Below are 72,089 nucleotides of genomic sequence, written 5' to 3'. Positions count from 1 at the left end.
GTTAGGCAGAGTGTAATGGCTAAATCCAAAACACTTAATTTAATTTTTTTTTAATTGCAAAGTCCAGAAACACTTCTGGTCCCTGACAGGACCCCAAATAATGATGCTTACTGACCTATGGTTATTTCGGGAAAAGGATACAACACAGCAGTAACTTCAAGTAAGGATAAATGTCACAGCCAAAGGCTGTCTCACACAAGGTGTCCAGAGAGACCTGGCATGGGTTCGAGTTGTCCTCTCTCTGTTAGGCCATGCCAGGACCTGCTTCACCCTCAGAGCAGGAATCCGCAATGGGTAATGAGCTCAGCTAACTGTAAGAGCAAGGCCTTCTCCATCTTATCCCCACAATATCTGGTGAATTCTATTATACAAGACAGGGTTAGTCAGCTGCCTTAGCACCTCGATGGTTTTCGTGTGTGACCAGGCTATAGTTTTCAAGGGACTTGCAGTCTTTGCAGGACTGCATCGTAACACTTTTAAAATTCAAAATCTATAGCTTGATGATTGTGGAAGTCAAGCAACAGAATGATAAAATTTGAACTCTGAAAATCTGTAAAGACAACAGGTAGTTCATCATTTTTGTCTCCTGTCCAAAGACACAGATGGCTCAGGGAGTAAAGGTAATGTCAATACAAACTTGCATTTTCTTTTTTCTTTTTTTGTTTTTGAGATGCAGTTTTGCTCTTGTCACCCAGGCTGGGGTGCAATGGTGTGATCTCAGCTTACTGCAACCTGCACTTCCCGGGTTCGAGTGATTCTCGTGCTTCAACCTCCCAAGTAGCTGGGATTACAGGTGCCTGCCACCACACCTGGCTAGTTTTTTGTATTTTTAGTAAAGACGGGGTTTCACCACGTTGGCCAAGTTGGTCTCGAACTTCTGATCTAAGGTGATCCACCCTCCTCGGCCTCCCAAAGTGCTGGGATTACAGGTGTGAGCCACCGTGCTTGGTCTAACTTGCATTTTCTTATCAGTGGTGTATTGTAATTTTTTAGCCCACAGACTCAGGTATGCAAAATGTAATTTTATTTTAAACAACTGCTACAGGTTGAGTATCCCTCATCCAAAATACTTGGGAGCAGAAATGTTTTGGATTTCACAGTTTTTCAGATTTTGGAATATTTTCATCATACTTGCCAGTTGAGCATCCCTAATCTTAAATTCCGAAATTCAGATGCTCCAACGAGCATTTCCTTGGAGCTTCATGCTGGTGCTCAAAAAGTGTTGAATTTTGGAGAATTTTGGATTAGGAATCCTCAACCTTTTTCAAGCTTCTGTTTATGTCTGAAGCAAAAATTTAATTCAGTCATGTTAAGTATGAACTCAGTGAAAAATTCTGTGATTTCTCAGTCATTTAAGTTTCATAACTATACATTAAGATTTCCCCCTTCTTGTCTCTTACTGGGGGTTGATGTTATGATGACCCTAGAGTAACTGTGGTGTTGGTGACCAAAGGCATCTACTCACTGGTGGCCTGCCTTGGTTCTATGCTGATTTCCTGCTCCACATGTGACTCCTCCCCTCTGGTCCTCAGGTGTGGCCCTCTGTCTCCTGGTAATCTAGCATGGCGTAGATGATCCTCATCCAGTTGCTGGCAAGACTGTCCATGGCATATTTGCTAAGTCAATTTCCTTTTGTTCTGGTCATAAGACCCTTTGTGGGTGTAGTATACTATTAGAGACATACTGTGGCTACAAGATTAGCGATAACCATAAGGCCCTCTCAAACTCACACAGGGCCTACACTAAGTGTCACTTAGCAGTATGTTGCAAGGTGGCTTGGGGATTTCCAACTCTGGCCACAGTATTACCAGGACAAGTTGCATCAGTGATATATAGTGTAGGTCCTGTGAGATGTTTGAGTGGGCCTTAGTTATCATTAATCTTACAGCTGCAATATGTCTCTTACAGTATACTACAGTGGGCTGCCAACTCTCCCACTGTAAACTGACATTCTTTTTTTTCTGAGACGGAATCTCCCTCTGTTGCCTAGGCTGGAGTGCAGTGGTGCAATCTTGGCTCACTGCAACCTCTGCCTCCTGGGTTCAAGCGATTCTTCCGCCTCAGCCTCCTGAGTTGCTGGGACTATAGATGCGCGTCACCATGCCCGGCTAATTTTTGTATTCTTAGTAGAGACGGGGTTTCACCATACTTGCCAGGCTGATTTTGAACTCCTGACCTTGTGATCTGCCCTCCTTGGCCTCCCAAAGCGCTGGGATTACAGGTGTGAACCACCGCGCCTGGCCTGTAAGCTGACATTCTTGCCCTACTAGTAGAGTCACTGCCTTCCCTGTCATTCTAAGGCTAAGGGGAACTCAGGAAAGGATCTCTTACCGTGTATACCTGTACAATTCATTCTTCCATTTCTTGTTCATAGTGATTGCACCATATTTTTTAGGGAAGTTCTCAAGAGACTTGCCATTTTTCTGGGTCCCAACTAACCTTATGATGATAAGAAAGACAGAGGACATGTTTTGGGGTATGAAAACATGATGCTTACCATTTAGCTCATTTAGCTATGCTCATTTTTCTGCCCAAGTCCACTTCTCGTTTCTCTTTTCATGTACTCTTTAGGGACCAATCTGAGTGGGAACAGAGGTCAGGCCAAGGCTTAAGAATGGTGGCAGCAAGAGAACTGCCACTATTGCTAGTCATGCTAATTTAGCCTTTCCACCATTTTCTTTCCAAAGTACCCTTTGATGGATACTTTCTGTGTAAAGGGAAAGGATACTTAATTTAAACTATTGATTATTCCACCACTTGAGCTCTAGGGCTAACCTAATAAATCAGAGTTAAGTAGAGAAGCCTGACCCTTCTGAAATGTCTACTGAATTCTATTCCCAAACCACTTGTATCACATGTAGTATGGTATCACTGGATCAGAAGGCAGTCAGTGAGTGCCTGCCTTATTTCCTCTCCCTTCTGACACTTATCCCCACCCCAAACACTTATAATCCTTTTCAAATGAGACTCAGTGTTTTTGTGGGGTCATTCCTGTGGGTCTGAGATGTAAATGCAGATACCTAGGCACAGTGACGGTCTGAGGGGTCACCTGAAGGCATGAAGCCTCCTTGTCATTCAATATCCTCATTCTTAAATAGAAAGAATAAATGTCTTTTCAATATTTCATGAAATACACCAATACGTCCTTTCCCCCAGCTTTTATGAGGTATAATTGACCAATAAAAATTGTATATATTTAAGACATGCAAACTGATGTTTTTATATATGTATACATTGTGAAATAATCACCATAATGGAGCTAATTAACATATCCATCACTTCACAGAGTTGCCATTTTCTTTATCTTATTTGTGGTGAGGATACCTAAGATTTGGCCTCTTAACAAATTTCAAGTATACAACACAATATTGTTAACTATAGTAGTACAGTATGTTAAATCTCCATACTGCTTTTCATAGAGGTTATACTAATTTACATTCCCACCAACAGTGTATAAGCATTCCCTTTTCTCTGCATCCTCACCAACATCAGTTATTTTTTGTCCTTTGAATTCTAGCCATTCTAACCGGTGTAAGATGATATCTTATTGCAGCTTTAATTTGCATTTTTCTGATGATTAGTGATGTTGAGCATCTTTTCCTTTACTTGTTGGCCATTTGTATGTCTTCTTTTGCAAAATATCTACTTACATCCTTCTTTCACTTTTTTTTTTGAGATGGAGTCTTGCTCTGTCAACCAGACTGGAGTGCAGTAGTGCAATCGTAGCTCACTGCACCCTCAACCTCCTGGGCTCAATTGATCCTCCCACCTCAGCCTCCCCAGTAGCTGGAACCACAGGCTCACACCACCATGCCCAGCTAACTTCTTAATTTTAATAGAGATGGGATCTTGCTATGTTGCCCAGGCTGGTCTTGAACTCTTGACTCAAGAGATCCTTCTGCTTCGACCTCCAGATGTGTTGGGACTGCAGGCATGAGCCACTGCACCTGGCCATTTGCCCACTTTTAAATAGGATTATTTGTTTTTGTTGTTGTTGAGTTGTTTGCATTCCTTGTACGTTCTGAATATTAATGCCCTCTTGAATGCATACTTTGCAAATACTTTCTCCCATTCTGCAAGTTGTCTGTTTGTGTGTTGGTTATTTCTTTTGCTTTGAAGAACCTTTTTAGTTTAATTAAATTTCATTTATCTTTTTTTTTAATTGTTGCTTGTGCTTTTGAGGTCTTAGTCATGAATTCTTTGCCTAGACCAATGTCCAGAAGAGTTTTTTCCTAGGTTTTCTTCTAGTATTTTTATAGTTTCAGTCTTTTTTTTTTTTTTTTTTTTGAGACAAGATCTTGCTCTGTCACCCAGGGTGAGTGCAGTGGCACCATTGCAGCTCACTTCAGCTTTGAAGACCTGGGCTCAAGTGATCCTCCTGCCTCAGCTCCCTGAATAGCTGGGATTACGGGCATACACCATCATGCTTGGCCAATTTTTATACTTTTCATAGAGATGACATTTTCCTATGTTGCCCAGTCTGGTCTCGAACTCCTGAGCTCAAGTGATCTTCCTGCCTCGGCCTCCCAAAGTACTGGGATTACAGGAAAGAGCCACTGTGCCTGGCCTAGTTTTAGTCTTTTAATTTAAGCCTTTAATCTATTTTGAGTTGATTTTTCTATATGGTGAGAGATATAGGTCCTGTTTCATTCTTCTGCATGTGGCTAATTTTTCCAGCACTTTTTATTGAAAATGGTGTCCGTTCCCCAGTGTAAGTTCTAGTTGGCTTTGTCAAAAATCAGTTGGCTATAAATTTGTGGCTTTATTTCTGGGTTCTCTATTCTGTTCCATTGGTCTGTGTGTCTGTTTTTATACCAATACCATGCTATTTGGTTACCCTAGTGTTGTAATATATTTTGAAGTCAGATAATGTGATGTGCATTGCTTTGTTCTTTTTGCTCAGGATTCTCTGGCTGTTTGGGTTCTATTTTGGTTCCATATGAATTTCAGAATTGCTGTTTCTAATTCTGTAAAGAATGATGTTGGTATTTCAATAGGGATTGCATTGAATCTGTAGATTGCTTTGGGCAGTATGGTCATTTTGAGGATATTAATTATTCTGATCTGTGATCATGGGATGTTTTTCCATTTGCTTGTGTCATCTACAATTTCTTTCATTAGTGTTTTGTTGTTTTCCTTGTAGAGATCTTTCACTTCCTCAGTTAAATTTGTCACTATAGGTATTTTATTTTATTTTTGTAGCTATTGTAAATGGAATTGCTTTCTTGATTTCTCTCCTAGTTAAATTACTATCACCATATAGAAATGCTATTAATTTTTGTACATTGTTTTTGTATCCTGCAACTTTACCAAATTCATTTATCAAATCTAAGTGTTTTTTAGTGGAGTGTTTAGGTTTTTCTAGGTATAAGATTACATCATCAACTAAGAGAACCAATTTGACAATTTGACTTCCTGTTTTCCGATATGGATGCCTTTTACTTCTTTCTCTTGCCTGATTTCTATGGCCAGGAGTCTTACAGTTCTATGTCAAATAGGAGTGGTGAAAATGGGCATCCTTGTCTTTTTCCAGTTCTTAGAGGAAAGTCTTTCAGTTTTTCCCCATTCACTTTGATGTTGGCTGTGGGTTTGTAACATATGGCCTTTGTTATTTTCAGGTATGTTTCTTCTATGTCTAGTTTATTGAGAGTTTTTATCATGAAATGATATTTAATTTTATAAAATTGTTTTTCTCCATCTATTGAAATGATCATATGGCTTTTGTCCTTCATTCTGTTCATATAATATTATCACATTTATTGATTTGGATATTTTGAACCATCCTTGCATTCCTAGTATAAATCCCACTTGATCATGGTGCATTATTTTTTTTGTTTGTTTTTTACTTTTATTTTAGATTCAGGGGTACATGTGCAGGTTTGTTATATTGATAAATTGCATGTCCTGAGGGGTTTGGTGTATGATTATTTTGTTACCAAATAGTTTTTCAATATTATCCCTCCTCCTTCCCTCTGCTCTCAAGTAGGCCCTGGTGTCTGTTGTTCACTTCTTTGAGTCCATGGGTTCTCATCATTCAGCTCCCACTTACAAGTGAGAACAAGCAGTATTTGGTTTTCTGTTCCTGCATTAGTTCGCTTAGGATAATGGCCTCCAGTTCTATCCATGTTGCTGCAAAAGACATGATCTCATTTCTTTATGTGGCTGCATAGTATTCCAGGTATATATGTACCAGATTTTAAAAATACAATCTACTGTTGGTGGGCACCCAGGTTGATTCCGTATCTTTGCTATTGTGGATAGTGCTGTGAGGAACATATGCGTGTATGTGTCTTTATGGTAGAATGATTTATATTCCTTTAGGTATATATCCAATAATGGAATTGCGGGGTTGAATGATAATCCTGCTTTAAGTTCTTTGAGAAATTGCCACACCTTTTTCCACAATGGCTGAAGTAATTTACATTCCCATCAGCAGTGTATGAGCCTTCCCTTTTCTCTGCAACCTCACAAGCATCTGCTATTTTTTGACTTTTTATTAATAGCCCTTGTGACTGGTGTGAGATGGTATCTCACTGTAGTTTTGATTTGCATTTCTCTAATGATTAGTGATGTTGAGTATTTTTTCATATGCTTGTTGACCGTGTGTTATTTTCTTTTGAAAACTGTCTATTCATGTGCTTTGACTTCTTTTTAATGGGGTTGTTTTTTGCTTGTTAATTTGTTTAACCCTTTTCCTGTTTGCCCGGAGAATACTCACCAGCAGTGCTTGTGGCTGCAGTGTTTACCCCAAGATAACTTTGCCACGAAATATCTTGCTTTTATTATTATTTTTGCATTGCTTTAGTATATCAACTTTGGAAACAAAGACATTGTTCTTTTAAAGCATTCTGTTTTTACTAGTGGTATTTCCATTTATGAAACATAGTAGTTCTCAATTGCTGCAAATATAAAATCCTAGAAAACATAGCATTCCTGTGTGTGATGTTAATACTGTTCTCAAACAGTTGTTGACCAAAGATTCATTTGATGAAACAGATTTTTCCAAAATAGGTGATTCTGATAATTCAGACAATTCTGTTAGTTCTGTTTATAAATAACTCCAAGAACAGTTGTTATATTTTATTTCCACATTAAAAGTCAGTCAGATTTGCTTCAGTCTCAAAAAGCATGTTTATGTAAAATTAAATGAGTGTCAGCAGCGAGTTGCATGTTTTGTTTCTAAGTGGGAAAAGGGTTAAATTCCTTATAGATTCTGGATATTAGACCTTTGTTGGATGCATAGTTTGCAAAAATATTCTCCCATTCAAAGGTTGTCTCTTTACTCTGTTGATGGTTTCTTTTGCTGTGCGGAAGTTCTTTCATTTAATTAGGCCCCATTTACCAATTTTTGGTTTCGTTGCAATTGCTTTTGGCATCTTTGTAATGTAATCTTTGCCAAGGCCTAAGTCCAGAATGGTATTTCCTAGGTTATCTTCCAGAGGGTTTATAATTTTGGATTCTACATTTAACTCTTTAATCCATCTTGAATTGATTTTTGTATATAGTGTAAGCAAGCAGTTCAGTTTCAATCTTGCACATATAGCTACCCAGTTATCCCAGCACCATTTATTGAGTAGGGAGTTCTTTCCTCGTTGCTTCTCTTTGTCAACTTCGTTGGAGATTAGATGGTTGTGGGTGTGTGGCATTATTTCTGGGCTCTCTATTATGGTCCATTGAACTATGCTCTGTTTTTGTATCTGCACCATGCTGTTTTGGTTACTGTAGCTCTGTAGTATAGTTTGCAGTTGGGTAACATGATACTTCCAGCTTTGTTCTTTTGCTTAGGATTGCCTTGCCTATTCAAACTCTTTTTTGGCTTCACACGAATTTTAAAAAAGTTTTTTCAATTTCTGTGAAGAATGTCATTGGTAGTTTGATAGGAATGGTACTGAATCTGTAAATTGTTTTGGGTGGTATGAGTATTTTAACATTGATCCTTCCTATCCATGAGCATTGAATGTTTTTTCATTTGTCTATATCATCTCTGATTTCTCTAAGCAGTGTTTTAATTGTTATAAATATCTTTCTTCTCCCTGGTTAGCTGTATTCCGAGGAATTTTTTTTTTTTTTTTTTTTTTTGGTTTTTTTGAATGAGTTTGCATTTTCGATTAGGCTCTCAGCTTGGATACTGTTGATGTACAGGAATGCTACTGGTTTTTGTACATTGATTTTGTGTCCTGAAATTTGTTGAATTTGTTTATCATATCAAGGAGCTTTTGGGCAGAGACTATGGGGTTTTCTAGGTGTAGAATCATATCATCTGCAAACAGGGAAAATTTGATTTCTTCTCTTCATATTTGTATGCCTTTTGTTGTTGCCTGATTGCTCTGGCTCAGACTTCCAGAACTATGTTGAATAGAAGTGATGAGAGAAGACATCCTTGTCTTGTTCTGGTTTTGCTTCCAACTTTTGCCTATTTAGTATGATGTTCATTATGGGTTTTCATAAATGACTCTTATTATTTTGAAGTATGTTCCTTCAAAGCCTAGTTTGTTTAGGGTTTTTGGCATGAAAGGATGTTGAATTTTATTAAAAGCCTTTTCTGAATCCATTGAGATGATCATGTGGTTTTTGTTTCTAGTTTTGTTTATGTGATGCATCACATTTATTGATTTGTATACATTGAACCAACCTTGCATCACAGTGATAAAACTTATCTGATCATGGTGGATTAACTTTTTGATGTGCTGCTGGATTTGGTTTGATAGTATTTTGTTGAGGGTTTTTGCATCTATGTTCATCAAGGATAGTGGCCTGAAGTTTTGTCATTGTTGTGTCTTCACCAGGTTTTGGCATCAGAATAATGTTGGCCTCATAGAATGAGGAGTCCCTGTTCCTCATTTTTTTTTTTTTTGCATTAGCTTCAGTAGGAATCATGCCAGCTCTTCTTTATACATCTGATGGAATTCAGCTTTGAATCTGCCTGGTCCTGGGATTTTTCTGGTTCATAGGCTTTTTATTACCGATTCAATTTTGCAATTTGCTATTCATCTGTTCAGGGATTTAATTTCTTCCTGGTTCAGTCTTGGGGGGGTATATGCATCCAGGAACATATCTGTTTTTTCTAGGTTTTTTGCTTGTATGCATAGAAGTGTTCATAGTAGTCTGAGCATTTTTAAATATTTTTGTGGGGTTGGTGGTAACATGTCCTTTGTCATTTCTGATTGTGTTTAATTGGATCTTGTCTTTTTTCTTTATTATTCTATCTAGTAGTCTATCTATTTTATTTATTCTTTCAAAAAACAATCTCCTGGATTTATTAATCTTTTTGTGTGCTTTTTTTCATCTCAATTTTCTTCAGTTCAGCTCTGATCTGGTTTTTTTTTTTTTTTTTGTTTGCTCTTGTTCCTCTAGTTTCTCTAGGTGTGATGTTAGGTTTTAATTTGAGATCTTTCTACTTTTTGATGTGGGCGTTTAGTACCATAAACTTCCCTTTTAACATGGCTTTAACTGTGCCCCAGAGATTCTGGTATGTGGTATCTTTGCTCTCATGAGTTTCAAAAAATTTCTTGATTTCTGCCTTACTATTATTGTTTACCTAAACGTCTTTCAGGAGCAGTTTGTTTAATTTCCACATAATTGTATGGCTTTGGAGCAATCTTCTTAGTACTGATTTCTATTTTGTAGGGTTTCTGCTGAAAGGTCAGCTATTTCCTGATGGGGTTCCCTTTGTAGGTGACCTGCCCCTTCTCTTAGCTGCCTTTAACATTTTTTGTTTCATTTCAACCTTAGAGAATCTGATGACTTTGTGGGTTGGGGGTGGTTTTCTTGCACATTATCTCACAGGGGTTCTCTGCATTTCCTGAATTTGAGTGTGGGCCTCTCTAGTGAGGCTGGGGACATTTTCACAGACAATATCCTCAAATATGTTTTCCAAGTTGCTTGCTTTCTCTCCCTCTCTTTCATCAATGAGGTATAGATTTGGTCTCTTTACATAATCCCCTATTTCTCAGAGGTTTAGTCCATTTTTTAAAATTCTCTTTTCTTTATTTTTGTGTGACTGATTGAACTTAGAGAATTTATCTTCAGGCTCTGAGATTGTTTTTTTAGCTTGGTCTATTTTGCTGTTAATACTTGCAATTATATTATGAAATTCTTTTTTTTTTTTTTTTTTTTTTTGAGACAGAGTCTTGCTCTGTCGCTCAGGCTGGAGTGCAGTGGCACAATCTCGGCTCACTGCAAGCTCTGCCTCCTGGGTTCATGCCGTTCTCCTGCCTCAGCCTCCACAGTAGCTGGGACTACAGGCCCCCGCCACCATGCGTGGCTAATTTCTGTTTGTATTTTTAGTAGAGACGGGGCTTCACCATGTTAGCCAGGATGGTCTCGATCTCCTGACCTCGTGATCTGCCTGCCTCGGCCTCCCAAAGTGCTGGGATTACAGGCTTGAGCCACCGCGCCCGGCATGAAATTCTTGAAGTGAGTTTTTCAGCTCTATCAGATTGATTTGGTTCTTTATTAAAATGGCCATTTTGTCTTTCAGCCCCTGTATCACTTTGTTGTATTTTTTAGATTCCTTGGATTGGGTTTTGACTTTCTTCTGAATCTTGATAATCTTCATTCCTGTTTATATTCTGAATTCTACATCTGTCATTTCAGCCATTTCAGCCTAGTTAAGAACTATTGCTGGGAAACTAGCACAATCATTTGGAGGTAAGAAGACACTCTGGCTTTTTGAGTTGCCAGAGCTCTTGTGCTGCTTCTTTCTCACATATGTGGGCTGATGTTCCTTCAATCTTTGAAGTTGCTGTCCCGTTGATGGGTTTTTTGGCTTTTATCTCCTTTGATGTCCTTGGGGGTTTGATTGTGTTATAAGGTGGATTCAGTTGGTTGGCTTCATTTCTGGAAGGTTTTAAGGGGCCAAGGCTCAGCTCAGCATTCCTGGGCTGCATGCTATAATTCTAGGGGGCTGGTACTGGGTCCCCAGATTTGTTCTCTGGCCTCTTCAGGGGCCTGCTGTGTTGGAAGGGCCGAGGTGTTCTTGGTCTGCTGGCCACAACACTCTGACGTGTGGTGCTGGCTAAAGTATTTTGTCAGGGCAGTGGCAGCAGGAATAGTGCTCGCTAACGCAAGCCAGCAGTTGTGGTAGCATGGCAGGGTGCACACACAATGTCTCTTGTTTACATTTAAAGCAAATGTTGATAGGTAAGGACTTACTATTGTCATTTTGTTAATTGTTTCAGTCTGTTTTGTAGTTCATTTGTTTCTCTCTTCCTCTCTTGCTGTTGCCTTTTGTGTTTTAATATTTTTGTAGTGATATACTTTGATTATTTTCTCTTTATCTCTTTTGTATCTATTATAAGTTTCTTCCTTGTGGTTACCATGAAACTTGCACAAGACTTCTTACAGTTTTAACAGTCTATTTTCAGCTGATAACCACTTCAATTGCATCTGAAAACTTTATGTTTTTATTTTATCTTCCATACTTTCATGTCATTGATGTCAGAATTTATTTTTATTAACAAATTTTTGTGGTTATTATTATTCTTAATACTGTTATGTTTTAATCTCTATGCTAGGGTTAAAAGTGGTTTATACACAATTATTATTACAGAATGATATCTGTATATTACCTTTACCAGTGAGTCTTATTTATTTATTTATTTATTTAATTTTTTAATTTATTTAACTTTAAGTTCTGGGATATATGTGCAGAATGTGCAGGTTTGTTACATAGGTATACATGTGCCATGGTGGTTTGCTGCACCTATCAGCCCATCATCTAGGTTTTAAGCTCCACATGCATTAGATATTTGTCTTAATGCTCTCCCTCTCCTTGTGCCTCACCCCTAAAAAGGGCCTGGTGTGTGATGTTCCCCTCCCTGTGTCCATGTTTTCTCATTGTTCAACTCCCACTTAAGAATGAGAACATGCAGTGTTTTGTTTTCTGTTCCTGTGTTGGGATGCTGAGAATGATGGTTTCCAGCTTCATCCATGGAGTCTTATCTTTTTATAGTCTTATGTTTCATACTGCTGTTCAGTATCCTTTCATTTCAGCTTGAAGGACTTCTGTTAACACTTCCTTTAAGGCAGGTCTAGAGGTGATGAATTTCCTGTTTATGTTTGGGAAAGTTTTTTTTCCCTTTCTATTTTCTTCTTCCTTTCCTTTCTTTTCTTTTCCTCTCTCTTTCTCCTTCTCCTTCTCTTTCTCTCCCTCTTTCTTTCTTTCTTTCTTCCTTTCTTTCTTCCTTTCTTCCTTCCTTCCTTCCTTCCTTCCCTTCCCTTCCCTCCCTCCCTCCCTCCCTCCCTCCCTCCTTTCTTTCTTCTTTCTTTCTTTCTTTCTTTCTTTCTTTCTTTCTTTCTTTCTTTCTTTCTTTCTTTCTTTCTCTCTCTCTCTGTCTTTCTTTCTCTTTCTTTCTTTCTTTCTTTCTTTCTTTCTTTCTTTCTTTCTTTCTTTCTTTCTTTCTTTCTTTCTTTCTTTCTCTCCTTCCTTCCTTCCTTCCTTCCTTCCTTCCTTCCTTCCTTCCTTCCTTCCTTCCTCTCTCCCACCCTCCCTCCCTCCCTCCCTCTCTCTCTTTCTTTCCTTCTTTCTTTCCTCTTTTTATGTACTCTTTCTCTGTCACCCAGGCTGGAGTGCCGTGGCACGGTCTCGGCTCACTGCAACCTCTGCCTCCTGGGTTCAAGCAATTCTCCTGTCTCAGCCTCCTGAGTAGCTGGGACTACAGGTGTGTGCCACCACGCCTGGCTAATTTTTGTATTTTTAGTAGAGTCAGGGTTTCACCATATTGGTCAGGCTGGTCTTGAACTCCCAACCTCAGGTGATCCACCTGCCTTGGCCTCCCAAAGTGCTGGAGTTACAGGCCTGAGCCATAGTGCCTAGCCTGTTCCTTTCATTTTTAAAGGATAGTTTTGCTAGACATAGTATTCTTGGTTGCCTTTTTTTTTTCACTTTGAATATGTCATCCCACTCTTTGCTGTTCTGCAAGGTTTTTGCTGAGAAATTGCTGATAGTCTTATTGGGGTTCCTTTGTATGTGATAATTTGCTTTTCTCTTGCTGCTTTCAAAGTTCTCTCTTTATCTTTGACTTCTGGCAATTTAATTATATACATCTTTGTTGATTTCTTTGGGTTTAACATATTTTAAATACATTTGGCTTCATGAATCTTGATATCCATTTCTTTCCCCAGATTTTCAAGTTTTCAGCCATTATTTCTTTTCTTCCTTTAGACAAAACTTTTCTCTGTCACTGAGGCTGGAGTGCAGTGACATGATACAATTTATTGCAGCCTCAACCTCCTGAGCTTATGTGATCCTCCTGCCTCAGCCTCCCAAGTAACTGGGAGTACAGGAATGCACGAACCCACCTGAATAATTTTTTAATTTCTTGTAGAGATGAGGTCTCACTATGTTATCCATGCTAGTCTTGAACTCTTGAGTTAAAGTAATCCTTCCACCTTTGCCCCCCAAAATGCTGGGATTACAGATGTAAGCCACTGCCCCTGGCCTATTTTCTTTTCCTTTATTTTATTTTATTTTATTTTATTTTATTTGAGATAGTGTGTTTTATCTGAGATAGGGTGTCATGTCTTCACTCAGGCTGAGTAGTGTAAACCAGCTGAGAAATGCAGTGGCATGATCATGGCTCACTGCAGCCTTGACTTCCTATGTTCAGGTGATTCTCCCACCTCAGCCTCCCAAGTAGCTGAGACTACAGGTTTACATACACCTGGCTAATTTTCTGTATTTTTGTAGAGATGGGGTTTTGCAATGTTGCCCAGGCTGATCTTGAACTCCTGAGACCAAGCAATCTGCCCACTTTGGTCTCCCAAAGTGCTGAGGTTATAGGTATGAGCCACTGTGCCTGGCTCCATTATTTCTTTAAATAAACTTTTCCCCTGTTCTCTTTTTCTTTTCCCTCTGGGCATACCATAATGTATGGCGTCCCAGTGGTACTATAGGCTTTTTTTTTTTTTTTTTTTTTTTGAGACAGGGCCTTGCTCTGTCACCCAGGTTGGACTGTAGTGGTGTGATCTCAGCTTATTGCAGCCTCCACTTCCCAGGTTCAAGTGATCCTCCCACCTCAGCCTCCCAAGTATCTGATGCTATGGGCATGTGCCACCAGGCCCAGCTAATTAATTTTTTTCTAGAGACAGGGTTTTGCCATGTTCCCCAGGCTAGTCTCAAACTCCTGAGTTCAAGTAATCCTCCTGCCTTGGCCTCCCAGAGTGCTGGGATTACAGGCATGAGCCACTATACCTGGCCAATAGTATTATAGGCTTTTAAAAGAAGTTTTATTTTTTTCCAATAGACTTTCTTTACTTATTTATATTTTTTCTTTCCTTCATCTGATTGGGTAATTTTAAATGACTTGTATTTGACTTGGCTGATTCTTTCGTCTACTTGATGGAGGTTGCTGTTGAAGCTCTTTATTAAATTTTTAGCACAGTCATTATATTCTTTAGCTTCAAAATTTATTTTCATTTTTTTGTTTTTTAATAGTTTCTATCTCTTGGTTGAACTCATTTTGTTTATGCATTGTTTTCCTGATCTTATTTAGTTGCCTGTGTTGTCTTACAGCTCATTAAGCTTCTTTAAGATGATTATTTTTAATTATTTGTCAGGCAGTTCCTAGTTTTCTATGTCTTTAGGGCCAGTTACTGGGCCTTCATTTTGTTCCTTAAATGGTGTCATAGTTTTCTGATTTTTTGTTTTTGTGATCTTTGTAGCCTTGTGTTGGTGTTTGTGCATATAAAGAAGTCATTTTTTCAGTTTTTTACAGACTGACTTTGGGAAAGAAAGCCCTTCACCAGTCAGCCCAGTCAGAGATTCTGGGTAGGCCGGCTGGTGGGAACCATGGCTGGACCAGCTGCTGGTTGGCTGGTTGGCAGGGTCCTGTGGAAATCCTGGGTCCATGGGCAGATGGGCCTGGTGCTATGGTCTTGCCATACTAGGTAGTTTTCTTTCTATATTTTTCTTCTTGCAATGAATAATTTACATGGTAGAGTCTGTATATTTTTGAGAGTGTGTTGCTTTGAACTTAATTTTATAAGACATTTACTGTATGCATTACCAAATAGTAATTGGTAAGCAGATTATGAGTTCATCCTCCTTTCTTAACCATCTTCTTCTACCTCAGGGTTCTTGCATTTTACTGGGCTGGCTTTCCTCTTCCATGAAGGTATTTCTTCCTCAATTCATCATCATTTCCAAACCTATGATGAATCAGGCTTATTCTCTGCTATTGTACTGGGAGTTTAGCACCAGATGGTTTTATTCCATGTTACTCAGTAAGCTTTGGATATATGAGTTGAAAAAGCTACAGTGTCATCAAGAAATTACCCAGGCCAATTGTCATATATCTTTTCCCTCCTTACTTCCTCCTTCCCTTATCTAACTATCCAACCATTCTTTTAGTAATTATTTCAACAGATGTTTATTGAGTTCTTGATGTGCAAGTGTATTAGTTCGTTCTCATGCTGCTATGAAGAAATACCCAAGACTGGGTAATTTATAAAGGAAAGAGGTTTAATTGACTCACAGTTCTGCATGGCTAGGGAGGCCTCGGAAACTTGCAATCATGGCAGAAGGCACCTCTTCACAGGGTGGCAGGAGAGAGAATGAGAGCCAAGTGAAGGGGGGAAGCCCCTTATAAAACCACCAGATCTCATGATAACTTACTATCATAAAAATAGCATGGGAGAAACTGCTTCCATGATTCAGCTACCTCCACTGGGTCCCTCCCACAACAAGTGGGGATTATGGGAACTAAAATTCAAGATGGGATTTGGGTGGGGACACAGCCAAACCATGTCATTCTGCCCCTGCCCCTCCCAAATCTCATGTCCTCACATTTCAAAACACAATCATGCCTTTCCAACAGTCCCCGAAAGTCTCAACTCATCCCAGCATTAACCAAAAAGCCCAACTCCAAAGTCTCACCTGAGACAAAGGAAGTCCCTTCTGCCTATGAGCCTGTAAAATCAAAGGCAAGTTAGTTACTTTCTAGATACAATGGGAGTACAGGCATTGGGTAAATTCACCTTCCAAAGGGAGAAATTGGCCAAAACAAAGGGGCTATAGGCCCCATGCAAGTCTGAAGCCCAATGGGGCAGTCATTAAACCTTAAAGTTCCAAAATGATCTCTTTTGACTCCACGTCTCACATCCAGGGCATGCTGATGCAAGAGGTAGGCTCCCATGGCCTTGGGCAGTTCCACCCCTGTGGCTTTGCAGGGTATAGTCCCCCTCCTGGCTGTTTTCGTTGGCCAGCGTTGAGTGTCTGTGGCTTTTCCAGGCACATGGTGCAAGCTGTCATTGGATCTACCATTCTGGGGTCTGGAGGATGGTGACTGTCTTCTCATAGCTCCATTAGGCAGTGCCCCAGTGGGCATTCTGTGTGGGGGCTCCATTCTGCCCTGCCCTAGCAGAGGTTCTCCATGAGGGCTTTGCCCCTGCAGCAACCTTCTGCCTGGCCATCCAGGCATTTCCAATACATCATCTGAAATCTAGGCAGGGGTTCCCCAACCTTAATTCTTGACTTCTGTGTACCTACAAGCCCCACACCCTGTGGAAGCTACCAAGGCTTGGGGCTTGCACCCTCCGAAGCAACCACTTGAGCTGTATGTTGTCCCCTTTTAGCCATGGTTGGAGTGGCTGCGACATAGGGCACCAAGTACTGAGGCTGCACACAGCAGGGGGCCCTGGAGCCTGCCCTGGAAATCATTTTTCCTTCTTAGGCTTCTAGGCCTGTGATGGAAGGGGCTGCCATGAAGTTCTCTGACATGCCCTGGAGACATTTTCCCCATTGTCTTGCTGATTAACATTTGGCTCCTTGTTACTTATGCAAATTTCTGCAGCCAGCTTGAATTTCTCCCTAGAAAATGGGGTTTTCTTTTCTATTGCATCACCAGGCTGCAAATTTTCCAAACTTTTGGAAAATTCACTTTGCTTCCTCTTCAAAGCTTTGCCACTTAGAAATTTCTTCCGCCAGATACCCTGAATCACCTCTCTCAAGTTCCAAGTTTTGCAGATCTCTGGGGCAGGGGCAAAATGCTACCAGTCTCTTTGCATAGCAAGAGTGACATTTACTCCAGTTCCCAACAAGTTCCCCATCTCCATCTGAGACCACCTCAGCCTGGACTTTATTGTCCATATCACTCTCAGCATTTTGGTCAAAGCCATTCAACAAGTCTATAGGAAGTTCCAAAATTTCCCACATTTGCTTGCCTTCTTCTGAGCCCTCCAAACTGTTCCAACTTCTGCCTGTTACCCAGTTCTAAAGCTGCTTCCACATTTTTGGGTATCTTTACAGCAGTGCCCCACTCTCTGCAGTACCAATTTACTGTGTTAGTCCATTATCACCCTGCTATGAAGAAATACTTGAGACTGAGTAAATTATAAAGGAAAGAGGTTTAATTGACTCACAGTTCTACATGCTAGGGAGGCCTCAGGAAGCTTAATTGACTCACAGTTCCACATGGCTGGGGAGGTCTCAGGAAACTTAAAATCATGGTGAAAGGAATTTCTTCACTGGGCAGGAGGAGAGAGAAGGAGAGCCAGGTGAAGGGAGGAAGTCCCTTATAAAACCATCAGATCTTGTGAGTACTTACTATCATGAGATTAGCATGGGGGAAACGCCCTCCATGATTCAACTCAATTACCTTGGCCAAGTCCCTCCCACAACATGGGGATTATGGGAAGTAAAATACGAGATGGAATTTGGGAGGGGACATGGCCAAACCATATCAGCAAGATACCATGTAATATTGTTTGGATATTTGTTCCTTCCAAATCTCATGTTGATATGTAATTCCCAATGTTGGAGGTGGGGCCTAGTTGGTGGTCATCAGGGTGGATCCCTCATGAATGGCTTGGGGCCCTTCCCATAGTAATGAGTGAGTCCTTCCTCTTAGTTCATGCAAGAGCTGGTTGTTTAAAAGAGCCTGGCACCACCTCCCCTCTCTCTTGCTCCCTCTCTTGTCACGTGACATACCTGTTCCCCTTTGCCTTCTGCCATGAGTACCAGAAGAAGAACAGATACTGGCGCCATGCTTGTACAGCCTACAGAACCATGAACTAAATAAACCTCTATTTTTTAAATTAAATTACCCAATCTCAGGTATTCCTTTATAGCAATGCAAAATTGACAAATACACCATGCAAGAAACACATAGGTCAGAAAGGCTTGATGTACATTTGTTGAACTGATAAGTAATTTAAAAATGTAAAACAAATATCTATATTTAGCATGTATCAGTTACTGTTCTAAGTAGTTTCCAAGTATTAACACATTTAGTACTCACAGAAATACTATGTGCTTTTTTTATTTTATAAAAATACAGAAGGTTTAAAAACCTGTTCAAGGTCACATGGTACTAAGTGACAGAGCCATAGCCAAAGCTCCAGTGTCTAGCTCTTACCAGCACTCTATGTTGAATCCATGCCCAGCTCTGTTCACCCAAGTCTTCCTGCTAAGATTTAATTCTGTCTCATGGCGACAATTCAAATTGGACCCATCTTGGTGCCCTCACATTAGCAGGGAGTCTCTAAAAAATAAGTTGACCCAGCCAGGTGTGGTGGCTTACGCCTATAATCCGAGCACTTTGGGAGGCCAAGGCAGGTGGATCACGAGGTCAGGAGTTCAAGACCGGCCTGGCCAGCATGGTGAAACCCTGTCTACTAAAAATACAAAAATTAGCCGGGCATGGTGGCATGTGCCTGTAATCCCAGCTACTCAGCAGGCTGAGGTAAGAGAATCGCTTGACCCTGGGAGGTGGAGGTTGCAGTGAGCCAAGATTTCACCACTGCACTCCCGCCTGGGAAACACAGTGAGACTCCGTCTCAAAAAAACCAGAAATGTTGACCCACCTATTGGAACTCTGAGGCCTGTGTGTAATCCCAGCTTTGGCTGACAACACAAACTCTGTATTTGGTGTTATCTTTGGACTCAAAATAACAAGTTTCAATCTTGTTGGGCCAGGCAGTTTCTCAGTGTTTCATTCCTTTTCTCACATAATTCCTGTCAAATACTCATCGAATGTTCCATGCTTTTTTTTTTTTTTTTTTTTTTTTTTTGGAGACAAGATCTCACTCTGTCATCTGGCCTGGAGTGCAGTGGCCCAAACATTGCTCATTGTAACCTTGAACTCCTGAGCTCAAATGATCTTCTTGGCTCAGCATCTTGAGTAGCTAGGATTACAGGTGTGTGCCACCAGGCCCAGCTAATGTTTAAAATTTTTCTGTAGAGATGAGCTCTCACTCTGTCATCTAGGCTGGAGCACAGTGGTGGAATCATAGCTCATTGTAACTTTGAACTCCTGGGCTCAAGTAATCTTCTCACCTCAGCCTCCTGAGTAGCTGAGACTGTAGGTGAACGCTACCATGTCCAGCTAATTTTTAATTTTTTTTTGTAGGGATGGGGTCTTGCTATGTTGCCCAGGCTGGTATTGAACCCTTGGCCTCAAGCAGTGCTCCCAACTCAGTCTTCCAAAGTGCTGGCATTACAGGCATGAACTATTGGACCTGCTCCATCCTCTTATTCCTACATATATCCAGTAACATCTGTAACTGAAATAGCAATCTTCAGCCTCAGTTAAACCCAATTAAATTGTAAGCAGAAACGGAGAAGAACAATGAACCAGTCAATATTAAAATATTTTAATCTCTGGGTTTATCAAATTCTGTTGAATTTGGATACTATAATATCAAAATAAAATAGTGAAGTTAATTCTTATAAGACTCCAAAAATGTCCAAGCTTTCAGAATTTACTGTCTGAATTAACCATCATTTCAGTTCTTCTACTATACCCCAGTGTTGACCTTGTTAGAAGGCGCATTAAGGCTCTAAGCTTCTAACCTGAGAAAAGTGTCGAAGCTGTTGGTTAGGGACTAAAACGAAAACTTTCACGTTAGGCCAAAGGCTTTGTGATTTGTCAGCGAGACAAGCAGCTTCTGTCAAGGGCATTGCTCCTCCAATGGGGAGAACACTGCTGAGCCTCTAGATGTGTCTGTTAGTAATTTTAGACATGTCAAAGCCAAGGGCCAAAACCAGAGCCTCCTGTCTGGTGATAATTTCCTGTGAATGAAAAGAAGCAAGTCACAATAATATATACAATATAATTTTATTTATCTAAAGTTCAGAACCAGATAAAACTAAATTATTTAAAGAAAACTGTAGGGGAGAAAAAGTAATATCCTTTTCTCATCTATCACAAGGTTCCTGGCTGATCCCCCTATAACAAAAGACAGATTAACAGGGTAACAGCATACAAATTTATTTAATGTAACTTTTATGTGACATGGGAGTCTTCAGAAATGAAGACCCAAAAACCCAGGGAAAACTTTATGGACAGTCAGGCGGAAGAATGGTTGGAGGACAAAGGGCTGTGATCTAATGGTAGTTAACGGCTTCAGATTCTTCTTGGCAAGCCTCCTCTGGAGTGAACGTCTTATGACCTACTTTCAGGGGACATAGTCAGAGAATTTTTCTAATTACCTTCTTCAAAGAAGAAAGGTGGGAGGTGGTCAGAGAGTGATCTTCCTGATTCTGGGGTTTTCTCAGTTTCCTTCTGCTTAAAATACTCAGTATGCTAAGGTACCATATTTTGGGGTGTCATGTTCTGAGCCCCGACGAAACAAGGGGAATGATGAACATATCCGGGGTAGTGATAAGTTTTGGGTAGTGGAAGAGAGGTGGTAAAATGAATAATTCTTTTTTTTTTGAGACAGAGTCTCGCTCTGTCGCCCAGGCTGGAGTGCAGTGGCTTGGTCTCTGCTCACTGCAAGCTCCGCCTCCCGAGTTCACGCCATCCTCCTGCCTCAGCCTCCTGAGTAGCTGGGACTACAGGCGCCCCCCGCAACACCCAGCTAATTTTTTGTATTTTTGGTAGAGACGGAGTTTCACCGTGTTATTCAGGATGGTCTCGATCTCCTGACCTCGTGATCTGCCCACCTTGGCCTCCCAAAGTGCTGGGATTACAGGCGTGAGCCACCGCACCTGGCCTAAAATGAATACTTCTTAAAGCTGGGTAGTAGGTACATGTACATTCATTTGTAATCATTCTTTAACTGGAATGTACATGTTTAGTACATACTTATATAAGTGTGATATGTTTTATAAGGATAAAAGAACAGAACAAATTTTACAGTTTGCCAAGGCTTTAATAGTAAAACAGCAAATAACACAATGAAACTAGAATAATATTGAAAAACCTCAGCATGAACTATTACTTCGTGTGGTTTTGTCTCTAGTGTATTTGCGCCCTTTTTGTCATCTGTCTTATAGGAGGAGCCTTCAGGCCTCCTAAGGTGGCAGTGTACCAAGGAAATTGATGCTCAGAAATTCCCTGTAAATTCAATTTCTCATTAATAAGCACTCAGGTATTTGCTAGGAGTGTCAACAGTTATTTATACTTCTTGGGAAGGTCAATATACAGCCAGGGTCTCCTCATATTTCTGGAGGCCACAACATAAAAACCCTTGAGAGAATGACAAGAAGAGTTTCCTTAAGGACTAGATGGGGTCTTTTTACTGAAGGGTGATATAGTAAGCAGTGGGGTTATGTGAACATTGAAGTTCAAGGGCATTGCCCCTTCAATGGGGAGACCATTGCTGAGTCTCTAGAATTGCAGAGACGTCTTCATGCAGTTATGATCTAATGTCTTTTACTTATGCTAAAGGGAATTTGAGTGGGTCTGTTGGTATCTTTCTCTCAATCACTATCCTCCTGTGACATCTGTGTGCTGACTATAACCAACTTCAAGTCCAGGGTTCAGTTATTTCTACTCTCCTTCACCATAGGAAGCTTGCCCTTGGGGTTTTAACTGATGCCTCATCTTAGGTCAAAGAAAGCAAATTAGGCCTTGAATTGTTGTGTTTGGAAGGTATAGTGCATTTAGGGTATTCTGGAGTATCAGTTGAGAGGAGACACCATTTGTGAAATATCAATGGCCAGATGAGGATATTTCTTTTTATTTTGTACATTATTAAGAAATGAATGTTTGGAGGTGTCTATTTTTTTTCTGTGGCAATCACAATAATGACAGATATATACATGGATAGGTAGATAGATACATTTACAATGACATAGTTATATAGACAGAAATAGATATAGTTATATAAACACAAATTGGATTGTACTTTACATGTTGAGTTGTGATATCCTTTTTTTAAAACCTAACAGTGTATATCATGAATGTTTCCATGTAGTGAAATATTTCTCTGGATGTAGTAGAATATATGTAACAAAACCCACATTGTTGGACATCTAGATAGCTACAATTTTTTTTTTTTTTTTTTTTTGAGATGGAGTTTCGCTCTTGTTGCCCAGGGTAGAGTGCAATGGCGTGATCTTGGCTCACCACAACCTCCGCCTCTTGGGTTCAAGCAATTCTCCTGCCTCAGCCTCCCGAATAGCTAGGACTACAGGCATGCACTAGCATGCCTGGCTAATCTTGCATTTTTAGTAGAGACAGAGTTTCTCCATGTTGGTCAGGCTGGTCTCGAACTCCTGACCTCAGGTGATCTGCCTACTTTGGTCTCCCAAAGTGCTGGGATTACAGATGTGAGCTACCGTGCCTGGAGATTGCTACAAAATTTTAACCACTATAAATAGTATTGAAATAAACATCTTTGTAAAAATACATTTGTGCATATTCATGATTATTTACTTAGGACAAATTCCAAGTGACATTTCCTTTTTAGTATCAAATGATTTTATTATAAATCTGAAGCCATTTATTGACCACTCACTCTTCTAAACAACACAAACATGAGAATAAACTAAACACACCCAAGACCCACTAGCCCTTGCAGGACAGGAAGAGGCCCTGGACAGACAGCCTGCAAATGTTTTTGCTTACACCTGATGTCCAAGCTTCCTCACACAGTCTAGGGTTCCATGTTTTGTCATCTCTTACAAGGGAAAGGGAAGTAGGTAGAAGAATTCATGCGCAAGAAGGTCATAACAACCTTCAACCATCAAGCTATCTGATGCTAATGGTTTGTACATTCTAGTTTGCAACTCTGAGAAATAATGTCAAATAAGCACTGTCAAATCCCTACTCCCAGCTACCTCTTAAATTCCCATTATTCTTTGAAATTATCTTTGGGACTGGTTATGTTCTTTCATTGTAGGTTTTGTGTATTCCAGAGCACAAACCCAAAATCCATGTGCAGTCTCCATGTTCAAGTATAAAAGTTTGTCTCAGGACAACCTCAGGTTGCTGCAGTGTCTCTTTATCTCTCTGTAGTGTCTACTGAGCGTTGTGCCTTTGGACAGGCTGGTCAAATGGCAGCACAACGAAGGGGACAACACAGTCAACTTCCCCAAAGTCAAACTCTCTCCCAGTTCAAACTGGACACTGCCCACAGTCAAGGCTGAAATACTGAAATCAGGGAGACCTTGGCCTATCTTCATTCTGAAGTTGCAGTCTTATGTAACCATGTAACCGAAGCTACTTCTTCACCATTAATTTAAATGGAGCTTTCGAAAAGGGTGGGACATATTCTCGGGAGGCGCCCTGATATGGAGGGCTGGAGGGTCCTGGTCTTTGGGCTCTGGAGGGGGCACTGGCACCATTGCTGTCTTCTGGGCCCCCAGGATCTCGTGAGTTGCTCGTTCCACTGGTGGCCTGGGGATGTGGTTTAGTTCTGGATCCATCACCTGAGAAAGAACCCTGTCAAATCCAGCTTTCAACGTCCCTGCCTGAAAAACGCTCTGCCTCAGGCCACTTCGCAATCAGTTTTTGCGCATCGTAGGATTCCATTCCTGCTTGTCCAGGTGTACGGACACCGAATGCTCGGCCTTCTGCCTTGATTTTGGTAAGCTGGCTTGGGGTCTATGGGGGCCACGCAGCACCGGCGGAAGCTGCCAAACGGGCCCCCGCCTCCTGAGCTGCTCCAGGATGAGCGGCGGGTCCCCGGGAGGCAGCGCCGGGATCATGGTGCCTGCATGGTCCACGTCTCGCCCATCGAGGGAGACCAAATACGACTTCTCCGGGACAGAGGGCTTGGTGCGTGTAGAGGTGGCGGCGCGGGCAGCAGAGGAGGAGGCCAACATCTCACTGGGCTTGTGTTTTCATCTGGGTTTCTCTATCCCGGGGCTCCTGCGGATCACTGCAGGGCCGTGGGCGCCGCGTGCAGCGCGGAGCATGTGCAGGCCCCTCGGGGTTGAGGCGTGACCCGAACGCTTGACTCCGGGGCTCCGGGCTCCCTGCGGCCTTCGGTGAAGGCTAGTCTGTTCCATCTGGCCTGGCCTTTGTGCAGCTGAGGCAAATCACTGCTGTCCTGGAGGCTTCTTTCCCCCTTGTAACAGATACATTTTTTTCATAAAAAGCTTTTAAAACTGACAATTAGAACGAAGAGAGTTTGTGAAAGAAGCTTGAGAAAAGTGCAAGTCAATATTCAATAAATTCAATAATTTGTACACAGTTTTTGCACCTTTTCAGTTAACGATAGTAAATTAGACAATCGTAAAATATAGCTTAAACAAATTAGAAGCAGTGTGACAATGGATTTGTGTTTTGTAGGAAAAAACGTTTTTTACGTGAGAGTTATTCAGTGGCCTTAGAACCGGCAAACCACCTGCCACTAAACAATGAAAGATGAGACAAAGATGGTTTCGGGATTCACTTGAGATGAGGTCAAAACAAGATTATTTGTCTAGGGTACATAGCCTGCACTCTACAAGGAAAAGACACACTGATAAGATCAGCTAATTGGAAACAATATAAATCCCCTATACAGTGAATGAAGACCGTGTGAGAAATGAAGTTTCCAGAGCCGCAGAGCCTCCTTGCAACCTTTTGCACTGGAGATCTGGCCACCAAGCGGCACACACAGTTAAGTTCTTGGGAATGTTATCTGAGTCCGAGTTCTGCCTCAATATGTTGATTCCCTCTCTGAAGTTCTCTTAGGTGTTTATGTCTCCTATGGCCACACGGTTGGAAATCTTTCTCTTTCTTCCCATCAAGTCTTATCTATGACTTTTCTCTCCCACAGATCCATGACACTGTGTTCTTATTAAATGCATAACTTTTAGTGTATTTACCAAAGTAAATTAAAAATAATGATAGATTCATGACACTAATGATTTTACTAAATGCAAAGCCCAAGATGAATGTTTTGGAATGAGAAAAATGAATAAATATGTTCATAATAAAACTTTATTGAGGTAATAATTTAATAATTTGCTTTGTCACTAGGAGGGATTAAAGTTAACTGTCCTCCTGGTAATAACTTTGTACCATTCTCTCATGCACTTCTAATTTATAGCTTGCAGTATCAGACAATGAGGGTAGCCAGGAATACTTACTACTGTAAACTTACCCAGTGTCATGTTGTATGCAGCTTGATTCAAATTTTCCACAGTCTTTTTTCTTTTCTTTTTTTTTTTTTAAGACAGGGTCTTGCTCTGTTGCCCAGGCTGGAGTGCAGTGGTGCAATCTCAGCTCACTGCAGCCTCGACCCCCCATGCTCAAGCGATCCTCCTGCCTCAGCCTTCCAAGTAACTAGAATTACAGGTACACACCGCCATGCCCGGCTAATTTTTTTTTTTTTTTTTTGGAGACAGGGTTTTGCCATGTTGGCCAAGCTAATCTCAAACTCCTGAGCTCCAGCAATCCTCCTGCTGCAGGCATGAGCCACAGTGCTAAGCCAACAATGTTTGCTTTTTAATTCAACTTCTGGTGTATTGCAAATACTTTTCCAAAGTTCTTTTCAGAGCTACCTTCACTTCCTTATTTTTCAGGCTATAGATGAGGGGATTCAGCATGGGAGTGAGTATAGTATACTGCACAGAGAAGATCAACTCTATGGGGGAACCTGAGTTTGGCATGAGATGGCGGAGCAAAGCTGAACCATAGTAAAGTATCACTGCAGTGAGGTGGGCAGAGCAGGTGAAGGCCTCGCTTCTGCCTGAGGTAGAGCTGATGCTTAGGATGGTAGAGATTATACGGGTGTAGGATAAGAAGACCAAAAGGAAGATGCCACCTAAGCTGTGGCATCTCATAGCTGTAGTGGTGAATGATTTTGGCTTCACAAAAGACCATGTTTACAGCTGGGAGGACATTGATGAGTGCGTCCAGAAAGCCCAGTCCCCATGAGCCCCACACGAGGTGCTTATACAGTTGTTTACCCATGATCTGTCCATAAAGCAGTGGGCGGCAGATGGCAGCATAGTGGTCATAGGCCATTCCTGAGAGAAGGCAGGCTTCAGTCCTTGCAGTGACAAACACAAAGAAGACCTGAGCCAGGCAGCCCTCTACTGAAATGGTTTTCCTTTGTGACAGGAGGTTCTCCAGCATCTTGGGCACAATGACTGAAGAGAAGCAGAGATCAACAAAAGAGAGGTGACTCAGGAAGAAATACATGGGCGTGTGGAGACGAGAATCAGCCCTGATCACCAGCAGCAGCATCAGGTTCCCCATTATGGTCAGGAGGTAAATCCCCAGGAACAGCACAAAGAGCAGAGCCTGGACGTGGGGGTTGGCAGACAGCCCAAGCAGGAGGAACTTGGTGATGGTGCTGTGGTTCCCCAAGGCCATTTACAAAGGCCTAGAAATAATATGGAAAATCATAGCAGCCAAGTAAAGACTACTCCAGACAGTTTTCTCATGGTACTGATTCTCTTTTCATATCAGTCACGTGGAATATAAAAATGATTGAGGTGTAGTCTTTGCTCTTTAAATGACCCACTGAAGAACAGGAATGTGAAAACAAGAAATTGTAACAGTGTAATTAATATGAAGAGAGCTCAAAGTTTGATTTACATACGGGTCAGTAATAATGCATTGAGGAAATTTGAACAAATTTTTAAAGAAAGCATATGATTGACCAGGTGTGGTGGCTCATGCCTGTAATCCCAGCACTTTGGGAGACTGAGGCAGGTGGATCACCTGAGGTCGGGAGTTCAAGACCAGCCTGACCAACATGGAAAAACCCCATCTCTACTAAAAATACAAAATTAGCCTGGTGTGGTGGTGCATGCCTGTAATCCCAGCTACTTGGGAGGCTGAGGCAGGAGAATCACTTGAACCTGGGAGGTGGAGGTTGTGGTGAGCCAAGATTGTGCCATTGCACTCCAACCTCGGCAACAAGAGCAAAAAGAAAGAAAGCATATAATTGACCGAGGAAAATAAATATCAAAGAGACAATTAATTGGCATGAAGAATGTGTTCAAACACTCAGGACTGAGAAAAAATCAAGTCATGTTCAGTAAAACATGGGTAGTTCTGAAAAGCTAATGCTTAGAGTATAATTGAGCCACACAGATCAGTGGCTAAGTGGACTCCTGTGTCACACTATGTTCACATTCCAGCTGTACTATTAATTAGCTATATGACTTGTACAAGATATACAAAGCTCTGTACCTCAATTTCTTAGTATATAAAATACATATAATAGTGCTATGTAATGTTTTGAGGATTAAATATGAGATTATATATAAAGCACTTCAAACTACCTACTCCTGTTCATTGACATTTGTAACTATTAAAATTATTTATTAAGGTTGTGAGTCTAGACGAAACTCAGATAAATTCTCCTATAGGGTAAAACACTATCAAAAATCAAAGTTGTTTCTGCTAATGCTGCTGTTGTTATTCTTACTTTGTGACTTTATTAAGAAAATCACATTGCAATCATTACTGGTAGAAGCCCACTCCTGCTCACTAACTCAATTAGAAGAAAAACAGGAGGTGAGGAATTATTTTGGAGTGAAGGCTGTTTTTTTGTGTTTTTTTTTTTTTGGGTGGGGGGAGGTAAGCCACTTTGCAGTTACTGTGGATGCCGTCATTCAGAAAGGAGGGTGTGTAATTCCTCCTAATAGGTATTGCTACCAGCCTCCAGACATGACAAGTGGGAGAGAAGTTGTTTGGGACTCATGCAGACACCTAGGGGAATCTTTGATATAATTACTAGGGAAGATGTGTATTCCAGGAATGCCTGGAATCTCTGGAAAAGTAAGTGAGAGGAAGACTTGAAAGGATTTCATGAGACGGGAATACATGAGTGGGTATATAGGCTGTAGCAACAGCCGGGATTCCGTGTAGTGCTGCAGATTCTGGACCACTTTCTCAGAAAATAGGAAAAAAATTGGGAATTCATCTTGTAGGACTGCAAAGTTGGACTCTGAGCATCTAGTTTCTGCTGGAAATGCCTGCTGCTGGTAATCCCTATTTTACAGGGGGAAGTCCTGTCCCACTGTTCTCTGATCATACTCCAAAGACTGTTTAAAACCAGAGTAGAACATTCATTCCTCTATGTTTCTCTTGTACAGATATTTAAAGTAGCTTTCTGACTTTCATCCTGAGGCATTGTTCTCAGTCTTCGTATTCCAGATTTCTCCCTTATCGCCAGAATGTGTTCTCCCTCATGACCCTCAAGTATGTATTTCATGAGTCTTCAGGTCTGGATTACAATGCTCTATTTCCTTGAACACTGAATGTTTACTCATAACTCCCAGTTTTGGCCTTACATCCTAAGTCTGACCTTGGGTCACCCATAAGACTCATTATGATATCCCCATCAGTTTCCTGGTCCTGACTACTCCTGATGAGTTCAAAGCCTAGCCAAGGGGGATAGCTGAATCTTTACTAATTAAATCTTTACCTAGAAACTCAGCTTCAAAATGCTTCCCATACCCCAAATACAGATTACCTGTACATCCTGTCCAGTTTTAGATGCATCTGCTAAAAAATAGCAATGAACTGGAGAAGGTTACCTTTTAAATCTGGTATCATGGTTGAGTTTATAAAATCCTATTGATGATAAAATGCTTTAGTGGATTCTACACTAATAAGTTAAATAGCCATAGGGCAGGTCCTTTTTTCAAAGGTTCTAAAATATCCTTTAGTTTTCCTGTTTCTGAAACCAGTGTCTCATTTATATGCAGTATAGAGTGCAATGGCACCAGCTTGGCTCATTGCAACCTCCACCTCCTGGGTTCAAGCAATTCTCCTGCCTCAGCTTCCTGAGTAGCGGGGATTACAGGCATCCGCCACCATGCCTGACTAAGTTTTGTATTTTTAGTAGAGACAGGGTTTCAGTATGTTGGCCAGGCTGGTCTCGAACTCCTGACCTCAGGTGATCCACCTGCCTTGGCCTCCCAAAGTGCTGGGATCCACTGCACCCGGCCTCAATATCATTTATTAATGAATGCTTCTTATCCTTCTTGATTAGGAATTTTTGGCTATCACAGACTGAAACTTTTCTGGATCACGAATTGCATTTCTATTCCACTAATTATTTCTGCTTTTTAATATGATACAATATAATTTCAGTGGCTGTAACTTTGAGAAGTAAAAATTTGAAGGTAACTCCATTAATACGTTGATTTGTTTTTGGACTTTTTTTTTTTTTTGAGACAGAGTTTCGCTCTTGTTGCCCAGCTGGAGTACAATGGCGCGATCTCGGTTCACCACAACCTCTGCCTCCCGGGTTCAAGCGATTCTCCTGCCTCAGGCTTCCTGAGTAGCTGAGATTACAGGCATGTGCCACCACACCTGGCTAATTTTATAGTTTTAGTAGAGATGGGGTTTCTCCATGTTGGTCAGGCTGGTCTCGAACTCCCGACCTCAGGTGATCCGTCTGCCTCAGCCTCCCAACGTGTTGGGATTACATGCATGAGCCCGGCCTGTTTTTGGACATTTTGTCTTATGCTTCTGGATGAATTTTGCTACCTATTTGTATAAAATGTCTTGCTGAGGTTTTATATTTAAGTGTTTTTAGAAATGGAAAACACTGGGCGGAGTGCAGTGGCTCATGCCTGTAATCCCAGCACTTTGGGAGGCCAAGACTGGTGGATCGCCTGAGGTCAGGAGTTCGAGACCAGCCTGGCCAACACGGTGAAACCCTGTCTCTACTAAAAATACAAAAATTAGTTGGGTGTGGTGGCAGGTGCCTGTAAGCCCAGCTACTTGGGAGGCTGAGGCAGGAGAATCACTTGAACCCGGGAGGTGGATGTTGCAGTGAGCTGAGATTGCACCATTGCACTCCAGCCTGGGCGACAAGAGCGAAACTCTGTCTCAAAAACAAATAAAATAAAATAAAATAAAATAAAGAAATGGAAAGCACTGACAACATTTTTAGTATTGTTGAACTAGCATGAAAATAGAAGGCACCCTTGTCTGGTTTTGTTTTCAGTACGATCCAATAATTACAGTGTCTCCTTATCAGGTAATTTAATTTTTAAACTGTTAATTAAAAAAATAAAATTTTTATGTTAACAAATGCTGAGTCAACATCTATGAGGTGAAGATTTTTATAAAGTTACCTTATTGCCATAATGTGTTCTGATTATTATTTTGTTGGTGGTGTGACAAATTCTCACTCTGGTTAAATCTTACATGATATAATATTTAATATATGACATTCATTTGTTCAGATTCTGTTTAAAAGGAAAGAAATAAAAATTCTACTTTACCAGTTATGTAATATGTTTTATTTTATATATGCAAAGATTACCATCTTTGACAAATATCCTAAATAGTCTTTTCTTGTAGGAAATACTTTTTTTTTTTTTTTTTTACTTTTTTATTTTATTTATTTATTTATTTTTAAATTTATTTATTATTATTATACTTTATCTAGAACTAGATGTACCATATGACCCAGCCATCCCATTACTGAGGAAATACTTTTGGACTAGGTGGTCTTTTCACAGGCTGGGAATAACTATCTTTAAATGGTAGACTGTGAGACCATCCAGATCACAGGATATTGGAAATGAAAGGCATCTTCAGCATTTTCTAGTAACAGCTACTTACTTTATGGGAGAGGAAACTGAGGCCCACAAAGAAGAAAAACTTAGACAAAGTCAGATTGAGTTTATGACATAATAGTGCAGGTTCTCCCATGCTACAGTGTGGTTCTTTGAACCAAATGCACTATCATACTTGGAAATTCTATCACTACCCATTCCACAGCCCAGGAAGAACCAGGAGGGCAAGTCTTTGATGTCACATTTATTTCATCAGCTGCTTGTTTGCTGGTTTCCTTGCTTTGGCAGTTGGAATGTGCTTGGGTCTCACTTGATTTCCAAGTTCCCAGTTTCAGCCATAGGCCCTGGCATCTCCACTCATGGGCACCAACCTCTCTTTTGGGTTCAGTGATGATATCTGCTAATATCTTCCCCTTTTCAGGCAACTGAAGCTGTGCTGTAGATGTCATAGTCATATGGATGGGAATAAAATAAATTTATTCTCCTCCCTGCTGGACAATTTACTAGACAGGTGACCCTGAGAGTAAAAGCTGTCCTCGTGGTGATCCTTCTACTCTCACGACCCCATCCCAAGACATCCAACAGGAACTAAGGAGGAGATCCACTAGTTGTCGACCATATTCTCTCTGTGTAGTTTCCACTTCAGGATTATTGCTGTCCTACACTTGCTATCCATGTTGTGCTAGAGGAAGGAAGCTTCCTGCTTTACAATCTGAACCCAAACTGGGTTTTGACAGAGGTTTTGTGAGTGTATGTATTACATTCAGCAAAATATAATCTTAATGCTAAAATATTGAAACACTTTATGTATTTTGATGATTTGTGGGGGAAACAGGATAAAATATTTGAAAGGGGGCTATTCAAGAAAGTACATAGAATCACTGTACTTAGACACAGGCAGATGAAACCAATCTTCTCCATCACCTATAACTCAGATTCTTTCTTTAAAGGAATTCCTAATGAGCCCTAGAGAAGGCCACATAGAGGGTGTGGCTAGTATAGTCTCTGCCACAGGGTGAGGTGGCTGAGGTGTCAGATGAGCCTATGGAGCAGGAGAGTGAAAAGGGTTGAGGAAATGGCCTGTCACTTAAACAGTGCCTTTGGGGAAGCATATTCAAATACTTTAGGAAAGAAAACCCGGACAAGGGAGTCTATAAAGGACAGACTGTGTTTGACTCTTGACACTGAATTAAGCCCCCAAAGTAGTGTAAGTTTCTAGAGCACTTTCCAGAGGGAATTATAGGCCTCACATTTGTTAATGTGTTTTAAAACTTTACACCTTTCCATCTCTTCATCCCACAATTTTCTGTCCTTGATTCCTGAACACTATCCACACCTGATGCACTCTGTTTGGCCCTTTGTCTTGATCACAGAGCCCAAAAGAACCTGGCCTAGCCCTGCCTTCACTTGTCCACCCTCTCACCCTATTGCCCCTTGTACGACTGCACCTGCTTCCTGGGGTGCTGCCCTGCCATGTTGGGATGAGGACCTATGAGGCCTGGGTTCCTGACTACCACAGATGGGCAGGGTGGAGCTCAGGGGAAAGACTGCCCGGGTAGAACACCTGGCTGAAGCAGAGATGTCCTTCTTCCTTGGTTATAGAGTTAGGGTCCAGGGTAGTAAGGTGATTGACTGAAGAGCTGTGTCTTCAGGTTGTGGACACAGCCTCCTGATGGCTTCTCTCCAGAGTTGAACTGCAATCTTCTCAACTTTGGGGTCATGGAGGAATCTGGAGGCCTTACGCTTCTGTGCCAAATAAGAGAAAGTTGTAGACATATGAGGGAAAGAGATCTTACCCTTTCAGTCCCCTTCCTGGCCTCCATTACCCTTAGGGATTCCATTATTACACTCCACCAAGAATGGGCATCTCAGGTTCTGGGAGTTGCAATTTCCTGATGGATGCATGGCTCATAGGAAAAAGCTCTTGTTGGGTGGGCTTTAGGAGATGAAGCATCATAACCTATTACAGCCTATGTTTTCATCAGGAATATTCCTACTGCTTGACTCAGAGGAATAATAAAATTAAAATTAAATAATATCATATATCTGAAAGATTTTGACCAATCAAAAGTGCTCCTCATATGCAAAGGTTTACAATAGTTACATTGAGAATTTTGTTAATATGAAATCACTTTTCATTTATTCCTTCCATGGTTTCAGCACTGAGAAAGTTAAAGCATAACAATCCATCTCTTTAAAACAAATGGCTTTATTTTATGAGAGTCAATTTTCTGAGATAGGGACAAATTCTGTTAAAACAGGGATCTAGGGAGTTCATCTTTTCCATTTCCTGGTTTGGGAAAAACCATAACATGTCAAAATTAGTTTTTTTTTTTTGAGACAGAGTTTCACTCTTGTTGCCTAGGCTGGAGTGCAATGGCACAATCTTGGCTCACTGCAATCTCTACTTCCTGGGTTCAAGCGGTTCTCCTGCCTCAGCCTCCCGAGTAGCTGGGATTACAGGCATGCACCACCATGCCTGGCTAATTTTGTATTTTTAGTAGAGACGGAGTTTCTCCATGTTGGTCAGGCTGGTTTGATTTCCTGACCTCAGGTGATCCACCTGCCTCGGCCTCCCAAAGTACTGGAATTACAGGCATGAGCCACCGCACCCGGCCTAATTTTTTTTTTAAACATTTATCTTTAAAGCCCTCTGAAGTACATGGTGCTGCTGTCTTTCTTTTTTTTTTTTTTTTTTCAGCTTTTAAAGGTTATTTTATTTTATTTATTTAATTATTATTATTATTATTATTATTATTATACTTTAAGTTCTAGGGTACATGTGCATAACGTGCAGGTTTGTTAAATATGTATACTTGTGCCACGTTGGTGTGCTGCACCCATCAACTCGGTGCTGCTGTCTTTCTTGACTATCTAGTCCTATTTCTCAGTTGCACTATTGGAAAGTCTTTCCTTCCAATGTCTAATTTAAATTTATGTTGCAGTAGCCTGATCTTTTTTCTCCTCATCTTGTTATGGAAGAGAAAGCGACATCTCTCAATATTAGGGCATTTTAACTTTTGTTAATTTTCTTTTGAAAATTAACTGTTGCTAATTTTCTTATAACTTTCTTCTTATAACTTTCTTCTAAGTCCTGGATCCTTTTTTTTTTTTTTTTTAATTTTAAATGAGACAGGGTCTTGCTCTGTCTCTAGCCCAGGCTGGAGGGAAGTGGCATGATCATGGCTTACTGCAGTCTTCACCTCCCCAGGCTCAGGTTATCTTCTCACCTCAGCCTCCAGAGTAGCTGGGACTACAGGTGTGCACCACCATACCTGGCTAATTTTGTGTATTTTGTGGAGACAGGTCTCACTGTGTCGAACTCCTGGGCTCAAGCAATCCAACCACCTTGGCCTCCAGAAGTACTGGGATTACAGGCATGAACCACCCCACGCCCAGCCTATGTCCTTGATTCTTTATTCCTTCTTTGTGGTCTTCCTTTCCTAGCTGTCATTCTTTCTATGTTCCCTTATTCCCTCAGTTGAATTAAGATACTTTCTTACAATAAGATACTTTCTTATGGTGAGGTTCAGGGTTGATCCTGAGGGTTCAGGGCTGATCCTGAGATTTCAGGGATTTCTGATGGGGCTAAGGATGGAGGAGGAATCCCAGGCTCTGTAGTTCACCATTTGTAAGTCGGGTGGGGAGGCACTTCTTGCCCCTTTGGAAGCACAGGCTTCTGAAGGCTCAAGGCTCAGAGCTAGCTATATTCGTGGCCAGCACACCCATATCCAGGTGGGCGCCATCTCCCTTGAACATTGTCAGAATAGGGTCACTTACCCAGTCCTGGGTGCTGATGTCATGGGTGTCACGGAGCAGTTGCTCATCCCTGAAGTGGACACAGAGAAGAGTCATTCTGTTACAGGGGCCTGGACATGTCTCCCCAGCTGCTCAGCTCGCATCCCTGGTTTGAAGTATAGCCAAAGTGGGAGGGGCCAGACTTGAAGGGACACTGACGACCTAACAAGCCCGTCAGAGAGGCAGTTGCAGAATGTGGCACCAGAAATCTGGCCCCCTGTGAAGCAGAGCGGATCATGGCCGCTGAAGCTCTGTAATCCAGGTCTGGGAGCTGAGTTAGCCAAATGTTTCCATCCCAGGGTGCTGCTGCTGGAACAAGTCCCTGGTAGTTCACTTCTTATCTCCGTTTTTTTGTGTGGGAAAGGGATACAATGAGACTTGAATTCTCCTCATCTCACCCTGGATTTCACCCTGCCTTGCTCCATCTTTCAGGAAGCAGAAAAGCAGCAGCAACAGTTAGATCCTAAATCCACATTTTTACAGCCCAGGTAATCAGGTGGGTGTTCCCAGGGCCCTGCAGGGATCTATTTGGAAATCAGGCTTCCAAGGATGAAGGAGAGCATTCTCCAAGCAGAGGTAAGCTTGGCCCTTTTGACCTTTTGAACCTTAGGGATCAGCATCCAAGGAAATTATCTCATGAGCCTCTGGATCTCACAGTGGAGGCCATAGTTTCTTGTTCTGGAGTGGAGGTGATGGACCAGGTTTGGAGAAAGATCAGAGGGGTCTTCTCTGGGACTGTCTGTATTTAAAGATCCCCAAGAAGATTTGTACTCTTAACGAACTCCATTTTGCCACGGGGCTGAAAAAGCATAGAGTGGTTCCAATACCAGAGAGACCCCAAGAGTAGTCAGAATCTCCAGATTTCCTCCTCTCCTTGCCTCTTGTATCCACAGCTGAAGGCTCCTCACCCCTTCCATGGGATACAAAAATCCTTGAATTCAATCTTATTTAATTCTGACTTTGGAGGCTCTCTCTTTGGGCTCAGTCATATATATCCTTGATAATCAATGGGATTCAAGAGCCAGAAGCTTTGGCACCATACGGGAGTCTCTTAGAGGTAGAGAATCGCGGATCTCAGAATTCAAGCCTAGCTTAGACCTACTGAATAAGAATCTGTTTTTTAACAAGGGACCCAGGTGATCTGTATATATGCAAAAGTTTGAAAAGCCCCAATTTGTAAGTTCTTTCTTGGATGAGTGAAGAAAAGAGTTCCACATATGGCTTTTGTGCTATAATTCTAGGCTCCTGGGTATTTTGAGTATTTTCTTGAAATGCTAGAATTAGCATCTGGGCGTTTGAAAACTGTAACTTGACCACCCTGAATAATCATTCCACTCTAGCCTGCCTGCCATTCTATCCCTGTGCCAGCCTTGGGAAGCTGTTCCGCTTTTCTGTATTTGCTGTCTTTACAGACAAGAACCATATCTAGCTGAAGCATGAGAGTGTTCTCAGGCCCTCAACAGCCATTCCAAGGGAGAAAAAGATTCTTCCATCCCTGTCCACGTGCTGTAGACTGAATGTCTATGTCCCCTCCAAATTGATATATTGAAACCTAATCCCCAAAGCAATGATAGTAAGGTGTGGGGCCTTTGGGAGGTAATTCACTTATGAGGGCAGAGCCCTCATGAATGAGATTAGTGTCTGTATGAAAGAGAACCTAGAGAATTCCTTTACTGCTTCCTCCATGTGAGGACACAGTGAAAAAGTTGGCTGTCTATGAACTGGGAGGCAGGGCCTCACCAGACACCAAATCTGCTGGCACCTTGATCTTGGACATCCCAGCCTCCAGTACTGTGGGAAATAAATTTCTGTTGATTATAAACTAACGAATATGGTATTCTGTTCTAGCAGCCTGAACAGACTCAGACACGAGGCGATTGAGATGGACAGAGGAAAAACTCGCAGTACTTATGAATGCTTTAAGGAAAGCCAATTCCCAATTTGGTTGAAGTGGGGAAAGAAAAGAACCTGGACTCTAGCCATAAGCTAAATGGAAGATCCTAGGGTGAGACTTTGGGATGAACTCCATATCTCATTCTTATCTCCATTTTTTTTTTTTTGTATGGGAAATGGATACAATGAGACTTGAATTCCAGATCCCCTCCCTTGTTTCCTTATCCAAACCTTGGAATGGTGCTCTTTTACCTCGAATCTGAGCATCTTCCTGCAGCTGAAAAATAATGAGAATACAGAGTCAGAGATGATGGGGCTGGTGTCCTGTGGACCTGCAGTGTACTAGCTATAGACTTGGTCAAATGCAGGGATGTCTGTTTGGGAAAACATGGGCTTCCTGGACATGGAACTCCCAAGATTTCTTTCTTTATTTTTTTTGAGATAGAGTCTCGCTCTGCTGTTCGGGATGGAGTGCAGTGGTGTGATCTCGGCTCACTGCAACTTCCACCTCCCAAGTTCAAGCGATTCTCCTGCCTCAGCCTCCCTAGGAGCTGGGATCACAGGTGTGCACCACCAAGTCTGACTAATTTTTGCATTTTTGGTAGAGATGAGGTTTCACCATGTTGGTCAGGCTGGTTGAACTCCTGACCTCAGGAGATCTGGCCACCTCAGCCTCCCAAAGTGCTGGGATTACCATCCAGCCACTTTGGCCACTGTGCCCGGCCAAAATCCCAAGACTTCCAAAAGCACAATTTGTATTGTTTTTGTATCTCTCACACCAAACCACTTAATATAATGCCCTGCATATAGCATATGCTCAATAAATGTCTTTTGAATAATGAATGAATAAATAGGGGCAAGCTGTGCCTCTTTAGGGGTGGGAGACACATAATTCATCACTTACAGTCATAACTATTCATACCAAGGTCTCACATCTTTTATTCTTTGTGGCCCTCTGGCCTTCTGCTATGTCTTTTCTGGGCCCTTTTACACTCCTCATTGAGTCTCCAGTGGTTCTCTGCAGAGAAGCTTTAACTACATGTAAAGGATCTTTAAAAAATTCCTTCTTGGCCGGGCGGGGTGGCTCATGTTTGTAATCCCAGCACTTTGGGAGGCCAAGGTGGGTGGATCACCTGAGGTCAGGAGTTCAAGACCAGCCTGACCAACATGGTGAAACCCCGTTTCTACTAATAATGCAGAGATTAGCTGGGTGTGGTGCCAGCTGTAATCTCAGTTACCCAGAAGGCTGAGGCAGGAGAATCGCTGGGACTTAGGAGGCGTAGGTTGTGGTGAGCCGAGATCATGCTACTACACTGTAGCCTGGGTGGCAGAACAAGACTGTCTCAAAAAAAAAAAAAAAAAAAAAAAAAAAGAAAAACCTTCTTAGGCTGGGCACAGTGCCTCACACCTGTAATCCCAGCATTTTGGGAGGCCAAGGCTGGCAGATGGCTTGAGTCCAGGAATTCGAGACTAACCTGGGCAACATGGCAACACCCTATCTCTACAAAAAATATAAAAAAAAAATTAGTTGGGTGTGGTACTCCCAGCTACTTGGGAGGCTGAGGGAGGAGATTCGCTTGAACCTGGGAGCCAGAGGTTGCGGTGAGCTGAGATCACGTCACTGCACTCCAGCCTGGGCACAGAGTGAGACCATGTCTCAAAGAGAGAGAGAGAAAGAGAAAGAGAGAGAGACAGACAGACAGAGAGAGAGAGAGAGAGAGAGAGAGAGAGAGAGACTGAAATCTATAGAAGAAGAGCCAAGGAGAGCAGAGGAAGAGGTTTTATTTCTATTTACCCAAGAAGGTTAGCTCTTGTCTCTAATTTGTACTTCCACACAGACATAGTCACCTAATAAGGCAGTTTACTACATCACTAGGGGATTCTCCCCAACTCAGTCACTTATCAGCATTTCATACAACCACATAGAGTATTCTTGCTGAGAGAAGTTCTAGCATATACACTTTTCTGTCTGTGTTATCACACTTCCTCAAGGGAACTGTTAGGCATCTTCTTGCCTTAGCTGCCTGGACTGACAAGACAGTGGTACTCTTTAAGGGAGAAATCACTAGAAAAATAAATGAAGCTGAAATCTTGGTCAGAGGCAACATCTCAGTAGGGTAAGAAAAAAAATGGGATCAAGGCACATGATAGGGCTGGGGAATTCAGAGAATCAAAATCTAATCTCACCTCCTTTTGTATATCCTTAAAAACTGTCAGCACCTGACAGAAGACAAAAATATAGAAAAAATAATATTGTAGTTGATTACTTTATTACAGAGAGATTTCACATATAAAATTAAGTTACCTAGTCTCCTAGCCACTAGGCTGTAGAATGTGAATGCCAAGACTGTGGCTTTGTAGCTCTAGCAATAAATCCTCACTGACTTCCACTCTACAGAAACCTCTGGGCCGCCATTTCTTTATGTGGTAAATGAGCAAAATACAGTAAAGTATTTAAAGAAGACTGGGCTGTGCCTTGAATGTATAAGGAAACCTACTATCATATTTATTTTCAGTCTAATTCATTCTTATTCTGAAGCTTAGCATAGGTATTCAAATCAACGGTATTTATTTGCTCGTTGGAGGGAGTGTAAAATCATATAATCACTTTGGAAAAAGCTGTGGCACTTTCTTTCCTTTTCTTTTTGGCTGTGAGTTTATTCAATGCAAAATAATCCTCTCCAATTTTACTGAGGTAGATGTACATCCACAACCAAATCTGCCTCTAAACTGGAATTCAGTTGCTGACCCAGCCCCAGCCTCCACTTTCTTGTCGGCACCAGGGGGCACAGCATTCTGTCTGTAGGTATCTCTGTTGGCTCCCCCTCTTATGAGTCTTGCAGATCACTAACCCTCCAGACCTTTTAGGCCGAGGCCTGCCAGTCTCTGGATGGCTGCGGCGTAGAGTGACAGGCACAGTCTCCGGGTGATGAAGGTAATCACGGAGATACTGGATACCCTCATTGATAAGGTACCAGTAGAAATGTCTCTAGGCAAACTGTTGCTTCATGTAGCCTCGGGACTTGAGAGACTGCATGGCCTTCATGATGTGAAGGATGGGCACGTTCTTGTCTGCCAGCTCCGGGTGCTTAGGCATGTGGACATCCTTCTTGGCCACCATGACTCTCTCCTTAAAAACGAGTTCATAAATGGCAATCCAGTTCTTTGGCATCAACATCTCAGTGGCTATAGGGTTCAGGGCCGGGGCTGGCAGTTTCTTGTAAAACCAAATATCTGCCTACTGTATTACCCAGCCATGAATGGATCCAGTGACTGTTGGAACTGTGGGTTGTCTCCCTTGGGAGAAAGTGTGAGAACTTTTAGATAGTTGTTATCTTGTTTGGTGGAAATATAGTGTATGTAGATATTCAGGAGCTTCAATTTGTATATAAGGGTACATATGGAAGATGAATGGGCAAAGGGGTACAGCGTGCCAATGATTAATTCGTTGCCTCTCAATGGTTAACTCTCTGCCCTTTGTTCACTCTGTTATATTATAAGTACTTGATTATTTTCTTGTTCTCAACAGGATGGTCTTTTGACTCTTATACAAGCAACTTACTCTTTAGCTAATATAATAATTGTAAGAACATGAAATAGTGATGCTACTGTACAGCATTGTAATTAAGATTATTTCCTTATATAAAGAGTCATTGAATATCACAGAAAATAAAACATGTTGGACACATTATTCATTTTATATGATATTGTACAGTGGGGGCTGGCACAAGAGGCTCTGGATAATTTTACTCATTTTTAATCAGAAATGATGAAATGCTCAGTTTCCTGTACTGTAAGTTCAAAAGTGATCAATTATCTTTTAATTCTCATCTCTATCTAAGGTTTTACAAGCAACTAATATGGTAAGATTGGGATGTTGAAGTAGCTGGAATTTATGTGAAGGCCTCTTAGAAACTCCAAGTAAATGTCTGTATTCTATGAAAGTTCACTACAATTTGCTGTGGGTATCTTATGGGCATTACTGGCTTCTGCACATATATACCCTTCAACTATAAAGTGAAACCTGGCATTTTTACGTTTGTGAATTGAAATCAACATTTTCATGTTTGTGAAAGGCCATACCTGTGATTTCAAGTCTGCAAAAATCACTGAGAATTGGGGATTAAACACCCTTAAAACAAACAGGACCTGTGACAGCTTCAAATAAGTGGGTGTCGGGAAGGGGCGCTGATGTGCACAGACCCGAGAAGCTCTGAGAATATGAGACTGCACAAACGACAGAACAAGGTGGGAGGCAGCGTGTTGATCCTTCACCGTCAATCAACAAGCCACTCAAGGAAAGAGAAATAAATGTGCTCCTTCCTGAAGCCTTCCCCCACTTCCCACCTCTTGCCATGCTGTCAAAAATGATTCCTCTGTCCTCACCTGGTCCCACAGGGTTTCAGTGATGGTTACCTGTCTTTCCTGTAGAAATAAGGAACAAATGTTGGAAACAATATCCCAACTCTCCCAGAAACTGAAGTGACACGTTATGAAACATTATGAAGACAAGATATTTCTTGGAATTGAGCTAGACACCCAAAATCATCCCATTTCTCAGGCAGCCAAAAGTCTCCTGCAGCCCTGCTGAATCATTTCATCCCATATATCCTGCTTCGCTCTGGATCTAGCTGGTGTGTGACAGGTCCAAACAGACCCATTTGTTTACCACCTTGTCAATGCCTGTACAGCTTGCCTGCCCCTGGAGTCAACTGGTGAAGCAGTGGCATTGGAGATATTACTGGTGTGGTAGACAATGACCCACTCTACCAGCCAGTCAAGAGCACCCCGTCCCTTCTCAGGCAGCTTTTTTTTTTTCCCCTCCTGTCTACAACCTCTTCTCCTCCCCTCTCCCTAGGAATTAGAAGGCCCAGAGGATCCAGAGAATTTGCATACCTTACCCGCCTGTGATCTCATTGTCCCTTCTGTGGATGTGCTACAAAGAAAGAATGATATAAACCTGATGAGGAGCAGAGAACGTGGGCTAAAGGCTTCTCCTAACTCTACCCTATCACTCTGAGCAGGAATTCTTGAAGTTTCTATACTAAAAATCCAGGAAGGATAGCCAGGGTCCTGCCTCTCATATCCCTTATGGGAGGTGTGGGGACAGGTGGGAACCTTGCCTCATCTTCCAAATATCTTGGAAGCCCTTTGAGAACTCTAAAGCGTAGAACATTGGAAGTGAAGGTGATGGTCACTGTCATTAAACCTTGTCATTTTCCTGCCTGCCTAATTTACGTCTACTCTCCACCCTTCACCCCACCTAACCTGTCAAACTTCCCAGGTCCTCTTTGGAAAGTATACTCAATTAGCAAACTGCTTCCTTTTTTATCCCCCGAAAAAGTGTTCTTTTCCTTTGTGACTTCTGATGGGGTGGTAATGGGGATGGAAGGCTGAGGAAGTGGAAAGATTTTGCTTATTCTTGGCAGCACAATTGAAGCTTTTATTCCTAAATACCACCTCATTCCTAAATCAGTGCCAAAGTCACCTAGGAGAGGATGTATACAGATATACAGGTAACTGGAAGAAAGAAGAAGGGTGAAAGTGAGTGAAACCCGGGTAACCAGTCTGCTCTACCATGCTTGCTGATCCTGAGCAAACAGCCTCATCTCCTGGCCATGCGGTTCCTGCTAGTACACTTCCTGCCATTAAAAAAAGCAATAAGTTTTTCCAAACAGGAGTAGGGAGGTCAGTAATCACAGGGAGTCTGGGGACCCAGAATAGAGTGAAAACTGGGCTCTAGATGACACTGAAGCTCAAGACCAGCTTGGGCAACATAGTGAGACTTCGTCTCTACAAACACAACACAACACAACACAACAAAACAAAACCAACAACAAACAAACAAAAGAGCAGCAGCAACAACAACAAAAAACCCCGCCAGGCATGGTGGCAGGCACTTGTGGTCCTAGCTTACTCAGGAGGCTGAGACAGGAGGATTGCTTGAGCCCAGGAGTTCGAGGCTGCAGTGAGCCATGATTGCACTACTGCACTCTAGCCTCAGCAACAGAAAAAAAAATAAATAAAATAAAGTAAAAGTAAAAAGACACTGAGCCTACAGATTTCCAGTTAAGAGGAGACTGTTGATGAACATTGATAGCATTGACATCATATCAGATGGCTCAGGCACACAGTTCTGCCAGTTGGAGCGTTATTTCTCCATAGAACCCGGCGGAGCTACTACTCATTGCAAATCCAAGCCATGTCCCTAATTCTGAAAACATCCTTTTAATTTATTTAATGATACATATTAATCGTACATATTTATGAGGCACATGTGATAGTTTGATAATGCCTACAATATGTAATGATCAAATCAAGAGTATTTAGGATATCCATCACCTCAAACATTGATCAGTTCTTTGTGCTGGAAACATTTCCACTCTTCTCAGCTAACTATTTTTGAAATACATAATAAATTATTGTTAATTATAGTCACCCTACTATGCTATTGAACCTCAACCCTAAGCCTGTTTCCTCACCTATAAAACAAGAGGAGTAATCTTTCTCTCAAGGATTTGGGGGATGATTATATGAAAGCACTTGTAACTGTTAAGTGTTTTCAAACGTTATTGTTGTGTGTTATTTTTACAGTGTCCTGTCCACTTTCACCATCAAAAAGCATATGTTCATCAGCAGAAAGGCCAGGGCTCTGGTGTGGTTTATGTGTTTTCTCATATGGAAGTCTAGGAGACTCCAGTATCTACTCATTATTTTTTCCTCAAGGTCCTGCAGCTGTCTGGAAGAGAATTCATACTCTTAGATAGAGCAGATTCCCAACTTCCTCCAGACTCAGGCTTCTCAATTCCTTGCTGGCTCTCAGGCTTGAGGTCCAGTTAACCATTCCAACCACTTTCATAAGATAGGCAGCTTAGAAATTTATAAGTCATTTTTCACTTTCTCTTCCCAAATTTCTACAAACTCTTTTTGTTTCGCTATTGTTGCCCAGGATGGAGTGCAGTGGCACAAGCCCGGCTTACCGCAACCTCCGCCTGCAGGGTTCAAGCGATTCTCCTGCCTCAGTCTCCCAAATAGATGGGATTACATGCATGCACCAGCACGCCCAGCTAATTGTTTGTATTTTTAGTAGAGATGGGATTTCTCCATGTTGGTCAGGCTTGTCTCGAACTCCCAACCTCAGGTGATCTGCCCGCCTTGGCCTCCCAAAGAGCTGGGATTACAGGCATGAATCACCACGCCCATTCCCAAATTTCTACAAACTCTTATCTCAAAACATCTGCTGCAAGTTCAAAGGCTCAAGCCAAGTTCTGATTCCTTTATGAAGCTTTCCTGATCCACGAGTTCACAGTAAACCCTCCTTCTTTTCTGACTTCATGAATACCATTACCTGGGTCTCATATTTAGCCTCAAGCAGCATATTCTAACCCTCTTTTGAACCCTAGACCAAGGGAAGCTTGATTTTGGGTGGTTGGCCTTGATTCACACTATAGACGATTCAAAGGACTTAGGCAAAGTCAATCCTGGAATAAATAAATGTCCCTAGTTTGTGTACCCCACCAACTCCTAGAGGAATTGCAGTTGATGCCTGATTTCTAAATTAGAATGACAAAGATTTGCTATTGTCTCTTTCGTCAAGGAGATGGAGAAGAGGGAGGACACATTAAAGTCCCCATCTTATCCAGCCAGGAAGCAAGTGAAGCCAAATGAAGAGCAATAGGAGGAGACAGGAGACCCTGGTTCTTCTCCCATGGAGTATAGTAATCTAAGGACGTTTGAGGGTCGTCATTAGCCCCATTACCTTCTCTGCTGCTTGGAGGTCATTTCTGCCTTTGGTTCTTGATCCTGGCAGGGATGCTGTGCCTTTTGTTCTCAGACAGAAACCAAGGACTCTGGAGCTGAAGATGGAGATAGCTCCAGGCCCTGGAGAGGCATAAATGAATATGGGGAGAAGGCAGGCACATGGTGAGAAGAAAAGTGTTTATTCACTGGAGAACTACCAGGACAGATATCTCAGCAGTTAATGAAGCATTTGTGTTTTGGATGGGTGAGTGTGCATGTGCATGTGTGTGCTTGCATATGTGTGCATGTATGTGTGTACATATGTGTAAAGAAAGATGAGGGTAAGAGGAGGGTAAGAGGAAGGAAGTATTTGGCCAGGGTAAAATCTTCCTATAGTCTTTGTCAGTAACAACAGAAATTGCAGTGAGGAAGTAGATGAAAAAAAAGAGAGAATCTAAGTGAAAAATAACAGTTAGCTGAGATTGGGGATGGGGCATTGGCCAAAGGGTCTTTGAGTTCAGGCAAGGACAGGAAATAGAGTAGAGTGAATGCAAGATTGGTAAATACCCCACCCCCTCCCACCTCAGTCAGAATTTTCATGGTTAACTAAGGATAGAGTTTCAGGATGGAGGGCCATCAGCTCCAGCCTTCAAGTGCTTTGTAGAGAAGAAGGGCTCATAGGCAGTGACCCAGACAGGAGACAAATCCTCCTTTGAGACGTTTCCCTTCCACTTTTCCCACTCCCACCCTTCTTGACCTACAAGCCCCAGTCAAGAACCAGATCAATTAAGCCTAGAAACTTACCCTGCTTGGTTCCCCAAATTACACTTTGCCCCACTCCTTCCCCCCTAGACTTTTTCCTCTTTGAGCCCCATCTCACAACAGCCTCCTGTTCCCATATCAACCTTGCCCTTTTCAACACTTTGTGACTTCAGCTGTGACCTCACAGACAGACAACTTGCTCTCCCTCCCAGCTGCACACTAGCTCCATTCAATCCAAATGATAATGGTAAAATGATGGGATAATGTTGTGGGATTTTAATTTTAGTTTCTGCAAATTTTTGCTTCTTCATTGCCTTCTAGCCATTGCATTGGAAATCCATTGATTCTGAGAGATGAAAGCAATGAGGCCAGAAGAACCCAGTTTTTAGTTTGAATTTCAAAATCAGGTCTGAGAAATCTGGCTTTCAATTTCAAGAGGTAGGTCCTTTAGAGAGAAATGGTTTTGTTGTGAATTCTCAAAGTCTTTGACTTAGAAGATCACCAAAGATTTGTGGATGATCATGGATTTAAAACCTTAGAGGGGATGAAAACAGGTTTTCTGAAGAAAGTATAGGGTGTTAATATGGAGGCAGGAAGTGAATATTAGGGAAGAGGCGTTAGGTGTAGATGTGCAACTCTGGGACCTGCTTCTTTTTGGTGATGGTGCATATAAAATACCCCAATATATCTAGAAATTTAAGAACAGAAAGAACCAAGGGCCAGCTTCTCCCTTGAAACTAGACCCCTGGAGGAGCAGCCTCAGAGAGAGCACTGTGCCTACATGGGGAGGTCGTGGTGAAGTGGGAATTGTGGCATAGCGTGTTTAGGCAGACAGGACCTGAGATAGTACCTTTCAGGTCCCACAGCCTGCCCAGGTGATGGTGGGAAAACTCCTCATGCAGAAATGCAGAGTGGAGAAGGAGAGGGCTGAAATCTAAAGAGGACTCACAAATCATGCAACCTGTGACAAAATATCAGGGTATGTACATCAGATGGAGGTGTCAACGTTGGCTCGGCCCCCCACCTGTCTTCAGCAGGATTTAAGGGAAAGGCACACTGTCCCATCCCTTGTTTTGATTTTAGAGCTCCAGGTGCTGCTAGTGAGACCACCATGGACCCTCTCTGCACACCACCTTCTTACTATCATGAAGTGCTTCAAATTAGACTCTGATTAGAGGTTACTCTCTCCCACCCTTTAAGAGACCAGAAGGGCCATTTCCATCATAATCTACCTTTTTGTTTACCTCAGTTTCCATAAGGAGTCTAAGCTCCTCCCTTTATCATCTCACATCACAGGAACTTTTACCCTTTTATGGCCAGATGTATCTCATAATCCAACTCAATTCCTACCTCTCTCAAACCACCCCAAGTCTTTTGCTATCCAAAAGTAATTTTTTTAAAAAAAATTCCATTTTTATTTTGGATTCAGAGGATATACATTTAGGTTTGTTACAAGGATATATTGCATGGTGCTGAGGTTTGGCCTTCAGCACCAAAGGCCAAACTTTGGGATCCTGTCACCCAGATAGTGAACATAGTACCCAACAGGAAGCTTTTCATCCTTTGCCCCTTCCCTCCCTTCTTTTGGAATCTATTGTTCCCATCTTTATGTCTGTGTGAGTGTAGCTTCCACTTACAGGTGAGAACATGTGGGATTTGGTTTTCTGTTTCTGTGTTAGCTTGCTGGGATAATGACCTCCATCTACATCCACGTTGTTAGAAAGAATATAATTTCATTATTTTTTATGGTTGCATAGTATTTCCTGGTGTATTCCATGAAGAGAAATGTACCACACTTTATCCCATCCATGATTGATGGGCACCTGGGTTGATTCCATGTCTTTGCTATTGTGAATAGTGCTGCGATGATCATACAAGTACATGTGTCTTTTTGTTAGAATGATTTATTTTCCTTTGAGTACATCCAAAGTAATGAGATTGATGGGTCAAATGGAAGTTCTATTTTTAGTTCTTTGAGAAATCTTCAAACTGGTTTCTATAGGGGCTGAACTAATTTGCATCCCCACCAGCAGTGGATAAGCCAGCATCTGTTATCTTTTAACTTAATAATGGCCATTCTGACTGGTGTGAGATGAGATGTCTCATTGTGGTTTTGATTTGTATTTCTCTGATAATTAGTGATGTTGCACATTTTTCTCATATGTTTGTTGGCTCAAAGAGCTTTTGCACAGCAGAAATTCTCAACAGAGGAAATAGATAACCTATAGAATGGGAGAAAATATTTGCAAACTGTGCATCTGACAAAGGACTAATGTCCAGAATCTATAAGGAACTTAAACAAATAAACAAGAAAAAACCAAACAACTCAATTAAAAATTGGACAAAGGACATGAACAGATACTTCTTAAAAGTAATTTTTTTGTGTGAAATAATTCGTTTTATACATTCCTGAGTTTCAACCATACATTCTTTTTACAATACAACAAACAAAACAATGAAAGATATTCAAAACAAGGTTCCAAGGTTGGCCCAACTTGATTGATTGGATATTTGTGTTTTTAGTAACTTTACAGCTTTTTAAAATGAAGCTTTTAATGAAGATATACCACTGAGTTTTGCTTTAAAACCAAAAGTATCCAAACTTAGTATCACATTATATATATATATCTATATATAAAATAAGAAAAGCTATTCTATCAGGTAACAAAAATGAAGCTTCCCCCTCACCTAGCAGTTCATCTGGAATGCATCTTGAAAAGATCAGTGGCCTGTTGGACTTAAAGAAGCCATCCCCCAAAAAATTGTATGAAAAAATTTATTGAAATGTATCAATGACAAACAGACATAAAACTCAAAGTTTGGCTCATCTGAGGGGCAGGAGAAAAACTGGTACAGATGTTCTTTTATACAGATGAAACATGGGTTCACAAATTACACATCACTTACAAAGCAACCAGAGAGGGACACGAAAGCAAACCTGTACATTCACTAGGAATTTGCAGTCATTTCAGATTTCCACTAGGTAAGAAAATAAAATTTTGCATCAATTTTTCCGTGCTCAGGTGTATGGAAAAAAAAAAAAAAAAAAAAAAAAAAAAAAAGGCCCGGCTGACGTGTAGCAACGTCTCCAGCACTTAGGTCTATAAAAATGTTCTAAGTGCAGAAGTATATGTGGAAGAATTCTCTCGCCATTTTTGTAAAACAAAGCGTTCTAATATTTTACAGAACAAGATAGGACAGTTTTTTTTTTTCTTTTAAAGAAGTTGAAGTTTGAGGGTTTCTTCTCTTTTAATTATTACCAAATCCATTTTCCTTGCAACTCACAAGCCTGCCGTTTTCAGCTGTCTGGCTCTTAAGCTCTCAGGAGTAACATCTGAGTCCCCTTTGTAGAGCGAAGCCCACCACCATCTGTGAAGGGGGAGAATGGATGAGAGATGGGGAATGTTGCCAAACCAGTGCCAAAATACGCCTTTAGGTTGCTATTTACAAACCAGGGTGTTGGATGCCTCTAGCAGGCCCGAGAAAAGCAGGTATCATGTGAATCAAAGCAAAAGATATGGCTGGTGCTCAGCCCCTCCTGGGCGTTGAGTAACCAAACTGAGACCAGCCGCGGCCTTCCACCCAACCCAAGAGACTTGGGAAATACCAGGAAACATAAGAGAACTCCAAACCATCTTATTTGAGAGCCAGGAACAAATGCTTAGTGTGTACTTAGCTATTGCATTTACAGGGACAAAAACCGGACACAAAGAAAAAGTAGGGGGAAAAATAAAGAGTGGCAGTAAAAATGGTATTTTATTCCACCCCCTTCCGCCCTTCCTCTCCCCACAACCCCCAGTACGCTTTTCCTCTCTAGTTTCCACAACAACGTTACAATCAGAAAAAAATAAGTCTCAGGGGGCAGGATTGGAGCGGGGGAGGGGATATGGGTAAAAACAGTCAAATCACAATAGGAATTTTTCAAAATAGGTTATTCCACTTAGTCATCATCTTCTCCCTCATCTTCAGTTTCTCGTTTTCGCTTCTGACCCCCTTCTTCTTCACCAAGCTCTTCTTCATCTTCCTCGTCATCTACCTCTCCATCGTTATAACCTTCATCTTCTCCTCCACTCACGTCCTCCTCTTCACCTTCCTCCTCCTCACCTTCCTCCTCTTCCTCGTCCTCCTAGTCTTCCATTACCTGAGCATCTTCATCATACTCCTCCTCATCCTCATCCTCCTCCTCGTCATCCAGGCACTCCACGTAGCCCTCAGCATCCGAGTTAGAGGCCTCCTTGTCGTCCAGGTCATAGCCGTCGAGACTACTTCCTTTATTTTTCTATTTACATCAGATAGATGTATTGTCTGTATCTTTACAGCGTTTCCTAAATCTGATCACTTCTCATCATCTCTAGGCCACGCCATACTATATATCTCAAGGACTATTGTCAAAGTCTACTAACTAGCTCATTCTTATCTTCCTGCGGTAGCCAGAATGCTCATTTTAAAATGCAGAAAACCCTAAAGACTCTGACAAAAGGTTACTAGAACTGATAAACAGTTTTAGTAAGGTTTCAGGATACAAAATCAATATACAAAACTAGTGGCATTTCTAAAGATCAATAATATTCAAGCTGAGAGTTAAATTAAGAACACAACCCCATTTGCAATAGCCACAAAGGAAATGAAATACCTAGGAATACAGCTAACCAAGGAGAGGTGAAAGATTTCTACAAGGAGAACTACAGACCACTGCTCAAAGAAACCAGAGTTGCACAAATAAGTGGAAAAACATCCCATGTTCATGAATTGTAAGATCAATATTATTAAAATGGCCATATTCCCCAAAGCGACTTACAGATTCAACACTATTTCTATCAAATTACTGATGTCATCCTTCACAGAATTAGAAAAAAACTACTCTGAATTCATATGGAACCAAAAAATAGCCTGAATAGCAAAAGTAACCCAAGCAAAAAGAACAAAGCCGGAGACATCACACTACCTGACTTCAAACTATACTATAAAGCTATAGTAACCAAAACAGCATGGTATCAGCACAAAAACAGACACATAGACAAATGCAACAGAATAGAAAATTCTGAAATAAAGCCTTACACTTAAAACCATCTGATCTTTGACAAGACCAACAAAAACAAGCAATTGGGAAAGGACTCTCTAGTCAATAAATGGTGCTGGGATAGCTGGCTAACCATACGCAGAAGAATGAAACCAGATCCTTACCTTTCACCATATACAAAAACTAACTGAAGATGGATTAAAGTTTTAAATGCAAGACTTCAACCTATAAAAATTCTAGAAAATATACCCCAAAGAAAGGAAATCAGTATATAGAAGAGATATCTACATTCCTATGTTGGTTCCAGCACTGTTTACTAAGATTTGCAAGCAATCTAATTATACGTCAAAAGACGGATGGATAAAGAAAATGTGGTACATACACACAATGGAGTACCATTCAGCCATAAAAGTAATGAGATTCAGTCATTTGCAACAACATGAATTGAACTGGAGATTATTATGTTAAGTGAAATCAGCCAGGCACAGAAAGACAAACATTGCATTTTCTCACTTATTTGTGGTATCTAAAAATCAAAACAACAGAACTCATGGAGGAGAGGCTGGGAAATATAGTGGGGGCTGTTGGGGGAGATGAGGATGGTTAATTGGTACAAAAAATAAAAAGAATGAATAAGACCTACTATTTGATAGCACAACAGGGTGACTATAATAAAAATAACTTAATTGTACATTTTTAAATAATTGAAAGAGTGCAATTGCATTATTTGTAATTTAAAAGATAAATGCTTGTGGGGATGGATACCCCATTATCCATGATGTGCTTATTTCACATTGCATACCTGTATCAAAACATCTCATGCATGCCATAAGTATATATATCTAACATGCACCCACAACATTTTAAAAAATTAAAAAAGAATAAATAAACATAAAAAATGAAAACAAATTCTAGAAGAAAACTTTGTAGATGCCCTTGTTGACATCAACCTTGGCAAAGAATTTTTGGCTAAGTCCCCAAAAGCAATTGCAACAAAAACAAAAATAATGGACCAGTGGGACCTAATTAAATTAAAGAGATTCTGCACAGCCAAAGAAACCATTAGTAAACAGACTTCCTACAGAAAGGGAGAAAATATTTGCAAACTATGCATCTGAGAAAGGTCTAATATCAGGACTCTATAAGGAACTTAAATGAACAAGCAAAAAGCTACCCCATGAAAAATGGGCAAAGGACATGAACAGACACTTCTTGAAAGAACACACGCAAGTAAACACAGGAAAAAATGCTCATCAGAGAAATGCAGACCAAAACCACAATGAGATACCATCTCACACCAGTCAGAATGGCTATTAACAAAAAGTTAAAAAATAACAGATGCTGGTGAGGCTGCAGAGAAAAGAGAGCACTTCTACATTGTTGGTGGGAATGTAAATTAGTTCAGCCACTGTGGAAAGCAGTTTGGAGATTTCTCAAAGAACTTAAAACAGAAATACCATTTGATCCAGCAGTTCCATTACTGGGTGTCTACCCAAAGGAAAATAAATCATTCTACCAAAAAGAAACATGCATGCATGTGTTCATCGCTGCACTATTCAGAATAGTAAAGACATGGAATCAACCTAGGTGCTCATCAATGGCAGACTGGATAAAGAAAATGTGGTACGTATACACCATAGAATTGCATGTAGCCATAAAAATGAATAAAGTCATGTCCTTTGCAGCAACATGGATGGAGATGGAGACCATAATCCTAAGGAAATTAATGCAGGAACAGAAAACCAAATACTGCATGTTCTTACCTGTGGGAGCGAAACATTGGGCACTCATGAACATAAACATGGGAAGGACAGATGCTGGGGACTACTAGTGTGGGAAAAGACAGAGGGGAGTGTGTACTGGAAAACTACCTATTGGGTACTAAGCTCACTATCTGAATGCAATATACCCATGTAACAAACCTGCACATGTACCCTCTGTATCTAAAATAGAAGTTGAAAAAAAAGTGACTACTTTGATATTAATATAACCACAACACCTTTATTGTTGTTGTAGTTAATGTTTGCGTATCTTTTCTGGTCCTTGTACTTTCACTCCATCTGTATCTTTATACATAAAATATGTCTCTTATAAAATCAATAAATAAACAAATACATAAAACACATACAGATCACATCACAGCCTTCCTCAAAACCCTGCGTTCCCTCTGCATCATGCTTAGGACAAAACACACATGGACTTCCAAGTCCAGGCCTACCCCTGGACATCATTACTGCCCACTCCACCAGTCCATTCTGCTTTAGTCACACTGGCTTCCTTTCCCTCAGGTGTGCCAGATGTGCACTTCTGTCTCAAGGTTTTGGCTCCCTCACTCAAATGACATGTCCTCAGAGAGATCCTTTTATATCCCCTCTCTAAAGCAGCAGCTACCACCACGTGCACTTTACTCTGATTTGTATTTTTTAAATCCCCACTTGACATTATAAATATCTAATAATTTTGTCTGTCTGTTTCATCTAATGGAATGTAAGCTTCATGAGGGCTTTTGTCTTAATCATTATTGATTGTATTTACAGTACCAAGAACTATATTTGAAAAATAGAAGGAACTCAAATGTATGTAGAATAAATGAGCCAACGAACACTACATAGTGACATTTCCTGTGGGTGGGAAGCCATTGCATTATTATCCAGGCCAGTGATGAGGATACTAGGGCATCCTGCAGAGGAGAGGCACCCCTCTGCTGCCATGATATCATCTAAAATAGCTAAGTTGTTACATGGCCCCCCAACACAAAGAGTTAAATTTAGACTATATTTTTAAGAACTTTATTGAGGTATAATTGACATACAATAAACGACACATACTTGATAAGTTTGGGCACGTATATACACCCATGAAATTATCAACAAAAACAAGATAATGAAGATATCCATGAATTCAAAATTTCCTTAGACCCTTTGGTAATCTGTCATCTTAGTCCTCTCTGCCATTCTGACCCTCCCATCCTGAAGCAACCATGGATATACTTTCTCTTATTGTATTAATAGAATGTTATACATTCTCTAGAATTTTATTTAAATAAAATTATACAGTGTGTACTTTTTACGGTATGGGTTCTTTCATTTTGAATGATTATTTTGAGATTTCTGTTATTATGTACAGCATTCATGTCATTCATTTTCACCGCTGAGTAATATTCCATCATGTGGTGTATTCATTTCATAGGGCTGCCATAACAAATTACCACAAAATTGGTGGCTTTAACAGCAAAAATGTATTCCCTCACAGTTCTGGAGGCCAGAAGTCTGAAATCAGGGTGTCAACAGGGTTTCTTCTAAAGGCTTTCAGGGAGAATGGTTCCAAGCCTCTCTTTTAGCTTTTAGTGGCTGCAGACAATCTGTGTAGTTCCTTTGTTTGTAAATGCCTCATTTCAGTCTCTGCCTCTGTCTTTCCATCACCTTCTCTTCTGATGTGTCTTTCCCCTTCTCTTCTAAAGACTCTTGTCATTAGACTTAGGTCCCATCCTAATCTAGGATGATCTTATCTTGATATCCTTAACTTAGTTATATTTGCAAAGACCATTTTCGCAAATAAAGTCACATTTACAGGTTCTGAGTGAACATCTGTTGGGGAGGGGTAGCATTCACATCACTACATGTAGATCTACTACCATTTGTTTTTCCATTTACCTGTTGATGGGCAGTTTGGTTATTTTCAGTTTGGGGCTATTACAAATAAAGTGGCTATGAACATCCATTCACAAATTTTGTATGGACATATGCTTTGTTTCTTTTGGGTAAATAGGAGTGGAATGGCTGGGACATATGGTAGGGGTTGTATACTTAAAAATTAATAAACTATCAAACTGTTTTCCAAAGTTGCAGTACCATTTTACATTCCTACTATCAGTGTATGAGATTTCCAGTTGCTCTATATTTTTACCAGAATTTGGTATGGCCATTATTTCTAATTTTAAATATCCTAATAGGTGTGTAATGTTGTCTCATAGTTTTAATTTGCATTTCTCTAATAACTAATTGTGTTAAGCATCTTTTCGTTTGTAAACCATATATATATATATATATATATTTTTTTTTTTTTTTTTGAGGCAGTATTTCGCTCTTGTTGCCTAGATTGGAGTGCAATGGCTTGATCTCAGCTCACTGCAAACTTCGCCTCCCTGGTTCAAGCGATTGTCCTGCCTCAGCCTCCTTACCCCCATGCCCGGGTAATTTTTGTATTTTGAGTAGAGCTGGGTTTCACCACGTGGGCCAGGATGGTCTCGAACTCCCAACCTCAGTTGATCCATCCACCTCGGCCTCCCAAAGTGTTGGGATTACAGGCATGAGCCACTGCGTCCAGTTGCAATCCATACATCTTTGATGAAATGTCTGAACAAATATTTTACCCATTTTATAATTGAGTTTCTTGCTTTATAATAATAGATTAAGTTTTGGGTGTTTGTTTATTCTGCATTCAATTCCTTAATCATATATGTGAATTGCAATTGTTTCTGCCAGTATGTTTTTTAGGAAGAGGAAAATCTTTAATTTTGATAAGGCTCAATGTATCAATTTTTCTTTCTAGAAATCTTTGCCTATCCCAAGGTCACAAAGTATTTTTCTAAGGTTTTCTTCTAGAAGTTTTATAATTTCAGATTTTTTAGACTTTACCTTTAGTTCTATGATTCATTTTGAATTAATTTTTGAAGTGGTGTGAAACATATCATAGAAGTTCTCCCTTGTTGATATTCAATTATTCCAGCACATTTTTTAAAAAGACAATCTCTTCTCCCCAACTGCCTACGTACTTTTGTTGAAAAACAATTGACCATATATTCATGAGTCTATTTCTAGATTTTCTATCTGTTCCATTTGTCTATTTTTCTGTCTTTATATCAATACTGCATTGTCTTAGTTGTTATAGCTTTATAATGTCTTGAAGTCAGGCAGTGTAAGACCTTTGACTTTGTTCTGTTTCAAATTGTATTGGCTATTCTAGATAATTTACATTTCTATGGGAATTTTAGAATCTTCTTGTCATTTTCTACATAAAGACCTGCTGGGATTTTGATTACAATTGTAATGAATCTGTAAATCAAATTGGGGGGCACTGACAGCTTAACATTTTAATATTGAGCTCTTTTGTGAATTAATGTATATCTCTATTTAGCTCTTTTTAAAATGTAACTTTTAAGTTCGGGGTAATGTGTAGGTCTGTTATGTAGATAAACTTGTGTCATGAGAGGTTTGCTGTACAGATTGTTTCATCACCCAGGTATTAAGCCTAGTACCCATTAATTATTTTCCCTGATCCTCTCCCTCCTCCCACCCTTCATCCTCTGTTAGGCCCCAGTATGTGGTGTTCCCCTCTATGTGTGCATGTGTTCTCACCATTTGGCTCCCACTTGTAAGTGAGAACATGTGGAATTTGGTTTTCTGTTCCTGTGTTAGTTTGCTAAGGATAATGGCTTCCAGTTGCATTTATGGTACTCCAAAGGACATGATCTTGTTCTTTTATTATGACTGCATAGTATTCCATGGTGTGTATGTATGCAGTCTATCATTGATGGGTGTTTAGGTTGATTTCATGTTTTTGTTATTTTGAATAGTGATGCAATGAACGTATGCATGCATATGTCTTTACACTAGAACAATTTATATTCCTTTGGTTATATACCCAGTAATGAGATTGCTAGGTTGAATGGTATTTCTGTTTTTAGGTCTTTGAGTAATCTCCACACCGTCTTCCACAGTGGTTGAATGAATTTACACTCCCACCAATAGTGGATAAGCATTCCTTTTTCTCTGCAACCTTGCCAGCATCAGTTATTTTTTGACTTTTTAATAATAGTCATTCTGTCTGGTGTGAGATGGTATCTCATTGTGGTTTTTATTCACATTTCTGTAATGATCAGTGATGTTGAGCTTTTTTTCATGTAATTCTTGACTGCATGTATGTCTTCTTTTGAGACATGTCTGTTCATGTCCCTTGCCTACTTTTTAATGGGATTGTTTGTTTTCTTGTAAATTTGTTTAAGTTCCTTATAGATGCTGCCTTAGATGTTTGTCAGATGCATAGTTTGCAAATATTTTCTCCCTTTCTGTCAGTAGTCTGTTTACTCTGTTGATAGTTTCTTTTGCTGTGCAGAAGCTCTTCAGTTTAATTAGATCCCATTTGTCAATTTTTGCTTTGATTGCAATTACTTTTGGCATTTTTGTCATGAAATCATTGCCTGGTTCCTATGTCCAGAATGGTATTGTATAGGTTGTAATACAAGGCTTTTATAATTTTGGGTTTTACATTTAAGTCTTTAATACATCTTGAGGTAATTTTTGTATATGTAAGGAAGGGGCTCAGTTTCAATCTTCTGCATATGACTAGCCAGTTATCCCAGCACCATTATTGAATAGGGAGTCTTTTCCTCATTGCTTGTTTTTGTCAGCTTTGTTGAAGATCAGCTAGTTGTAGGTGTGTGGCCTTAGTTTTGAGTTCTCTATTCTGTTCCATTGGTCTATGTGTCTGTTTTTGTACCAGTACCAAGTTGCTTTGGTTACTATATCCCTGTAGTATAGTTTGAAATTGGGTAATGTGATGCCTCCAACTTTATTCTTTTTGCTTTGGATTGCCCTGGCTATATGGGCTCTTTTTTGGTTCCACATAAATTTTAAAACCATTTTTTTCTATTCTGTGAAGAATATCATTGGAAGTTTAATAGGAATAGCAATGAGTCTGTAAATTACTTTGGGCAGTATGGCCGTTTTAGCAATATTGATTCTTCCTATCCATGAGCATGGAATGTTTTTCCATTCGTTTGTGTCATCTCTATGTCTTTGAGTAGTATTTTGTAATTCACATTGTAGAGATCTTTCACTTCCCTGGTTAGCTGTATTCCTAGGTATTTTATTCTTTTTGTGGCAATTGTAAATGGGATTGTGTTCCTTGTTTGGCTCTCAGGTTGGCTGTTATTGGTGTATAGAAATGCTACTGATTTTTGCACATTGATTTTGTATTCTGAAATGTTGCTGAAATTATCAGCTGAAAGAGCTTTTGGGCCAAGACTATAGGATTTTCTAAATATAGGATTATGTCATCTGCAAACAAAGATCGTTTGACTTCCTCTCTACCTATTTGGATGCCCTTCATTTCTTTCTCTTGCCTGACTGCTCTTGTCAGGACTTCCAATACTATGTTGAATAGGAGTGGTGAGAGAGGGTATCCTTGTGCCAGTTTTCAAGGGGAATGCTTCTAGCTTTTGGCTATTTAGTATGGTGTTAGCTGTGGGTTTGTTATAGATGGCTCTTATTATTTTGAGGTATGTTCCTTCAATACCTAGTTTGTTGAGAGTTTTAAACATGAAACAGGATTGAATTTTATAAAGAAAGTCTTTTCTGCATCTATTGAGATAATCATGTGCTTTTTGTCTTTAGTTCTGTTTACCTGATGAATCACATTTGTTGATTTGTATATGTTGAATCAACCTTGTATCTCAGGGATGAAGTCTACTTGATCATGGTGATAAGATTTTTGATATGCTGCTGGATTAGGTTTACCAGTTATTTTGCTGAGGGTTTTTGCATTGATGTTCATCAAGGATATTGGCCTGAAGTTTTCTTTTTTTTGTAGTGTGTCCTCCAGGTTTTGGTATCAGGATGATGCTGGCTTTATGGAATGATTGGAGAGGAGTCCCTCCTCCTCAATTTTTTGGAATAGCTTTTTTGGTACCAGCTCTTCTTTGTATCTCTGGTAGAATTCAGCTGTGATTCAACCTGGTCCTGGGCTTTTTAAAGTTGGTAGGCTATCTATTACTGACTCGATTTTGGAGCTCATTATTGGTCTGTTCAGGGATTCAATTTCTTCCTGGTTCAGTCTTGGGAAGGTGTATGGGTCCAGGAATTTATCCATTTCTTCTATATTTTCTAGTTTATGTGCATAAAGGTGTTCATAATATTCTCTGATGATTATTTATTTCTGTGGGGTCAGTGGTAATATCCCCCTTAGCTTCTTTAAGCTGTATTTCATAATTTTCAATGTACAGTCTTGTACGTCTTTTGTTAGATTTATACCTAAGCATTTAATATTTCTTGATGCTATTGTAAATTGTATTTTTCCCCTTTAATTTTAAGTTTTAGTTGTTCCTAGTATTTGAATATCTACATCTAGTTTGTATGTTGAATTTTCTATTCTGTAACCTTGCTAAACTCATATATTAGTTCTGCTGGAAGTTGTTTTATGAATATTCCACATAGATGATCATGTTGTCTATGAATAAGCACAGTTTTAATTTTTATTTTCCAGTCTGGAAGCCTTTTGTCTCTTTTATTGTCCTAATTGTACTGGCTAGAATCTATAATACAGTGTTTAATAGAAGTGGTGAGAGCAGATTTCTTTCTTTGTTCCAAATCCTAAAGAGACTGCTTTTGGTCTTTTACTATTAAGTATGATGTTAGCTGTAGATTTTTTTGTAGATCTCCTTTGTCAAGTTGAACCAGTTTCCTTATATTCCCAGTTTGCTGAAATTTGCTCATTGGGAATATTATAGATTTTATATTTTGTCAAATGTTTTTTCTATACATATTGAGATTAAGATTTTTTCTTCTTTATTCTGTTAATATGATATATAATATTAATTTTTGAATGTTAAACCAATCTTGCATTCTTAGAGTAAACCCCACTTAGTTATAATGCATTATCTTCTTTACATATTATGAAATTTGCTTGATAAAATTTTATTAAAATTTTTCATCTATGTTTATGAATGATATTGCTCTCTGTTTTTTCTTGTGATGTCATAGTCTGATTTTTGGCATCATAATAATCTTGGCATCACAAAATTAATTGAGAAGTATTCCTTCCTCCTAATATTCCAGAAGTTGTTGTTTATTGTTTATTATTTATTATTTAAATGTGGAAGTAATTAGTAAAGCCATATGGGCCTGAATTTTTCTTTATAGAAAGGTTTTAACTAGAAATTATTTCTTTAATTTAGTTATTTAATAGGGTTATTCAAGTTAGCTATTTCTTCTTGAGTGAGCTTTAGTAGTTTGTATCTTTTAAGAAATATGTCAATTTCTTATCCATTTTCAAATTTATTAAAATAAATATTTTCTCAAAATTCCCTTATTAGTCTTTTCATACCTATACAATTCGTGGTAAAGTCACCTTTCTCATTCTTGACACTGGAAATGTTGTGTCTCCTTTCTCTCTCTCTCCATCTCTCTCCCTCGGTCTCTTTTTTCTGATCAGTCTGGTTAGAGGTTTATCAGTTTTATTCATCTGAAAGAATCGGCTTTTGATTTCATTAATTTCTCTTTGTTTTTCTATTCCAATGATATCTGTTATAATTTTTATATTTCTTATTTGTTCTGCTTACTTTGGTTTATTGGATCTTACTTTGCTAGCTTCTTACAGTAGAAGCACTGACCTTTTAAATTTAGGCCTTTAATTTCTTATGCAGACATTTAATCCTATACATTTCCCTTTAAATTGGTGGGAAATTTGTGGGACTTAGCTGCATCCCACAAGTTTTAAAATATTGTTTCCATTTGTATCTAGTTCAAAATGCCTTCTAATTCTCCTTTTGGATTTCTTCTTTGACCTTTAAATTATTGAGATGTATGTTAGTTAGTTTCCAAATTTTGAAGATTTTTCCAGATATCTTTTTGCCAGTGATTTATAATTTAATTGCTTAATAATCAGATAAAATACTTTTATGACTTGAATTTAAAAAATTTTATTGAGACATGGTTTATAGCCCAGAATGTGGTGTCTCTTGGAAAATATTCCATGTATACTTGAAAAGAATGTGTATTATGCTGTTGCTGCGTAGAGCATTACATAAATTTCAGTTATGTCAAGTTGATTCATAGTGTTTTTCATGTCTTCTATTCACTTACTGAATTTTGGTCTACTTGTATCAATTATTGAGGGGGTATTTAAATCTGCAACTAAAATTATGCATTCATCTATTTCTCCTTAGTTCTCTGTCTTTGTGACATATATTTTGTCAGATGCACAGATGTTCTTTTTATGAATTGACCCTTTTATCATTATGAGATGAACTTCTTTAGCCCTGGTAATTTTCTTTGCTCCTGAATCTACTTCCTCTGATATTAATAAAGTCACTCCAACTTTATTTTGATTAGTGTCAGCACGGAATATCTTTTTCATACTTTTCTTTTGACATCTTTGTGGTATTATATTTAAAGTGGGTTTCTTATGAGGCAGCATACAGTTAGGTTTCTTTCTTTTTAAAAAATCAAATCTTGTTATCTCTGTTCTCTAATTGAGATATTTAGTTGACATTTGGGTTTCTGACTCTCATTTCACTCTTGGTTTTCTATTTGTCTAAGCTGTTCTTTGTTCCCTTGTTCCTGTTTTTCCTGCGTCTTTGTGTGAGTATTTTTGTGATACCATTTGATCTCCTTTGTTGGGTTATTAGGTATAACTACTTTTGTGTTACTTTAGAGGCTGCTTTATGGTTTATAGTTTATATCTTTGACTTATTAGAGTCTACCTTCAAGTGACATGTATTACTTTATTTATAATGTAAAAATATTACAACAATATGCTTCCATTTATCCCAACAGCCTTTGTGCTATTATTGTTGTCATATGGCATAAACCCCAAAATATATTATTATTTTCTCTTTAAATAGTCAATTATCATTAAAATAAAAAGATTTTTAAAGGAATACCAAGTCTTTTGTAATTACCTTTATAAGTATCATGTGTGGGGCTCTTCACTTCTTTGTGTAGATCCGGATTTCCATCTGGTGTCATTTTCCTTCTTCCTGAAGGACTCTCCCTAAGATTTCTTACAGTGTAGATTTCCAGCTAATAAATTTCTTCTGTGTTTATATGTCTCCAAAAGCCTTATTTCTAAAGTTTCATTTTACTAAATGTAAATATTTACATTATTTCACCTTCCTTTACAGTTTTGTTTGGACATCTCTTCATTTTTTAGTATAATGAGTGTTTCAAAACTGGAAATGACTTGGGTTTCTATAACAATCAGAAGAGACTGTATGACCTCCAAAATCAACTCCCTGGGTAGGAAAGAATAAACTTTGTAGGCCTAGGTTTTTCATGCTCTGCATATTCCAAAGAAAGGCTTGTCTTCAGGATTGGTCCTTGGATTGCTCCTTAAAGATAACTCCTAAACCCTTGGAACATTCTGCCTGATAAGAGTGTTTTTGTACATCTGAGGCTTTGGGCCATGCTGTACCAGTTTGACCACACAAGTTTATCTTTATGGTGAATGCCTCTTTTTGATCTGGAGGGGACTTGAGTCTGAGTAACTGAGGTCATTCATATGCACATGCCTATGGGACTGACCTCCAATAAAAAGTCTAGACCTCAAGGCTTAGGTGAGCTTTCCTGTTTGGTAGTATTTTACATGTTGCCACACATCACTGCCGGGAGAATTCAGAGTACTCTTGTGTGACTCTGCTGGACAAGGACACCTGGAAACTTGCACCTGGTTTCTCCTGGATTTGGCTAGATGTGCCCTTTCCCTTTGCTCATTTCAATTTGTACCCTTTCCTTGTAATAAACCGCAACTGTAATTACGATGGTTTCTGAGTCATGTGAATCTTTCTACAGAAATAACTGAGCCTGAGAATGGTCTTGGGAATCCCTGACACAACCTTTAAACTCCAGTGACCTAAAATCGGAACGGTTTATTTTTTCACTCACATGACGTGTCCTCTCTAGATGGGCTTGGAGGAAGGGCTTTGCTCTGTGTCATCCTCACCCAGGTAACCAGGGCGAGGGAGCTTCCTCCTTCATGCTTCAGCTATTGTTGAGATACGGAAAAAGAAACATGATGAATCACGCACTGTTTTAAAAACTTTTGCCTTGAACATCACCGCCACTCACTTTCCATTGGCCCAAAACTGGATATTTAGCTACACTGACCTTGAGGCAGCTGAGAAGTTCTGTCTCATCATGTGCTCAGACAGAGGACTGGAATACTGGGGAAAGCATTCCTGATGACCTCAGCACCTACAAGCTCCAGAAGTCCTGGCTTGAGTCTTCTACCGCTGAGATAGCAGGAGCTGTCCAGCAGAGGAAAATGATTATGGGAAGGATGAGGGAGAGCTAGGAAAGTGCAATTTCATACTATTTAAGCCAGTAAAGAAATCAAAGGAGAAAGGGGTAGTTACGATTTATCAAGAAGATTTTGGTGCAGAAAAAGTGTATGATTCCTGAAGAGGAGGACAGATGGACGCCAGCTTACAGGAGGAAGTGAGGTTCGAAAAAGGAACTGATGGGTAGGAAAGGATGTCAGCATACTTGGACATCCGCTTGAAATCTGGACGACAAAGATGGGCGGCAAAGATGAGAGAAAATATTTGATAAGTTCTATTAAAATGCTTAAAATCTCTGAAAGCCTAAGGAAAATAGTTACGTTCCAATGAACACTAGAGGCCCATGACTGCTCATGCATGCTTAAGCGTTTCAGTCTTTCCAAAATAAGAAGTGAGGTACCATCAGGATGAGGTATGAGTGTGGTTTAAAAAAAAAAAGAACAATCAAGGTATCCTCTGTGGAGCAGGTGTCAGGAACAAAACAATAATGACTAGAGATCAGGATGTTGATGGTAACACTAGTATTTTGTAAACATTTATTAAGCACCAATGTCTTGAACACTAAGATACAAGTTGGGAATAAAATAACTGGAGGAGACTGGTTGCTGTCCTTGAGAAGCTTCTTTGCAGTTAACAGTAATGTTTGGGTGAGCCATGCAGTAAATGACTATGTGAATCCGGTATGGAGGTCAACAGAGTGGTGGTTGTTATAACAATAAATACAGCAGTAGAAAGGTGATGTGAACAGTTACAGGAAAGAGCAGCCTATTCTGTCCACACCCCAACAATAAAATTCCATGTATGTTTAACTCAAATATTGAGTTATGTGTTTTCAATGCATATAGCTCAGAGTTTTGACTGTTCAGATCCCTCTCCTGTACCAGTCAACAAATATTCTCTAAATCCAGAATATTCTCCCTGCTAGCTGCTGAGCAGTGGCAGTGAATGAGGCCAAGGGCAGTTTGTGCATTTAATTGACTCCAGCAGATCAGGCTGGAGCTCACTAGGAAAGCCTCAAGGGCATCTGCCTCCTTTTCCGCATTTCTGATATTTCTGCTGAGAGTAAGCTGAAAACAAGGTGGGTGTCTGGCTAGTTTCTTCAAAAGTCTGTAGGTGAGGGAAGTAAAGCACAGGCCATCCTTGCCTTCAGCAATTGTTTCAGGGCTGGGACATTGGGGACCTGCCTCGGCAAACTCCTGTCAACTAAGCTTTCTGTGATCTGTCAGAGGAGGGAGAAGCTGCTGGGGCCTGAAGAGACAAGAGCTGACTTGCAATAAGGAGACCCTGGAATGCCAGAACAGGCAGAACATCACTCCCCAGTCATCCCGTTCTCTGGCTAATGATGCTCAATGGGCTCACAGCTGCTTCTCCCATGCGACACAATTTCAGTGTCATTGTGGAGGTAGAGAATGCCACACGGAAAGAAGAGCCAAAGTCAAGGAGGCAGCAGACTGGAGAGGCTCACGGCTTCTGGGCACCGAAGCCAACTTCCCTGTCCCACTAGAGACAGGCTTGGAGGGGCCAAACACCATCAGAACAGTTGTCCCTGGCTGAAGCCCGGGACTACAGCAAGTCCACTTTGGGAGGCTGAGGCAGGCAGATCATGAGGTCAGGAGTTCAAGACCAGCCTGACCAACATGGTGAAACTCCGTCTGTACTAAAAATACAAAAATTAGCCAGGCGTGGTGGCAGGCGCCTGTAATCCCAGCTACTCAGGAGGCTGAGGCAGGAGCATCACTTGAACCCGGGAGGAGGAGGTTGCAGTGAGCCAAGATCAAGACATTGTTCTCCAGCCTGGGCCACAGAGGGAAACTCTGTCTCAACAAAGAAACAAAGAAACAGAGAAACAAAACTGCTTGTTGCATTCATTTGGCACCAAGCTTATGGCCCATTCTTCTGAGTTCTGGCTTGGGGCCCTACAGTCACCTCTCACCCTACACCACCCCCAGCTTGGTCTGATTCCATTTAATTTCATAGTCTATGGATTGCCCACAATGTGCTGGGAACATACTACACAGAGACCACATATTAATAGGGGAGACAGACACAACTAACTACACACTAAACTTAATGCATGATTTAAGAGCTACAAAGTATCTAGAAACCACCAAGAAAGGAAAGATTTTAACAGTAGGGTCACATCTAAATATTCAGCATCGTATGAAAGATTCTTTGCAGACTGGTCCTCATATTGATGATAATATACTTTCCTTGATTTGAAGATGCACACTTTTCATACTTCGGTGTTTCTGAGATTCAGCTGCATCTTACAATTGATGTGTGCATTTAATGTGGTTTATTCTGCTTGCCAAAAAAGAAAAGAGCTGACAATTAACAGATAGCTCAGTTTTTTTTCAACTGATGGCAACCTAGACAGAGGGAAATATATTAATAATAACACAGCACTAATGGGCTAGACAATATGCTAAATGTTATGTCAACATCTCATTTAATCCTCACAACCAACCTAACATAGAGAACAATTGTCAAAGCCATTTTCCAGGCAAAGACACAAAGAGAAATAGCTTTCCCAAGGTCACGGCAGGTGAGGAGCAGAGTTTGGATTCAAATTCAGCCTGTTTGGGTCCAGAGTCCATGATCTTAACCTCAAATGCTACCTGTTCACATCTCTCTTCCTTTACTAAACTGGTTCCTCTGCTGGGAAGACTTCTACCACTCCTTGTTCTAAGACTTGCTTTCTAGATAAGGCAGGGTCAAATGGTATCTTACCTGTAACTGTTTCCCTGACCACTTGATACAGCTTGAATTTTTCCTCCTCTGAACTCCCACAGCAATCGTGTCACACTGGTAGAGTATAACTTACTACACTGCATTAGAGCTGTCAGTATAACTTTATTCCTCATTACAGTGTCAGTGTCTTAAAGGCAGAGACTCTCTCCTACTCATGTTTATATACCCAGGGCCCAGTACAGTGCCTGGAAAACAACTATTGTTGGCTGAGCTGCTTAAAAAATGTGTTTTCCCTACTTGGTTGAGATATAGAGAAAGCTTTACAGACTTTTAAATGATCATTTATTGAGTACAAACTACTGACATAATATTGGCTAAGAGCTTTATATGCTCTTATATTTTTTGTGAGAAATGAGAAAATCAGTGTAAAACACTTAAAATAGCATATGGCACATGGTAAGGACTCAATCATGTTATTATTTTTATTATTATCACTATTTAACCATTGTGAAAATTCACTGAGTAGTTACTATGATTGTCAGTATTCTATAAATAAGGCAACTGAGTAATAGAAGACAAAGTAACGTATTCACTGTCGAACAAGGAATGACAGATTTTGATCATTTATGTGTATGTATCAAATCTTACCTCATGGGTACATTTTTCATAATTTTCCACAGTGCAGGAAAGATCTGTGCCTGTTCTCTAGACTTCCAGTGCCTGTTAGCTCTTCTGTACAATCATGCTCGAGCTGCTCACTGATCTTTAGGTGCTGCTGAACTCCAGGTTTTCTTGTTATTTAAATCTTTTGTTCAGCCTCTCTGCTCCCAAACCTGGGAGATCTGAAAGAAAAACCTGGCTGACTACGGTTGTGTCTCTGTCCAAGACTGCTGTTCTGCTGACATTTCTCTGAGATCTATAACAATTCTGTCTGCATCCCAAGTTATGGCTTTGGTGAGCTGCTTAAAATTGGCAATCAGATCTCTGATTTGACCATAAAGACACATGCATGCCTATGTTCATCGCAGCACTTTTCACAATAGCAAAGACATGGAATCAACCTAGATGCCCATTAACAGTAGACTGGATAAAGAACATGTGGTATATACACACCATAGAATACTATGCTGCCATAGAAAGAATGAAATCACAGATTTTGGAGTAACATGGATGCGGGGGTAGCCATTATCCTAAAAGAATTAATATAGGAACAGAAAACCAAATCCTGCATGTTCTCATTTATAAGTGGGAGGTAAACATTGACTACATGGGGACAAAAAGAGGAGAGCAATAGACACCAGGGCCTAGTTGAGGTTGGAGGATGGGATTGAGAAACTGCCTGTTTGTTCCTATGCTCACTACCTGGATGACGAAGTCATTTGTACACCAAACTCCAGTGACATGCAATTTACCCACGTAACAAACCTGCACAGGTACCCTCTGAACCTAAAAGCTGGAAGGAAAGACAAACCCAAAAAGAAGCCCCTATGATTTGAAGAAACTTGCAATAGTCAAAACTTGGCATTCTAAAGTTGAGCCACAAGGAAGCAGTAGTGTCCTAGGCATAAGATCTGAAGATGCTGGCATATTTATTCTAAAGCCTTCCCTAGACTTACAACCTTGAGCTTTGCATATTTCATTTACTAAGTTACTATAGTTACCCAATAGTATTTTAAAAATATGATATCTGGAATTTATTTTGCAAAGAAATAATTTCAATCTTAAAAAGAAAGTAAAAGTATAATTTTGCATTTTTCTTTTAACACTTATTTTATTCTAAATAACTTTCCTCTTAGGTGCATTAAAGAAAGAAGGAAAGAGATAGAGAAGAAGGGGCAGGAGGAGAAAAAGCAGGCCACAGGCTTTATTCTTAGCAATCAGACCTGCTCAGGCGAACCCCACATTAGGCCTTCCTGATCTGCCTGCAGTTTGTGATAGTCTTCATCTTGTCTCTATGTCAGGTAAAAATGACTATGCAACCTGTTCAATCTGATTAATCGAATTAAAGAACTGTCTTGGCTGGGTGCGGTGGCTCACGCCTGTAATCCCAGCACTTTGGGAGGCCGAGGTGGGCAGATCACGACGTCAAGAGATCAAGACCATCCTGGCTATCATGGTGAAACCCTGTCTCTAGTAAAAACACAAAAAAAATTTAGCTGGGTGTGGTGGTGCATGCCTGTAGTCCCAGCTACTCAGGAGGCTGAGGCAGGAGAATCACTTGAACCCGGGAGGCAGAGGTTGCAGTGAGCTGAGATTGCACCACTGCACTCCAGCCTGGTAACAGAGCGAGACTCTATCTCAAAAAAAAAAAAAAAAAAAAAAAAAAAAAGAGCTGTCTTGATTTTGCTTCCTGTAATTTAGAGCCCCTGATTTATTTTCAACAATAACAGGAGTTCCCTGACCTCATGGTATCCTGATGCTCCAAAGCTACTGAAGGCTTCAAGTACAATGAATCTAAGAAGGCATTTCTTTTTTCAGTTTGGTTGAGAAGTAAAATATCACCTTCCTTGTTTTCTCAAGGTCAGAATAAAGGAGCTGTGAATGATTACATGTATATGGATATAGATAGATGAATATAGATATATTATATTATGCTTATATGTTTCATACCTACAGTGTGTGTTTGAAACAGGCAATGTGCAAAATATTTTGTTTTACTTTTTAAAAAATACCTTAGGTTTAAATAAACTTGAGGATAAATCCTGACTCTTCATTATCTTTAAATTTCTAGCTGTGAGGCACTGGGCAAATTAGTTTCTTTGAATATCAGAACATGAATATATATATATATATATACACACACACACATACATTTATTTATTTCCAACTTTTACTTTAAGTTCAGCGGTACATGTGCAGGATGTGCAGGTTTGTTGCATAGGTAAACACGTGCCATGATGGTTTGCTGCACAGATCATCTCATCACTTACCTAGCTATTAAGCTCAGCATCCACTAGCTATTCTTCCTGATCCTCTCCCTCTTCCCATCCCCCACCCTCCAACAGGTCTCAATGTGTGCTGTTGCCCACTGTGTATCCATGTGTTCTCATCATTCAGCTCCCACTTATAAGTGAGAACACGTGGTGTTTGGTTGTCTGTTCCTGCATTAGTTTACCAAGGATAATGGTCTCCAGCTCCATCCACATCCCTGCAAAGGACATGATCTCATTCCTTTTTATGGCTGCATAGTATTCCATCATGTATGTGCCACATTTTCCTTATCCAGTCTATCATTGATGGGCATTTAGCTTGATTCCATGTCTTTGCTATTGTGAATAGTGCTTCAGTGAACAGACATGTGCATGTGTCTTTATAACAGAATGATTTATATTCCTTTGGGTATATACCCAGTAATGGGATCGCTGGGTTGAATGATATTTCTGGCTTAGGTCTTTGAGGAATCATCACACTATCTTCCACAATGGTTGAACTAATTTAGACTCCCACCAACAGTGTAAAAGTGTTCCTTTTTCACCACAATCTTGCTAGTGTCTGTTATTTTGTAACTTTTTAATAATAGCCATTCTGGTGTGAGATGGTGTTTCATTGTGGTTTTGATTTGCATTTCTCTAATGATCGGTGATGTTGAGCTTTTTTTCATATGTTTGTTCACCACATGTATGTATTCTTTTGTGATGTGTCTGTTCATGTCCTTTGCCCACTTTTTAATGGAGTTGTTTGTTTTTTTCTTGTACATTTGTTTAAGTTCCTTATAGATGCTGGATACTAGACTTTTGTCAGATGCATAGATTGCAAAATTTTTCTTCCATTCTGTAGGTTGTCTATTTACTCTGTTGATAGTTTTTGTTGTTGTTGTTGTTGTTTTGTGTTTTTTTTTCTTTGCGGAAGCTCTTTAGTTTAATTAGATCCCATTTGTCAATTTTTGCTTTAGTTGCAATTGCTTTTAGCATTTTTGTCATGAAATCCTTGCCTGTGCCTATGTCCTGAATGGTATTGCCTAAGTTTTCTTGTAGAGTTTTTATAGTTTTGGGTTTTACATTTAAGTCTTTAATCTATCTTTAGTTGATTTTTGCATATGGGGTAAGGAAGGGGTCCAGTTTCAACTATCTGCATATGGCTAGCCAGTTCTCCCAGCACCATTTATTAAATAGGAAATCCTTCCCCGTTGCTTGTTTTTGTCAGGTTTGTTGAAGATCAGATGGCTGTAGGTGTGCGGTCTTATTTCTGGGTTCTCTATTCCATTCCATTGGTCTATGTGTCTGTTCTTGCACCAATACTAGGTTATTTTTGTTACTGTAGCCCTGTAATATAGTTTGAATTTGGGTAGAGTGATACTTTCAGCTTTGTTCTTTTTGCTTAGGATTGCCTTGGCCACTTGAGCTATTTTTTGGTTCCTCATGAATTTTAAAATAGGTTTTTCTAATTCTGTGAAGAATATCAATGGTAGTTTAATGGGAATAGCATTGAATCTATAAATTATTTTGGACAGTCTGGCCGTTTTCACAATACTGATTCTTCCTATTTATAAGCATGGAATGTTTTTCCATTTGTGCCATTTCTGATTTCTTTGAGCAGTGGTTTGCAGTTCTCCTTGAAGAAGTCCTTTGCTTCCCTTCTTAGCTGTATTCCTAGGTATTTTATTCATATTATGGCAATTGTGAATGGGAGGCCATTTGTGATTTGGCTGTTGGCTTGCCTGTTGTTGGTGTATAGGAATGCTAGTGAGTTTTGCACATTAATTTTTGTATCCTGAGGCTTTGCTGAGGTTGCTTATCATCTTAAGAAGCTTTTGGGCTGAGATGATTGGGTTTTCTAGGAATAGGATTATGTCATCTGCAAACAAAGATAGTTTGACTTCCTCTTTCCTATTTGAATATCTTTTATTTCTTTCTCTTGCCTGATTGCCCTGGTCAGAACTTCTAATACTAAATTGCCTAGGAGTGGCAAGGGAGGGCAACCTTGTCTCATGCTGGTTTTCAAGGGGGGAATGCTTCCAGCCTTTGCCCATTCAGTATGATATTGGCTGTAGGTTTGTCATATGTGGCCCTTATTGTTTTGAGGTATGTTCCTTCAAAACCTAGTTTATTGAGAGGTTTTTTTAAAATATGAAGGGATGTTGAATTTTATCAAAGGCTTTTTATGGATCTACTGAGATAATAATGTGGTTTTTGTCTTTAGTTCTGTTTATGTGATGTACCACATTTACTGATTTGTGTATGTTGAACCAACCCTGCATATCAGGCAACCAAACATGCCTGATGATCATGGCAGATAAACTTTTTGATGCGCTGCTGGATTTGGTCAGGTAGTATTTTATTGAGGATTTTTTCTTTGATGTTCATCAAGGATATTGGCCTGAAGTTTTCTCTCTCTCTTTTTTTAAAATATCTTTGCCAGACTTTGGTATCAGGATGAGCTGGCCTCAGAATGATCTAGGAAGGAGCCCCTCCTTTTCCATTTTTGTAATAGTTTCAGTAGGAATTGTGCCAGCCCTTCTTTGTACTTCTGGTAGAATTTAGCTGTGAATTCATCTGGTCTTGGCCTTTTTTTGGTTGCTAGGGTATTTATTACTGCCTCAATTTCAGAACTTGTTATTAGTCTGTTCCAGGATTCAATTTCTTCCTGGTTAAGTGTTGGGAGGGTGTATGTGTCCAGGAACTTATCCATTTCTTCTAGATGTTCTAGTTTATATGCACAGAGGTGTTGATAATATTATCTCATAGTTGTTTGTATTTCTCTGGGGTCAGTGGTAATGTCCCCCTTATCATTTCTGATTGTGTTTATTTGAAACTTCTTTATTTTCTTCTTTATTAGTCTAGCTAGCAGTCTATTTTATTATTTTTTTCTGAAAAACCTAGCTCCTGGATTCATTGATCTTTTGAAGGGTTTTTTCATGTCTCTGTCTCTTTCAGTTCAGCCTTGATCATGGCTATTTCTAGTGTTCTGCTAGCTTTGTGGTTGGTTTGCTCTTGGTTCTCTAGTTCTTTTAGTTGTGATGTGAGGTTATTAACTTGAGATCTTTTTAGCTTTTTGATATGGGCTTTCAGTGTTATACACTTCCTTCTTTTTTTTTTTTTTTTTTTGAGAAGGAGTCTGACTCTGTCGCCCAGGCTGGAGTGCAGTGGTGCGATCTTGGCTCACTACAAGCTCTGCCTCCCGGGTTCACATCATTCTCCTACCTCAGCCTCCTGAGTAGCTGGGACTACAGGTACCCGCCACCATGCCCGGCTGATTTTTTGTATTTTTAGTAGAGACGGGGTTTCACTGTGTTAGCCAGGATGGTCTCGATCTCCTGACCTCGAGATCCACCCACCTCGGCCTCCCAAAGTGCCAGGATTACAGGTGTGAGCCACCGTACCCGGCCTACATTTCCTTCTTAACACTGCTTTAGCTGCATCCCAGAGATTCTGGTATGTTGTATTTTTTGTGCTCATTAATTTCAAAGAACTTCTTGATTTCTGCCTTAATTTCATTATTTAGCCAAAAGTCATTCAGGGGCAGGTTGTTTTTTATATATATATACGTGTATATATACTGTTAGATAGGATTGTTTCTTTTCCATTCCTCTAGTTTTAAAATGGTTAGATTTACAGCAGCATTAATGTAATGTATTAGTGCATTTTCATGCTGCTGATAAAGACATACCAGAAACTGGGAGGATAAAGAAGTTTAATTGGACTTACAGCTCCACATAGCCGGAGCGGCCTCAGGATCATGGCAGAAGGTGTTTCCTACATGGCAGTGGCAAGAGAAAAATTAGATGAAGAAGCAAAATCAGAAACCCCTGATAAACCCATCAAATCTCGTGAGACTGGCCCCCATGACTCAATTACCTCCCCCTGGGGTCCCTCCCACAACATGTGGGAATTCTAGGAGAGACAATTCAAGTGGAGATTTGGGTGGGGACACAGTTGAGATTTGGGTGGGGACACAACCAAATCATATCATGGAACAATTTTATAATTGAATCTTCAGAAGATGTTTTATTAATATCCACTAATTAAAATTTTATGTGACAAAATATCAGGTTTTCTCAACAGACACAAAAAGGCATTCAATTAAATTCAACTCTTATTTATTATAAAGGTCTTAGTAAACTGGGAATAGTAAGGAACTTTCTTAACGTGATAGAGTACAAAGCCTAGTGTAAACTTTTACTTAAATAATACATTTTAGAAACGAGGACTAAATTCTGATTTGTTCTTATCTTGCCCAAATTCCTATCTAAGCAGTCTGGGGAGTCATGACCGATAAACCATAAATTCTCATGAGATGGGTTTTATTTAACCCTGCATATTGTGACTTACTTTCCAATCTGACTCTGGCATAACATTATGTTACAAAAAAGAAAATAAAAGTACTTTACCTCAAAACATGTTTCTTTGCCGTATTTTGAAATGGCCCTACAAAGCCATCCTTTGTGGGGAAAATTTGCATCTGTAAAGAATCTCTATTAACATCTTTTAATAGATAATAGCTAGATCTTTTTCTCTCAGGCTGAAGATTCTCCTAAT

The 72,089-nt window shown here is 40.1% G+C and overlaps 3 protein-coding genes and 1 pseudogene across 3 annotated transcripts; all 4 read right to left on the bottom strand.

Annotated features, from left to right (window-relative positions):
- Window positions 1-22,246: 22,246 nt before the first annotated feature.
- Window positions 22,247-24,277, bottom strand: LOC112634855 (biorientation of chromosomes in cell division protein 1-like). Its single transcript, XM_025402726.1, has one exon. The coding sequence runs from the start codon at window positions 23,993-23,995 to the stop codon at window positions 23,675-23,677; it is 321 nt and encodes a 106-aa protein (XP_025258511.1). The 5' UTR covers window positions 23,996-24,277; the 3' UTR covers window positions 22,247-23,674.
- On the bottom strand, window positions 23,611-26,480 carry LOC112634853 (olfactory receptor 8S1). Its single transcript, XM_025402723.1, is given in 3 exon segments — window positions 23,611-24,240; window positions 25,664-25,925; window positions 25,927-26,480. Coding segments are annotated over 3 exon segments (1,008 nt in total). The 3' UTR covers window positions 23,611-24,048.
- Window positions 26,481-30,756: 4,276 nt separating this feature from the next.
- Window positions 30,757-44,969, bottom strand: C11H12orf54 (chromosome 11 C12orf54 homolog). The gene is made up of 9 exons (XM_025402725.1): window positions 44,891-44,969; window positions 44,106-44,227; window positions 41,252-41,282; window positions 40,733-40,771; window positions 38,534-38,566; window positions 36,599-36,623; window positions 34,436-34,484; window positions 32,220-32,401; window positions 30,757-31,091 (listed from the first exon to the last, which is right to left on the bottom strand). Exons 2-8 carry the CDS (start codon window positions 44,126-44,128, stop codon window positions 32,260-32,262), a joined length of 342 nt encoding a protein of 113 aa, XP_025258510.1. The 5' UTR covers window positions 44,129-44,227; window positions 44,891-44,969; the 3' UTR covers window positions 30,757-31,091; window positions 32,220-32,259.
- On the bottom strand, window positions 39,008-39,524 carry LOC112634162 (annotated as a pseudogene).
- Window positions 44,970-72,089: the final 27,120 nt, after the last annotated feature.

The sequence above is a fragment of the Theropithecus gelada genome, chromosome 11, assembly GCF_003255815.1.
Source record: "Theropithecus gelada isolate Dixy chromosome 11, Tgel_1.0, whole genome shotgun sequence".
NCBI lineage: Eukaryota > Metazoa > Chordata > Mammalia > Primates > Cercopithecidae > Theropithecus > Theropithecus gelada.
The sequence above is the reverse complement of the archived record's forward strand: the minus strand, read 5'-3'. Positions and strand labels throughout refer to the sequence as shown.

Coding starts and splice junctions, on each gene's coding strand:
- LOC112634855 (XM_025402726.1), bottom strand. CDS start 23,995: ATGTTGGCCTCCTCCTCTGCTGCCCGCGCCGCCACCTCTACACGCACC.
- C11H12orf54 (XM_025402725.1), bottom strand. CDS start 44,128: ATGACCTCCAAGCAGCAGAGAAG. Junction 40,772..41,251: donor AAGGGACAATGAGATCACAG/GCGGGTAAGGTA, acceptor TTATTTCTACAG/GAAAGACAGGTAACCATCAC. Junction 36,624..38,533: donor TTAAGGATATACAAAAGGAG/GTGAGATTAGAT, acceptor ATTATTTTTCAG/CTGCAGGAAGATGCTCAGAT.